The sequence below is a fragment of the Apis cerana genome, linkage group LG1 (genome assembly GCF_029169275.1).
Source record: "Apis cerana isolate GH-2021 linkage group LG1, AcerK_1.0, whole genome shotgun sequence".
Classification (NCBI taxonomy): domain Eukaryota; kingdom Metazoa; phylum Arthropoda; class Insecta; order Hymenoptera; family Apidae; genus Apis; species Apis cerana.
Genome location: NC_083852.1, coordinates 12608918 through 12681006, shown reverse-complemented (window position 1 = coordinate 12681006; position 72089 = coordinate 12608918). Strand labels below are relative to the sequence as shown.

Below are 72089 nucleotides of genomic sequence, written 5' to 3'. Positions count from 1 at the left end.
ATTTGAGATTTTTCTTAATCGTAATTGTATCTGCGAAAGATAAACATTGTTCTAATTAAAAAAACATTGATATATTATATATATTGATAGTTATAAATTTCTCATAAATATATAAAAGATCACATAAGAATAATTATTTTATTTATGCTTTGTTGTTCTAATCCAGAAACTATGGTATATAGTAACAAAATTTATTTATTATAAAATTCTGTTATTAACAAAGTTCTATTTTAAATAATTAAGAACAAACTCCATATGCCAATGAAAGTTTATGTTTGTCATTAAATGCATGTGCGAGGTTCTAAGAGTTCTGTTAATTCGAAGTTAGAAAGTTCAAGACCTCAAATGCATTCTAATAGTTCAATGTGTTCTTTTAATAACTGTTCAATGATTTAAATAATTCAAAAATTCAAAACATTCTCCTTTTCTCGAATTTTATACGTTCGTGCCCTGTCCTATGAGATATTCTTAATATTATTTTGGAAGATTGTATGTCTTTGGTACACATCAACGCATATCATCTGATTTTACGGTATTCTCAATGCAAGGCAAAGATTCTAGAATTAAGCTAAAAGATTATACCGCACACAAAGTTCATTATGCCTAAAAAACTTTCACGAATGTTTATAATAAATTTTCTCGAATGATACTGATTGTCAGATTGTTCAGATTGACATAACTGAAAAATGTTATCTCAAATCTTAAGATTATATTCAAACTCCAGTCAACTGAAGTGTTATTAAAAAAATATATAATTCTAAGAACTCTAAAAATACAACATCTATATCCTCTGTTGTCTTAATGTTTTTTATTTATATCAAAAAATTAATTTGAAAATAAATTTATTATCGAAATAAATAAAAAAAGAAAGTAAGGAAAATACAAATATTAAATATAAATTAAATATAAATATAAACAACTTTTTACTTTCTTATATAATTCCAAGTTAATACAGTTAATACATATATATTCGATATTATAGAACACGATGCAAAAATTACGTTAGTCTTTCTACAATATAATCTTAATAAAGCTATTAAACTTAATAAATGGATAACATTCATAAAATATGAATATTTTTATTACATTATTTTAAAATTTTGATACATTCTTTTGATTTATAATTTTAGATTTTCCTAGATACAAACACAGTTTTGATACCACACGAATTAATATATTATAATTAAGGAAAGTACTATACAATTAAACTTTGAATACAGAATTTTGAAAACAGATATATATCAATTTTGATTGTTCTTTGCATTATTATTACATTTATTCTTTTTAATATAATATCTTGTTTTTTAATATCTTTTTTAATATCATGTTTGTTTGATTGAATAAGAAATATGTTTTCATATTGAATTATGTACTAATATTCCTTTAGATTTGTTTTTTTTCAAATTTATAAAACTATATTATATACAAAATTTGTTTTTCTGCTATTTTAAATTTTATTTTATTTTTCTTTAAATTAATTTTTGTCAATTTTGCACGTTATTAATACATAAATAATATTGTTTTGTAATACTGTAAATATATATATATATATATATATATAATCTATTAGAATTCTGTTTCTATTTAGAATTCTGTGTTTTAAGAACGAAATTACGATTTATATGATTTTAATGATGTCAAAAAAATTACGACGAATTTAATCTTTGTAAAAATTATTTGATTCTAAGTCTCGAAAAAATCAAGATACTTAATGTTGCTCTTATAAAATTATTTTATTTAAATATAACAACATATTTTTTCTTAAAAATATAAAACATCTAAGAATTTAAGTGATATGAATCAATAAAATTTAAAAAATATTGTATAAAAATCAATACTCATAGAATATAATTGATTGATAAACCGATTCGAGTAATCATTGTAATTCCGAAAAGATCAAAGACTTTGCAAAAGATTGGTTAAAAAGTGCGCCAGATCGAATTGGAAACGACTCCCGACAAATTGAATTAAACGGGGGCCGTTTGTCGCGTTTTCACGGTGAATTTACCTTTCGATTCAATCGCATATTCGGTAGACCGGAATTAAAACAACACGTCACTCGTAATTCCTCGAGTTTTCAATTGAAATTTAATGAATATCGCACGTATAACCGCGGTACGATCTTATATGAATTTTATCCTCGAAAGGAAATTTTCAGAAGACTTCCGGTTCCCGTCAATTGTTCCCCTGGCTTGGACAAGACTCCTCAAGAAGTACAGGCGCATAAATTTCGCCTGAACGGCATCAGACCGGGAACGATTTTCAGTATTATCCGCGCGAGCGAAAGGATAATCCGGATTTGCGCAATCGGCCCTCAGCTGCAACGGTTCGGCAACCGGATCTGCAAACCGGCTCGGATAATAACTAGCTGCTTATCGGACGTTTAAGACGATTTTGAAACGCTACTCGAAGCGTCTCTGAAACGCCGACGCCAGAAATCGAAAATGATTCAATGCGCGCAAGAAACGTCGATGGATTCTATCCGAGACGTTATTAAGATTACGTTTCTCTACGTCTCTCTCCCTCTTTTTCTTTTTTTTAAAAAATGATAAATGATGATTGTTGATTTAATTATAATTTTGTTAGTTTCTTGTTTATTATAGCAAAGTTAAAATCTTTTCTTAAACTATATTTATACATATTTATACAGGGAGATTAGAAAGGATTGATATATAGGAACGTTTGATACATTTTTATATTTCTTATATTAAAAATAAAAAAAAAGCGTACGCTTCAGTATAAAGTATAAATCTCTGTAACAACATTAAGTATAAATCAAAGTATAATAACATTAAGTTACAATTGTAAAGTAAATTTAATTTAAAGTAAATTTTAAAGTAATTTAAGTAAATTTATTAATTTAAAACTATATTAAAGGAAGTACATTTTCATGCTAAAATAAAAATATAAATTTTTACTTTATTTAGAAGATTTTTATCATTATGTATTGATTTTTATGAAATATTAATTTTACATGGAAATATAATATATATTGTTAGAATTATTATTTTAAAATTCTACGTTTGACAAGATATGAGATATATGATATTATATATATATATATTAAAAATAAATTAACTTTCAAAACTAAAAAGAGAAAAAGTAGATATTGTTCGAAAAACATAAAAATATTTCAATTAAAATTTTGTTACAGATATATAATCGAAAGTAAGAAAATATTTAATTAATATTTACATAAGAATTATTAAGAAGAAAAGAAATGAAATTTATCTATGAGTAATTCATTTCTTCTTGCTATGAATTAAATTTTTGCCCATTATTTATTTTTTTATAGACTATGAATTGTGTTCATAACCAAATATCATATTATTAAAAATATATTATTGCATTTCACTAACAAATGTATCATTAATATGTATCATTTATTATAAATTTTTACAAATGTAACTTAATTTCATCAATAAGCGATACATTTTTTTATTTTTAAACTTATATAGCTATTATATACATATGAATATAGCTATTTATATAATGATAACTATATAGTTTATTTTTTGACCTGCAAAATCTAGAAATATTTAGATAATATTTTGTTTCTCGCAAATGAATTCGTTCTCTAATATAATTTACTTTAAACATTTTTAATCTTTAATAAATCATGCTTATTATAGATATTTATGTGAATCTGTCAGAAAACAAACACGTTCATATAACTAGGTTATGCATGTCATTAATTATAATTTTTCTTCTAATCGATAAAAATTCATGTAAAAGAATTTTTCTTTCTAAAATATAAATAACTAATATTATAAATTTAAAAATAATTTTGAAAGTATAATCAATGCTTTATGCATTTTTTACTTATTTTTTATTATAGATACAATGCATTATTATATTATATAATTGAAGAAATATGGTAATTCAGGTAATTAGCTGTGTAGCTCAGCTATAAATGAATAATGTAAATCATTATAAAAGTTTCATCGTATAAAAATTGTTTTTATCAATACAATTCTTTCATAAATACAATGATAAAAGAAAATTATTCAAATTGTATAAAATCCTAAAGTTTTTTTATTATTATTATATTATTCACACGTTTGTGAACAATGCAGTTACAATTTATCGTGGAAATTAATAGTCGTTAGCATGTGTAATTAACGCGACCATTCCGAATGCGGTTGAAAATCGTTGATGAAAATCCACGTGAAAGTATCGTTAAAAATTGAAGCGATGCCCGCGATGCAATTTCAAATGTAAATTACGATCAGCCAGTGGAAAACGCTGCTATGCACCGCTTCACTTGTCAGTTCGCATAATCGTTTCGTCGACCGCTAACTTCTTTCCTGAAAACCATTTTTTCGCTTTTGACTTTATCTCCTCTCTCTTTTTATCAGCAATCACTACACTGAAGTGACGTCCAAACAACGACAAAAATCATGAACTTTTTTTGACAAAGACTTTAGATATTTTTAAAATTTGAAAATTTGAATGATTCTTCATAAAACAAAAAGTTTTTAAAATTTTTATTCCATCGAAAAATATTTTTAGAATATTTTTAACAGAGTAAGAAATTTTTAAAATATAAATATTGAAAAATTTATTTTCATGGAATCTTTCTCATAGAATTTAAAATTTTGAAATTTGAATATTAAATAATTTTTCTGAAATTTTTTTGATGGGGCAAAAAACTTTTGGAAATTTGAATATTAAAAATTTTTTTTGATAAAAAAAGATAAAAATTCAACTATTTAACTGGAAACTGCAATAATTTTCAATTGACAATTATTCCTTTAATTTTAAAAATAGAATTATATTTTCAATTTACATTTACATGATTTTATTTATATTATTCACCCCCTTTTAAATATCACCCCTATATTTTGTATTAATTTTAAATATCTTGTAATTATCTTGTATTAATTTTTATCATTAAATAATTTATTCAAAACTTTATATTCAACCCAATATATTATTATTTCATATTCATTTGTAATTTCGAGAATTAATTTCTAATAAATAAATTCGAAAAGCAAGAAGCTGATATTACAGTGAATCTTAAATAAACCACGCGATGACCCATGATAAGTTTCAAGATCTCTGTTACGATATTTAACAAAGCTTCGAAGTCTCGAGAGTAACGGGCATATACATCGCAAACTGCACTTTAAGTCCTTCAATAATATCCGATACAGAGGACAGAATTAATTCACTTTAGAAATTACGATCGACGGTAAGATTAGAACGGACTTAGAACTCTGTTGAAGAACTTGGACTCGTTAAACTTACTCTTCTCCGCCAGTATCAATATTTGCAAGTGAAACTAGGTAAACGTTCGAAATCTTTGCAGAGTTGAGGGAGGGAGGTGAACCGTCGCACGTTAAAACTTCGTTAAGCTCCATTAAAGTATACGGTGAGTTAACCCTCGTATCCACGCCCCTTCAGTCACATACCAAGACCGGAACTTTAAAGTCCCGATAGAATTAATTATAATTATCGTGCTACGAGAGTTTGACGCGCTTCCTATTTCGCACCTGCGTCCTCCGCTCTTCTATAGTATGATCCAATGGAAATTAAGCCGAAAATACATCATGCCGCATGCACAAAATTGAAATTCTATAACTAGACTTCTGAGAATTGTAACAATATGAATATAACAATAATATTTTATATTTTTCGAAATTTTTTGTACATGTATTATTTTACTTCCATTTTTTATTAAAAAATATTTATATTACATATCTGCAACTTATTGCTCGAGAGATTTACGATCTGCTTATTCAGAGAAGTTCATTTTTTATATAAAAATTTCTTTTTCCATTATTATTGCATTATTATCGCTTCCCATTAAACCTAAAAGAATGATATTATCTAAAAAGATTATCGTTTTTTAGAATAGTTTAGACAACACTTTTAATTGTATATTTTTTATACACTTCAATTGGAAGTGGAGCGCAACAAGGATCTCAAAGTGACATCCAATCACAGTTGACTCAATGACAGCCAATGTTCCAATGGCATCCTACATTCGAGAAATTTATAATAAATATATGCTAATTATCGTATCTTTATGCAATGCTAACCATCAGTGAGGAATTTATTTGAAGTCAAGTATCAAGCTACAATTTTATTGATTATTATCGTATTCCATTGGTAAACCGCTATTTGCCAATTAGATTGTGAAAGAGATTTCTGAGATGAGCTTTCACCAAAAAATAAAACAAGAGATATTTAATTAACACTTCGTTGTAAATGCGTCGTATTTTGATACCGGATATGACACAGTTTTCTTCATAACTATCCATCATGCTGTGACGTTGGACACGATTTGACATTGTGAGACACCCAACTCTCGTTAGACACGCGTATCGTATTTGTAATACAATTCACTTATTGTTAAGAAAATATATGACTGGATGCAAGCATTCATACACATACACAAATTTGTATTCATTACCATACGCGAGTGCGTATGAATAATATCAAATAACAGATTCATTAATATAAACAAGTTCAAATGTTTTAATGTTGATCGCTACAGGTTTCCTGTTTTATTGATAAATTTAAAATTGATAAAAAAATTAAAAAAACTTAATTTAAAAAAAAAGTTAACTTGAACAATATAGATGAAATTAAATTATTATCCAAATTTCTTTGAAGAAATTGATTAGATATTTCAAAGAGAGTTTCAAAGAAGATTTCTTCTAAGATCCTTTGTCAATTATATTTGTTAATCTTATGAAAATCGCATAAAAAGGAATATCCTTATAGAAAATTTCCGCGATATGTTCTCTTTCTATCCGCAATATGTTCTCTTTCCATCCGCGATATTTATCCTTGATCTAAGCGTTCTCTAAAAAATATCGTTATGGAATAATTATTGCTTGTTTTTCAAACTAGAAAAAGAATATATTATATTACATTATTTACATAATATATTATATCATATTGTTGTTTTCATTACTATAGTTCTTCTATTCTGTAAATTTTATAAAATGCAATATACGTCCTTTCTGTAGATATCTATTCAATAAATTACATCAGCTTCGATATCGAAAATAATCAGATGTCACATCTATGTTTGTCTTTCATCAATTAATTAATATTTCAGTAAACATGAATATGAGGATGGATCGCGTAATGTTATATTTACGACATCAAAGCCGACTGGAAATTATAGTCGACTTCAATTTCAATCAAGCAAAAGTATCCTAAATCTCGGTTCTACTGAATTTTTATATTATTTACTTCATAACTTACTAACATCAATACACAAACATATTTTATAGTAAAAAATATTTATAGGCATGAGATAATAACAACTTTAAATTATTTATTTTAGTGTTTTAGTTATTAGTTATTCTTTTTTTAATTTATATAGAAAAAAATCTAAATTATATCTATCTGAACTTCTCATAACATAAAATCGTATTACGATTAAAAGTCACTGATTTATATATTACACCATAATTTATATATAATTTTTATCATTATTAAAACATTATATTTATAAATTCTATAATAAATATATATATATATATATATATATTAATAAAATTACATTTTTATGTAATTATGAAAAGAAAAGAATTAAAAATTATTCATTTATTGCAAAAAATTATTTGTCGAATGAAGTTAAAAAACATTACTTAAACATTGATGTACATATTTAAATGAAAAAAAAAAAAAAAAAAAGAATTTCCCAGTGACCTACTTAATCTCACAAAAAAGTTGCCAACCCGGAAACATTTACGAATATGCACATGTATTTTATAAGCTCTTCCAGATAAAATTGCGTGTTCATCCAGAAAGCGAGGATGACGATACAAAGTTGTAAGGGTGCAATGCGTATATCCGCGTATATATTTTCTCCTATCGCGTATATTCGAGACATGCTTTCGCAAAAATATAAAAAGAGATTGCATGGTTGATTTATGTAAATACTTTTGGCCCGCGGATAAACGAGTTCTTGTCGAGGCGTGTTCTGAAAGAGGCCTGGGTGGAAACCTCGGACGGTGAGGGAAAGACGGATAGGCAAAAGAGACGGAGGGCCAAGGGAACTGGTAAAGGCTTAGGAAAGAGGAACGCCCGACGGGCATTCGAGGAGTAAATATTTTTCGACGTCGTCACTCGCGAGGGATTCGCGAGAGTTTATCGCATTTCGCGCCCAGCTGCCTCAACTGCCGTGAATCAGCCAAGAAGGTTCAAACGAGACGAGCTGTCACATGGAATAAGGGAAGATAGAGATAGATAGATAGATAGAGAAAGAGAGAGAGAGAGAGAGAGAGAGAGAGAGAGAGAGAAAAGAAGAGTTGAAACTTGAGAAATCGGAAGGGAATGCAAGCTTTGGTACGTACACGCTCATCCGGACATATTTTATCAACAGAATTCAGTCAGTTTGCGAATCGATGAATTATATGCTCTGATTTAAAAAATAATTTTATCTATGTATCCGTATCAAGAAATTTATGCGATTCGAATTTCGGTGTTTTTTGAACTGATTTTGATCGTATTTTAAAAGTGGACATTTCTTTTTTGAAAAAAAATGAGAATTTAATTTTATTATGCGAATATATGTTTGATCTTTTTTTGAAAAAAAATTGTCCTTTTTATAAATAACTTACAAAACAATAAAACTTACAAGACAAAAAAATAATTGATTTATAAATATGATAATAAATAATAAAATAAATCTTAATAAAATATTTTTATTTTTATCAGAATTTTTCTTTACAAGCTTGTTATCATGGATATTTTTTTTCTGATAATCAAAATTATCAGACATAATTTTAGACTATTTAGGAGAACCAATCTGAATAATATTGTTTTTATCTCCCTATTCATCTTGCAATGAGACAAAATTATATAATAGATTTGCTTTATAATTTATTAATTTCAATTAATTTAAGATTTTGAATATAAATTATTGTAATGATGTTGTCACAGTTGCCTTATCTTCCAAATCTTAATTTCATTTTATTTATTTTATTTTAAAAATTAAAAATTGTTGTTTTCATGATTAAAAATATTAAAAAATGTCAAATGGAAATTGTAAATGTAAAATAAATATTATAATACAAATATAAATACAAATTTCTAACATTATTTTAAAAAGAAAAATATCTCGAATTAATATATCATTTTTTAGAGGAAGGAAAGAGATCATTTAATTTTTCTCAAACGTCAAAAAAAAGGTTTATTAAATATATATAATTCACAATCTCATTATTTTCAGACTACATTTTTGACATTGAAAAATCACATTTGTTAGTGGAAAACAATCAGTGATTGATAATGACAAATTTTACCGTCAGTCCTATATAATGATAAATTTCTTTCCGGCAATTCCCCATTTTAATCTACCGTTTACAGCTACTTGGTAATTTGAAACGTTATACGCATTATTCCATTTTTCGTATTAAACCACTGTTCGATCCGTGACATTTCATTAAAATGATGACAAAATATAGTTGTCGATGAAATATCGGTCGTTATTTCCGTAATTATTTTCAGCATCAAAATTAATGCAGTGTGGAGTAATGCAGGAACAATCATCAGGAATCGCAGTTCATCAGTTTTTTGAAGAGATTTAATAAAATTCGTTTGTATTTCACATTTCATCGTATTCTCTGTCATAGAATTTTGCTTAAAATATACAATTTAAAAGTGAACATATAATTCTATTCATAATCTTGAGTCTATTATATACGGATCATAAAGTACGAAATATTGCGTCGTAAAATTATAATATGATTAAATATCGATACATTACAATATTTATTTGTTATAAATTTTTTATGTATTATTAAATTTAATTCTTTCTCTTTTCAACAAAAAAAAATAACGTAATAAAAAACGCCACTTATTGTTTGAGATAAACATTATTAGATAATATGCCATCTCTTTATCTTATCGTTGTATGTGAAATAAAGCAAAAATTGATTTTTGATTAACACAATGATTGCCAGATTCGACAAAAAACTATTCTATATTTTAGTAAAAAACAAGTTATTTGTGAAAACATCAATTTATATCAGTTTATTTTTTTCTTGATAAATCTTTATTAGCTTCAGCAAATCTTTATTGGCTATGAGCATTTATTAATTTATTTTGCAATTTTCTCAATAAAAATTTATTGAGAAAATATAATATAAAATGTATTATAATTAATATATAAATTATAAATCAAAAAAATGAAAAACTTGACAAGATTTTTAATCAAAATATACTTAATTTTTTTAAAAGTATTTACAATATTCTTAATATATACAACAATATTTTTAATATAACACGGTACAAAAATTATGATAGTATTTGATAATTTAGTTTCTTTATAATATGACTTAATAAACTTCGACAATTTTCATATAACATCAATATTCCATAACATTTTTTTTTTTACATTTTGACATTTCTTTGAATTATTTCTATTTTTCATCAATACACTTCATTAATATTTTTCATTATAACATCATAACGTTGACTACATAATCATTTTAATTATAAATATTACGAAATATTACGAAAAATATTTTACGAACTTAAAATAATTCAATAATCTAACTTCAAAATTATTCTTTTATAATAATTAGAAAATATGATTTATTAAGTTTTTTTCTAATGATTCATAATTATGATTATTACAAAAAATGATATAATATGATAATAAATTATTATTTTTTATCAAAAATTAAATTATTTTTTATCAAAAATTAATTACATTTTGTGACAAATTTCATTTTATTGTTACATTATATTTTATTTTATATGAGAAATAACTTCCATGATTTTTCGTTGAATAGATTTGTTCAATTATTTATAAAATTATTTATTAATAAAAAAAATTCGATATTAAAAAATTAAGAAGACATTAAAAAAATATTTTTTTATAACAGAAATGAAAATTTTTAAAACTATATTAAAGCTATATTAAAAGATAAAAACAATCATAAGTAATGTACCATATAATATTATATTTTACTTTATTTGTTTAATTGATCATCAATAGATTACAATATTCACGTATTATAAACTCTTCAAATTTTTTGTTTCATATATCAAACATAATAAGTAAACGTAATAAATAATGTTATTTATTATTTTAAATTATTGGATAATAATTATTATAAAAATTATTAGATAATACTTCTATTATCTAATCGTTACACAAAGAAATAATCGATATAAATTTGATATGAAATGCATTGTAAGATTAAAGTATATGTGAGCGACAATATAATATTATTTACTACACTTTGAAAGAATTTTTATCTATTTTATCGTAAAATCATTATAAAAATATTAGAATCCAGATTTTTCTAAATTAAAAATTAAAAAAATTAATTATATATGAATATATCAATTTGTCATAAAATGATAAATATAAAAATGTTATATATTTTATATATTGTTTTTAAAGAATGAAAATGATATTCTAAATGTATAAAATTTCGATAACACTATTTGTAAATTAATCTGTTTTCCATTATATTTATTTTTTATTATGCCATCAATTTGAAATAAATTGAGAAATAAATTAATCTAAATGTGTCAATCATTCTTTCAAAAAATAATCAGCTTGTAGATTATAATTATATTTAATTTTGTTTTATAAAATTACTAAACACTAATCTAAGAAAACTACAGAATTTTATATTATTTATAATTTTTTTAAAAAGATTATTAATTTTAAAAATTAATTAGCAATAAACAAAAAATTGAATCAGTAAACTTAAGATCAATTCTAAATAAAAGGAAATTTATATTAATTTCTTTATATTATTATTTACATTTATTAATATTAATTATTAATTATAAATAATGTATTTGCTTAAATTAAAATGTAATTATAGATAATATATTAAATATTATAAATTTTAAGTGCAAAAATATTTATTAATTAATATTAATATATTTTAATTATTAATATATTCAAAGTTTAACTTATATATTATAATTAGAACATGGATTTTTATGCAAATATATTTTTTTTTATTATATATGTATAATTAATATAAATGATATGTTATATATTTATCTTCCGATGTTAATTTTATTTATATTATAGTTAAATATTATAAATATTATAAATAAATTTAACTATTCTATTATATTATATTATATTATATTATATTATATATAACTCTTATATTATATTCTAAGTAAAACTTCTGAATATAATATAAAATTAAAGCTTGAAAAATTTTTAATTTACCTATGGAAGTAAAAGAGTAACTAATATGATATATTAATACAACAATAGAACAACAATTCTTCTTATAGAAAAAAATTTTTTGTAGTTCAGTTTTTTCAAATAAACAATAATAGTTTAACAAAAAAATATATTAAAATTTTTATATAATATTACAATTATATATAGTGTTAAGTTAATAAATTTGTCATATAACGAATATATTAACATCATGTATAATTATAATTAAATTTGAAGTATTCTAAAAGCCAAATAAATGAGAACAGTAAAACGAAGACAGAACAATCCCGTTTTATTTCTGTCTTATTTCGTAAAATTTTAATTCCTTGTAACTTATAACTTAATAAATAAATCTCTAACATTTTTATATATATTTTATAACGATTTTTGTTTTGATTAGAATCAATTCTTCAAAAGTATTCTATAAATATAATTTGTACACAGGTTTATTTAAATTATATAATAAAATTATTAATATCTTACACTATAATTTCATATATATTTTGAACAGTATTTTATATAATTAATATAATAATTTTTTCATATTAGTTGAATATCTGAATTTGTGTTAACTATATAAAAAATCGTAATCTGATTATAATTAATATACTTCAAGATATATAAAAATTAAATAATAAAATGATATTGTAATAAAATAAGTATTTATGTATACAAATAATTTTTCTTTTCAATTTATCTATTGACATATATAAAATGATTTATTTAATTTAAGATTTAATTATTTAATTTAAGATAATTATGCGATTGAAGCGATACCAATGAAAAATTTTAGGAAAATATTTACAAGTTGCAACAAAGAAAATCATCTAAAATGAATTGAATTTGCTGCATCAATTGTAATAAAGTGATTGCATAAATAATTGCACATTTTTTGCTACTTGTGAAAATTAATGAATAAAAAATATCATAACTTTGTTTCGTCATTTTTATGTTTTATTTAAATAGAAATAAAATCGTAATAAATTTTAATAAATCATAAAATTAAAATGCCTAACAAAAATGTTTATATAATAAACATAAAAGTTTATATTGCAAAATTGTATAGAAGATACGAAGAATTATATATAAGAAAAATTATTGTTTTTATTATTGTTTTAGGGAATTAATTAATTTTATATACTTATTTATTGTATTTTTTCTATTTATATATTTATATTTTATATAATATACATATAATTTATTAATAATATTTTAATTATTAATAATAATTAATAATAATTTAATTTTTATTAATTAATAATTTTAATAATTTCATAATATCTGATTTTGATAAGAAATAAAATTTATTGATTTGATAAAAATACATATATTGAATTTGTTATAAACTTAATAAGAAATCTTAGAATCCTTTTCTTTCTAATCATTCTATATTATATTTATTTTCATAAATTATTAAATTAATATTTATTTACTTATACTTATTACATACCATAATTAAAAATCCATTGCAAGAATTCATAATATTTATAATTTTTTAATTCAAATTTCAAAAAAGCACTTATGAAATATATTAAAAGATACATCAAACATTATCAAATAGTACAAACATGTATATAAATCAGTATTCCGACGTTGTAGTCAATTAAGATTGGTACTCAACGCAAGGATAAGATGAAACGGTATTGCCGATTAGAACACATACGACAATATAAACTGTTGTTGCATGCACATGTAAGTATATCTGTCTGTGTATATATGTTAACATAATGCAAGGAGCAGACGTTGCTTTGATGTCAAGTATGAATTCCGAAGCTAGGATGCGTGCAAATATCCTCGGAGGACCGCGGCTGCTTCCGGCACCGGGCTTCGACGGCGTATACCATGGCGGATTCCTGCGGGTACGTCGCGACGCCGGCGTTTCAACGCCGTGGGAACCTTGGAATTGCGACGAACAGGTATCCCGTATGTGAACTAATGCCTTTCAGGTCTATCCTAGAATGGCGTGGTTTCTCTTGTAAAGGCCTTGAGGCGAAAGTTAATGGAACATTCTGTTTCTTGAGCTATCCGAAGGAATCTTCTATCTTTATTAACGTATTTAGACAATTAGCTTCTATAGATAATCCATGATACAAATGATATCAGATTGATTTGAAAATGAAAAGTAGTAAAATTACATTGGGAATATTGTCTTTAACAATAGTGCATTTGAAAATCAATTGAATAGACATATATTTTTTTCTAATTTTCAATTTGATATGATTGAATAATTAATAAGACGCTATTTTTATCTAAAAATAAACAAAAATAATCAAATATCAAATTATTTTAAAAAAATTTTTAATATATAATAAAAAGATTTTTTTAATGTTTATGTTTTTACTTATGATTTACTTATTTTTGTATATAGAACGTTTTTATTTATATTATTCAATCATATCTAGTAAAAAATTAAATTATTTTTGTATATAGAACGTTTTTATTTATATTATTCAATCATATCTAGTAAAAAATTAAATTGTAATTGTATATGATTGATAAATTTTTGATTTTCTTAAAAATGATTTCAAATTTTATATCCGATTATTGTTTTGTATTACTGATCCATATATTATAGTTTATATATATTTTTTAGACACATATATTATTATGAATTACAAAATATTTTATAGTGCATTTCATAACTAAGAATCGATTACACATACGACAATAAAAACTGTTGTTGCATGCACATATAAATATATCTGTCTGTGTATATATGTTAACATAACGCAAGAAACAGACGTTGCTTATGAAATGCTGAATGAAATATTTATTTTTATGGAAATATAAAACTTTCACTGTGAATATTTTATATTTATTTGATTGAAGTATAAATTTTTAAAATTATTTATTTCATAAAATTCGCTGTAAATATTTTAATTTTATTTATAATAATAAAATATATAATGATATATATAATAAATTACATTCCTGTTAAGATTTTATATTACAATACTTTTATATAAGCAAAGATCGATAATTTTGATTTATTTTTTATATATTTTTATTTATAAAATTTAAAATATGAGATTTTAATTTTGAGGATTACACGATATACAAATTATTTTAAATTAATTTTTATTTATTTGAATGTTAATAATATAAATGAAATTAAATATTTGATAATAATATCTTTTAATTATAATTATTAATTATAATTAAATAAAATTCGATATTTTTAACAATATTTATTGAAAGAGATCTAAAATGTAAATCTAGATTTACATTCACTTATAATTTCATATTTTAGCTACTTATAATATTAAATAGTATTTTATTTTTAAAATAATAATTAATAAATAATAATTAGTAAATATAATTAGTATAAATAATAATGAGAAATAAATTTGAAATATTTATTCGTTATTACATTCATTTGGAATATTAATTTTCAATTTATTTTTTTTATTCTGTTTAATTTGAATTAATTATTTATAGCACAAGCAATAATTTGATTTAAATAAATTATGAAAAAATATTTCGAAAATTTGTATTTTCGAATTAAAATAAATTTATACATTATTTTTATTATTATTTTTATATATTATAATTAAAAAAAAATGAATTCTACATCATTATAATTATAATATAATAATATATTGCTAAACATATATCATTTAAAGATATTAAAACAAAAAAAAAATTTTTTAAAAATATGAAATTATTATAGATTATTATAAAGTTTCCCAACTAAATCTATGTATAACAAGCTTATATATATATAATATGTATAACAAGCTTTAGTAACTTTTATATTGTATAATATATATATAAAATATATATATTATACAATATAAAATATATGTAGTATACAATATATGTTGAAATAAAACTACAATAAAATTTACTATGAATATGAATATAAATTAAAATCAAAATAATCAACTTTATATCTAATCATCATCAAATAAATTGTGAACAATTTTTTAAAATTCTTTTTTACCTAAAATATTATATAGTTATCAATCAATAAGTTACTTTTATTTATAAAAGACAAAAATATAATTGTTTACAAACTTTTAAAAAGTATGTTATATTTAGTAATACATTATAATATTATAATATATTATTCATATGTAATTATATAATATAGTATATAATTATAGCGTTGCAAATTAATTACTAATATTTGCACGTAATATTTTGCACGTGTTGATTTGATAGGTGTTGAAGAAAATACAAATAAAATAAATTTATTCTTAAATTTTCCTTTAAATCTCATAACATACATAGCGCATCATTGCGTTTAGGTAATATCCAATATCACTATATCAAGTATCACGAAATACTTTACGTAACGTCAGCTCGATGCAGAGAAATTGAATTCCATGTTACGTCCACTTATCTTTTAATACCGCCTTCGTACAAACGTTCACGAAATTTCTTGCGAGCCGAAGGAAAGGTCCATCAGATCGAGACTAAATTCGAAGCAAGATGCAGATCTTATTCAAGATTTACTTTGAAACTTGAGACACGCGAAGCAACGTCAAAGCGTAACGCCGATTGCACCATTAAATCGTGTTGCAAAGACGCCATTAAGGAGAATTCTTGTTCAAAGTACGCTAATATAATCGAATTATGCACTTCATGAACATTTTAACTTGTTTGGTTTAAAATCGCAACTATCATAGGTTCATTCAAATTGAATGCCGCATCTTTGTGTTGAAATAAACTTGTTTGAAATGCTTTAGATTCTTATGAAATAAGTATCATTAAAATGACATTTTTTTTTTCATAATCCTACTTGTATTATTTAATTTTTTTATTACATTTTCGCCTAATAATGATTCTATTTTATTAATAATAGTTGTGACATTGTTTTCTAGTTCGTTAATCATTTTTGAATTAACGATGCGAAATTATATACTATACTATATATAAATTATATGAAAATAATATTGAATCTAATATTGAATTGGATGCTTAATTTCATAAAAGTTGAAAAATTATTTTACAGTTATTACTGAAATAGTGCCATCATTATGAAAATTTAAATAAAAAATCGCATATAAAAAAGAGCTAAAAAAGAAGTTATTTAAATAATATATTGTGTTCCATAATGAATATTATTTTAAATTAAAATAAAGAAACTTGAAATATCTCAAATAGTTTATCTCAAATAGGTTATCTTTTTTTTTTTAATTTAATATAACTTTATATTTCCCAAAATCAAATTTTTCATTAAGTTATTTATAAATCTAGTAAAAAAACATTGTATCAATAGTAAGTAACTTCTAGTGAAAATATTCTCACTTTTCCTAACCTAATCATCTCTTTGGTCAGCTATTATCGTGCTTTAACCTGCGCGCCATCTAGCCAAGTTGCTCTTCCTTTCAGCATTCTGACTCCATTTCACTCGACGTAATTAGATCAGTCTCTTCGGGTCTCGAGCGACTGGCAAAGATCGTAGTAGTAGAGGGTACGACACTACGTTCTCCCGCGTGAAAAAGGCTTAATCATATTTTCAGAGAGCCGGAGTTCTTCCTTTTTCGCGTTCATCTTTTCCATTAACTAATAAGCTCGCGTGGCCAAGGGGTATGAAGAAATAAGTATCGAGGGAAGGGTATTGAAAAATTTCATCAGAAATATCGGAATATCGAATTCTCAATGTGTTGGTTGAAGATGAAGTCTTAATCCGAAATTGATGACTGGTGATGAAAATATCTTTTCGGTACGGCGCATTTCAAACTATATAGATATACTTATTAGAAGAACTGATGAAGAAATTCAGTTTTAATTTAGAGAATGGCATTAAATATAGATATTGGATCTTTCATTTCGATTGATAATTATTATATGAAAGATATATGATGATATCGATAACATATAATATAATATATTCCGGAATATGTAAGAAATGTTTTAAAAATTATATATTTATCTAAAGTTAATAAAAAAATATAATTCCTGTAAATATATCTATATTTTAATATTACATATGAATATTTTTAAGGAAATTTGAATTTTGAGTATTTTTATATCTATTTTTGAAAATATTGAATTGAATAAAGAATTTTAATAAAAAAGAAAAATTTTTTAATTTAATTTGAATTAATTGAAATCAATTGAATTCATTAATTCAAATGAATTCATTATACATTGTACATAATATTACAAAATTTTTTTATATAAAATTATATTAAAGATAACTATATAAAGATAAATTTATATAAAATATAAAACCTGACTAGAATAATATTAAAAGATATTGAAAAATTAGCAAAATAATAATGATTTATGAATCTTCATTGAATATATTTAGATACAAAATAATAGACAATGATTGATTATATTTTATGAATAAGTTAAAAATGATTATAACTATATTTCATAAATAAAGTCAAAATAAATATTATATAGTAAAATTATAAAGTAAAATAAATATTTAATAATTCATTTCTATTATTTTTAAATCTTTATAATATTATTTAATAAATAAATTTCTTTGAAATTCTGTTATTTAAAACATCTAAAACATTTTATATTAGAAGAATTAGAAATGTAAGTAAAGCTTCTTTAAGTTCGAAATTTTGCAGATATGTATATTTGAATCTTTGAAGAGTAATCCATATCAAAGTATATCTCTTCTATGAGAGTGAAAATTAAAGTACAAAGACAAAGAGAATCCAAAATTGTTACTATTTTCAAGAATTTGATCAAACCACATGTATCGAAATTTTGAATCTATTGTTTAATTAATCCTAATCATAAAACCAACAAAAGTAAGAAAAGCATAAAATGAAACGAAATATTTCAAAGTTATTATAAAGAAGCAGAGTGGTCGAAATTTTCTCGTTATAAAGAATTCTTTCTCCAAGAAATCCCAAACGACTCCCACCCTCTTTACGATGAAACTCTCGACCGCGTGGTGCCGTATCGAATCGCGACCGGGAAGAATTCAGAAGCTAACAATTATTCACATTTTCCAGACGATTCCACAGCTTTCATAAAATCAAATCTGTCTGCTTCAGTCCGGGATTCAACGGCAGAACCACGTGAAAGTCCACGGAACAAGGAAAAGAGAAAGAGAAAGAGAAAGAGAAAAGAGAACAAGAGCCCACCGCTTCCGTCTTAAATCTCCTTCCTCCACCTCAGGTTGTGCAAGATGCGAAACTTTCTTCCGCGAAGGAAAGTTTTGAATATTCAATACTCGCCGCGGTACGAGCCGAGCGGCGCCGAGGGTAGCCCAGTAAGGAAAAAAGGAGGTTGGAGAGACAGACGGTCGCTTGTACACGGAGGAATTTCATTTTTCCTATTTTCTATCCTGTGCCACGATTCGTTGAAGACGGTTGGTACAGTTTACCCAATCAAAGATCTCGTAGACAGAAGAACGAGGAAGAAGGTCAAAGAGTGGAAAGATGATGTAGAAGAGAATGACGAAGGAGAAGAGAATCGTAGGATGAAGAATATTTCTATTCGCAATGCGCATGGGAACCGACCCGCGTATCCTTCCCCTACCTATCTCTACCTACTCCCTTTATACCTACCCTGCCGACCTTCCACTCTGCGAGTCCTCCCACGAGACACGTCGAGCGGCCCTCCAAGAGGGTTAGATGTTTTCGATGAATCGATTCGAGGGTACTTCCGCTATGCAAACTCCCTTCCCGCTTGGGAACGCTCTCGCCCGTTGCACGCCATCGCCATGGGTTGGCTAAGCCTGTTGACTCGACTTCAGCGCTAGCGACGAATCAACGGAGTTAGGGTTGCACCCTTGCGACCTTCGTCGCGTTACTTTGCCTCCGTGAAGTAGGCGGAGAGCCGCCGCGGTCCCTCAGATGGCGAACTTTCGGTAACGAGGTTGCTCGCAAATTGCTACCAGCTATTCCCCCGGCGTGTGATCTCTGGTTCTGCGACGCCGTGAAGGAAGTATTAAAAAAAAAAAAAAAGATTCTTGATTCTGGAATCGTAAGATTGTTCGTGAGAAAGAATGGAAAAGTTTCAATGCGAATCTCAATGTATATCGAAATGAGAATTTTTGAAAATGTTTCGTGAGAAAAGAATAGATCTTGATCGAGATTTTCATGAAGATCTGTGAATGTACGAATTTCTAAATGTAGGGTAGTAGTTTAATTCTTTGTTAACTATGGATTACTATTGTTTGTTTTTATGTGATCATATTACAAAGATTATCTATCAGTAGAATCTTAATTTATGAATCTTGATTTTTAAGGAAATCGTAAAATCGCTATATATTTTGGTATATTTATGTGAGAATAAAAGTGATTTATAATCTATTGCGTCAGATGTTGAAAAAATATTAAAGATTAAATATTATATTTTATATAAGACTTTTTATATTTCTTTTTTAATTTATATTGAATCTTATATGATACGTTTCTAGAAATAAAATATTATTAAAACAACATTATATATAGATTACATGTATAATCAAATAGCATTAAAAATGCATTAGGAAAAAAAAATGAAAAAAAAAAATAAGATAACATGGAAAACAAACATTACATCAATCAAAAATCAGCCAATCGTTTTCAATTGGATAATGAAAATTAGATAGCAAAGTTGTCCTAATAAAAAAAGACTCTAAGAGATAAAAAATTCGGTTAGATTTTTATTTTATAGATTGTACAAATAAATGAGAATATGTTGCATGTTATGAGATAAGTATTTAAATAATAAAAATGCAAATAATATATTCATATCATTAAATTTAAACATTATTAATGAAATTATAATAAAAATAATCATTTATTATGCTTCACTCAGAAAGATATTTTTAAAAAAAAATGCAGATCTAATTGATTATTTTAGATAAATTAAATGTAATCATAGAAATATGTCTATATAAGATTAAATAAATTAAATAAATAAGGTTAAATTATTTATAATGTTATACTTATAATTTCATAAAATCTCAAAATTCACATAAAAATATTTGCTAATTAGATAATTCAATTCATTCAATCCAAATATATATAATTCACATTTTCTTTCGTGTTGCACGATTGTTTCCTAGCACAAACACCCATAGTGAAAGGATCAAACTAAACTTCGTGCGAACTAACGATATTACTTAATAGAAATACGTTCAATGAGCAATGAATTAATCGAGAATTAATGATAAAGGAAAAGAACCGATCGCTATTGTCTACGTCACTATCCAAGGTACACGATACATTCGATAGAAAGGAGAGCGATGTGTTTGCACGGATTAACTTTGATCTAACCGTGTAGTGGGCTAGCTACTGTAATGTCACACCCCGATGGTTTTCCTCGAGTTCGCGAGGAGAAACACAGAGGGTTAACTTCGGTTTGAATTAATAAACGAGGCTTTGCTTCTAATACCAGGCTTAACTCAGTTTAGTTTGTCGATCGGAACTGTGTAGCGCCGAACTGTAATCGGATTTTGCAGATTGTGCCCAATACGATACACGGTGCATTATATGTTCCTCGTGACATATTTGAACGCTTTCGTGAATCAATCAACATCCTCTTTCATAAGTAAAATCAACACTCACGATCCTATAATTATCCGCAAATCGAATTAATCACCTTTACTGTAATATATCATTGTTATACCGTTTTCTTTTCCACTTAATTGTGATTTGGAATAAGAAAATATTTTTACTGCTAATAACATGTATGTATATAATACATTAATATATGTTTCTAATATACAAGGTAGGTTTTCTTTATTGAAGAAAATTTAGTAATTATATAAAAAAGACATACTTTGTTCCATTTTAAAAATATATAATCAAAGATTATATTCTCTAACTTTTTCTTACCTTTCTATTTAGTATTTTTTTATTTTTCGAAATTATATTGAAATTTTAAATTTTAAATTTTAAATTTCATATATTTCTTAAAATTTTATAATTTTCTTGTTTAAGTTTTTAATTGATTTTATTTTTTTTTAGAACTTAGAAAATGACATTTTTATTTAATATTTCATAATTTATTATAATTTTTAATTTTTTTTAAATATTTTTTTTTATATTCTATATATATTTATATAAATAAATATATAATTTATATACATTAATTTATATACATAATTTATATATATTATAAATTATATATATAATCATTTATAAAAATAATAATATATAAATAATATAATTTAATATAATATATTACAATAATACATTAATATTATATTATTACAAGCTTCACTTTCGAAATATTCGAAGTGTTTATATCAATTGACCTAATTTCAAATATACGTAGATCGTATTAGACTTGTTGATTCTGTATAACACTTCGAAACAACTTAAGTGCGAGGTATTGAAATTAATTACGTTATGCATTGGATTGAATAATGTTTACAAATCTGTGATGATTATTGAATACGGTATATAATATAATATGTTCTTGACAGGAAATCTAGCATATTCTTAGAAAAAATTATAACAACATTTCATTTGATAAAAAATATTTAAATATTCATAACTTTATATTAAAAGACAAAAAATCATAACTAATAATTTATTGCTGTGATTCAAACTTTAATTCTAAAAAATAAACAGAATGTAAATTATCATAACAATGCTCAATATAGTCAAAACAAACAGAAATGAAATAAACTATAATATTTATCTAATGAATATTCATATATTAGATTCTGAAAGTTGAAAACCTAACTAAAATCTATTAAAATATTCAAAATCATCTTTATCTTCATTCTTTCCTCAATAATCTTCGAAAACAAACAACTTCCTTTCAATTTCTCAAAATATTTCTATTTAAAACATGTAATTGTTAATACTCAGAAATAGAATCAAGATATTTTCTTTCTCGTAATGATTTCTAACATTTCGTCGAATAATACTCTGGCAAAGTTTCACCTTGTATTCGTGGTCTACTACGATTTTCTCTTGGTTTTGAAGGACTAGTTGACGGTAGAAAGTTTCTGCGAGGCGTCTGTGACGACCGATTATATTAAGGGAACAATGCGGAAAGACTGCCATGCTGGAGGATTGCGATTATAGATATCACCCCTTTGAAATATCTGATTAAGATCGAAACGACAGAACTTTACATTTTGAGGATAAATCGATGCGATAACATTTTCTGTATTGCGAGATCACGCACTTATCTCTGCTATTACCGCAACAGCTATATCGTCAAAGATGCGATTCAATTGCCCAACTTCAATCCTCCGGCAACTCTATACGACTTGAGCTGATAGGAATTTTTGGAAAAACACATCTACGAAAATATTTTTAAAACGCGTCATAGTTATTCTTATGTCGTTTGAATTTTTATAGCACTCTATTTTTTCTCTTTTTTTTTTTTTGCTTTCTTTTTATTATTTTCAATAAATCTTCTTGAATCCATTTCTTTTTTTAATATTATGAATATAATTCTTAATTTATGTCAAATTTTGTTTAAAATTATAGATTTTGAAAAAATTTTTGAAAAATTTATGGATTATTTATTAGTATTTTTAATTCATTTTAAAATGTATAAATAATTGTGAAAATTGATATGTGAAAATAGTTTTGAAATAAATTTTTATATTATTTAAATCTGTAAAAATTATATTTTATTTCAATATTTTGAGAAAGCAGAATAAAAAATGTTATGTAAAAATAATTTTAATCAATTTTGTTTTTTTAAATTTAATATAAACAATTGTATCTTGTTATAAATATAATAAATATCAATAATTTAATTGACTATGAAAATATAATAAAATTTTCGATATTAAAAAATTTATTTAATCACTCTAATTTTTAAAAAAAATTAATATTTTAAATTTAAAATTAAAATTTTACATATTTTTATCTTGAAAGAAAACGAAATCGTTTGGAATTACTTGCAATGTTCTGAAGTTTTATTTAAAATTAAACAATTAAAAAACAAATGTTTCTTTCCATGAATGTCTAGCCCCATCAAGGGACAAATAAGAAGAGAGGATAGAAAGAGAGAGGGATACAGGTACTAGTAATCGCGAGGGAAACCTTTAGGGGCTGTTTCTGAAGCTTATCGTGGTCGCGCAGCAAGAGCGGGAAAGCAAGGACTCGGGCCATTCAATTGTCGCGATAACGTCGGGATCCGAGTGAAGGCGCGCATCAGACTCGACCGGAAACGACCTCGTCGAACAGCTTCCTGTCCGTTTAGTCTTCTCTACATCGCGGTCCACTCATCGACTTTGCCTTCCTAGTTTACCAGACATTCAAGCGACAATTCGAGTAAAAGAAAATTCTTTCTGGAATATTTTAAACGATTCTGATATTTTCATCGCGATATTTGGTTTGATATTTTTTTTTCTTTATTCGAAATCTCTAATTGCTTTAAAGTTTTTGTTTGAAAGATACTTTTCTCCTTTTTTTTTAAATTTTAAATCAATGATTAATTGCGAAACTTTAAATTATGAAATATATAATATATAATGATAATCATATAAAATATATATTATGCATAATAGTTATAAAAGATATTTGCACATTCATTTTTATTTTATTAAAAGATATTTTTCATTTTTATTAAATTTTTATATTCGTAGTATGAAATTTTAATAATTGTATAAAAATAAGAATTTTAATATATATTATTTTAATATAAAATTTAATATAAAATTATTTAATATTAATGAATTTTATTTTATTTTATTAATTAATTTCAATATTATTTAATAAATTATACATAATTTAATGTTTATGTATAATTCAATATTAAATTTAACGTTATAATAAGTACAATTATGTAAATATATATTTTATAGATTTTATAAATGAGTAATTTCAGCTTTCAAATATTTTTTTATTATATATTATTAATCTGATATAAAAATAATCTGATCATAAAAGTTCATAAATATTTTTTTTCAGATTATTATAAAAACAAAAAATATAAAACAAAGAAGAATATAATATTATATTATATTAATATTAATATTAATATTAATATTAATTAATTTGCATAAATATATTTGAAAAATATATCTACTATATACCTATGATAAGAAAGGAAAATTAGAAAAATTAGGAATTTTTTTTTAATATAAAGTATAATTGATACATATCTTGTAAGTTCATATTAAAATTATTTTAAAAATATTAATAGTTTATACTAACTTGTTATTTTATTTTGTAGTAATAATTTATTTGATAAATGATAAATAACATTTATTGTAGTATGTAATTGTTATAATTACATTTTAATATATAATTGGTATAACAAGTTATTTTAAAATTTTGCAAATTGTTATGACAGGTAATTATTGAATTCAGATATTTCTTCGAATGAAGAATATCAATAAGTAACTCAAATATTTGAATTGATAATGAATCAAATTTTGATTAAATAAATAAATTGAACAAGTTTATTGAAATAAATCTAAATTTGGATAATAATACATAATATTTAGTTTTATATTTATTAATATATTTGTTATAAATATATTAATATATAATTTTGAATTTTATTTTTTTTTTCTCGAATACCATAATACTCTAATAAAGTTTCATTTTCAATGAGATTAATAAATACTAAAAATTATTTGATATCTTTACGTATTTCCAATTTTGTTTATTTCTATATATAACAAAATAGAAAGAAATCAATATAGTAAAAATAGATTTATTTCTATTAAAACTTCTATACGAGATAGTACAAAATACAATAATATTATTGAAAATATTTTTGTTTATGCGATCATACGTACAACAAAAAATAAAAAAAAATATATAAAAAAAAATATATAGATAAAGGAAAGGATATAAATATGGAATGCCTATTTTATTTTTTAATATAAGGAATAAAATAGTAATAGATTAAAAAATTAAATGAAAAATTCTGAAAAATTTCATACGAAATATGATGCATAAAAATCATGAACAGAACTTTTGATTTCTTATTTTTTTTAAAAAAAGATAAAATCAAATTAATACGATAACAAAAATTTTATTATTAATAATTAATATTATATTAATATTAATATTATAATATTGTATTATGATATAATAATATATAATAATATATATAATGTAATATTATAATATTATATATTATAATATTAATATTATTAATTTATTTAATATGATTAATTTATCATTTTATCTTTATATCATAGAGATAAATTTTTTTTAAATCTTTCTTTCTTTAAATCTTTATTAGTATAGTAAAATTATAATATGATTATTATAATATGATTTTATATTTTTTTAAAAAATATAAAATCAATTAAGATATTTTTATTTTTATTAAACACGCTTAGAAATTTTTTATTACGGTTGAAAAGAATACTATCGACAATAATTGATATGAAAGAATATTTTATTATTACATTTGAAATATAATCAATTTTAAACTTATCAATGTTGTACTGAATTATATCGAAAATCTTGTTTCATATTTCTATTCTATATCATATTCGTATCTTTTCTTATACACAATCTATGATTTCTTTGTAAAAATATTGTTTAGATAAAAATATATGTTTTCATACATGTCCGATATTAATTGAGAGTTGTTTTCGAAATCAAAACAATTCAAATCAATAAGAAAAAAATGAATAAGATATTAACTAGGCAAACATATTTGCTAATAGCACATATGATAACGCATTCGACTTAATCACAAAAATTAATTAATCTTATCGATAAAAATTTATCGCACTTATAATTCATACGTGAAATGCAAAAAAAACGATTGAAAGATATAATTCAGATTGAAAAACATAATAAAAATAATTAGCTACAAAGAAACTATAAACCGCAAGTATAATAATAACAATAACAATTTTTATTTAACAATTTTGAGTCCATTGTTTATATGCTAGAAATATTTTATCATTTTTTATTTATTCTCGTGTAAATTTATAATTTACTTCAATCTCAAGTTTACTATTAATCGCCCTAAAGATTCGACCGTCTATATACATGCACTAAGTATATCATAACTTATTAACACTTATATAATCGTCAGATTATCACAAAAAATTATTTTATCAGATTCTGATTTTAATAATATTATAATTTTTAATATTCTTCAAGCGCTTTATAATATCTCCAATAAGAATTTATTATAAGGATTTATTAGTCACAGTATTACTAATAATGCTGAATTTTATTATGTTTTTATATTTATAATATTTATAATAACTTATTCAATATCATATATCTTTATATTCTTTTTTGTATCATATTCTTTTTTGTATTTATTATATAATTAAAATATGTTTTAATAAATTATTTCAAAATTAGAATGAAAATAGACATTTTTATTAAAATTGTGGCAAATGAAATGTAAGTTTTTGAATTTAAATTTAAAAAATTTTAAAGATTACCATTTCATTATATCCATTCTCAATTTTTTTATTGATTTTATTGTCGTCAGTTGACAAAATATCGATATATATACATAATATATATATTTTTTTTAATCTTATTTATTATTTATTATTATATCGTTCGTTTAATGTCTTTATAGATGAAATTTACATTGTCAATTTTGATTGTCATGGTTACATCCAGTCTCTTGAACGCTTATGAAATCCCAGTTACGGATTGGTGTCCTCGAATTGCAAAAATTTTTAGACTTAATACCGCTCGATCAAATAGTCGAAGTGACGAAATCATACTATGTCCAAGATAATGAATTCCGTAAGGACGAACAGTCTTGACATTTATTACTTGTTTAATAAGTTCAATGAATCTCTGGAATTTCCATCTTTTGTCACTGGAATCAAAACTCTTCTCATAAGATCACAGATGAAATCGAAGGTTATTTGAAAGATATTATCGATTTTTTACTGCTAAAGAAATTCTTCAAGCTGATCAATAAGAAAAATAAAAATTCCAAAGTATTCAAGTTTTTCAGCAGAAGTAATCTCATCCAAATATATAGATTTTAACGACAAGATTTGAATACTATAAAAATTTGAAAAATCAGGCCGCAATCATGGCATAAACAGAGATATCTTCTATACCTATATCTACTTATTCCTTTATTTTTACAAGAGCAATCGATTTGTAAATAACAATATTTATTTTCGATTAATTTCAATTTTGTATAAGAAATATTATTATTTTTTTAAAAAAATAAATTATATTTGTTGCACTGCATTAAAAAATAAAAACATGAATTTTTTATTTCTCGCTTCATTTTTCTATTTTTTTTTAAATTTGTTAAACTTTTTTATTGTAAAACTAAAGATAAACTAAAGATTTCATTAATATATGAATTGAATAGATAAATTACAAAGAAAAAAAAATATAGAATTGAATAGATAAATTACAAATTTTTAGGAATTTTTAATAGGAATCTTTAATCAAAAATAAATACATTTATATTCAAATTTTCTTTTTTTGAAATATTATTAAAAAATAAAATTATAAAAATTCTTAAAAAATATTTAAAATTTTAAGATATAGAATTCTTGAAACAAAAAAACAATCTCATTTAAATATCATTTTTTCGATATCATTTATTCACGCTCACGATAATACTAGTAGTAGATGGAATCTCATTAGATGCATATATATATGTCAAAATATATCTATATCTACTTATATTTGTATGTATAAAAAGTGATGCTTGTGACCATTGATGTATTTTCTTAACATAGTTATGATATATCTAAGCATACATAAGTGGATTGTATTGCAAATGCAGTACGTGTGTCTATACGAAAACTCTCACAATATCATAGTTGGTGATCATATTCGACAGTCAAAGCACGATGCGTAGTTGCAAAGAAACTGTCTATTGGTCGTATCCGGTCGTTAGAATATGATGTATTCGCAACGAACGCTAATTTGACTCTTGTTACTTTTTAGCGAGGGCATGTACCTTCCAAGTGCAATTGGAAGGCTTATAGTTTCCTGGTAGGGCATAATAACCAATAATATCACAGTCAGCGCCTGACTCACGGCATTCTTAAGTTAAAAGAGAATTCCTTGAATTGAACTGGTAATCAATATACAAATATCAAGATGCTGATAATCAGAGATTGATCAGCATATATTTATTATAGATTTTCTCGAACTACAATGATGTCGTTTGCCATATATATCTGGAATATATTATTCTTGGAATATATATCTGGAATATCTGGAATATATTATTCTTGGAATCGAGTTCCGCTTTTTGAAGTTACATTAAAAATATTATACATACAATTGTAAGTATCGATTAAACTCTTTTGAAAAAAATGGAAGTCTTCTCAGATAACATCTTTTGTTTAAGCTTACTTAATCGATGATCGATGATCAAAAAAGTTTTCATGCGAAGAACTTCTCCGAATAAATTGATCATAAATCTCGCGAACATCATTCGTTAAAATAAGAATTATAATAAACAAAAATTTGGATATTTTAAAAATTATTCTTTATATCAACCATAATTTTGGTATTATATAGCAATGTTTGCAGATTTTTAATTTAATAATATATTATAAACACATATATTAAAATGATGTACATGTACATATATTACATTAATGTTTTTAATTGATTTTTCTAAAATATGATTTTTAAAGGAAAAAAATATTATTTAAAAATTATTAAAGAATTGTTAACCATCTACAAGACATCTAAGAATAATTTATGTAAAATAATTTATATAAAAGGAAATGATTCTATATACAAAGGTTTTCTTTAAAATAATTTACTCAATCATTTAATAATACTTTTAAAAAAAGGCATTATATCCTTCAATTTCACAGATCACTGAAGAGATACATATTTTTATTACATATGAACATTGAATTATGTTCGTATCAAGTCGTATCAAGTATAACAAGTTTTATAAATAAAATATAAAAACATCAATAAATTAATATAAATATTCAATAGAAAAATAGGTCATTTTCATAATAATTTATACTTTCATTAATTCTAAAAAATAATGTAAATCATGAAAATCAATATTTATTATTTTTTTAGAAAGAAACTTATTACTAAATAATAAACACTTATTATATATTTTTAATATGAAATATTCAATCGAAATCGAAAGAAGTATTTATCGTTATTCTTCACATTCAATATCATCGAAGATTTTATGATTTTCTTAAAAAAAAATATTTTCTATACACTATCTCTTTATTCAAATATAATATAATCACATATTTTATTGATAAAATAAATTGTCTATTCTCCCATACAATAAAGTCAAGGGATAAAAAAGACGATAACAAAACCGTTAAATGTTTCGCATTATCGCAATCTCGCGCAACATTGTACAAACCTTTTCCATACCACGAAATCGTTTCCCTTTACGACCGGTAGAATTAAAGACCGGATCAATTAAAGACTCCAGATGAGAAGACAATGTTCTCATCGGAGCTATAAATGCAGATTTGCAAGAACCAAGGAGAATGCAACCCCTCAGACAATGGAGTGAGAGTCGTGCATCGATTTCCGTTTTGGCCCAATAACTCTGCCTCCATTTTCACCGTTACCAAGTTCCGCTTGGGAAAGGACAAACTCCCCTCCTTCCCTCTCTATCCTTGCCACTGTACCTCGTCATGTGTCCGTGACAATGGCATCTCGCATTGCTTCATACATAAATGCGACGTAACAATAAACAGAGATAGAGGGCAGGAGGCGCGCGAGTACGGTGCATGATGGTGGACAGAGGGGCAAAGGGAAGGAGAGACGCTTCAAAGGCCGTCATAGCCTGAGGATCAGAAACCGATATGAGATTTGGCTATGTATGAATGATGTATCCCGCGACCACTGCTACTTGCAATCTCTGCCGCCCTCTCGCTCGGCTACGGATCCATGAACAGAAAGGGAGCGACGAAGACGTACATAGGCGGGAATGTGTTCTCTGTTTGTCTATGGATACGTATATTGTCCACGGTATATTGCATATATGTGTATATCCCAGTTTCGCGAAAGGCAGACAGGATAGGGAACGTCCTCGGTCTGCATACCGACCTGGGTAATTGCTTTCAATGAGAGAACGACGCGACGAGCCGAGATATTTTTGTTCGAGCCAGATTCGATTCGTGACAATTAATTGTTTTCGAATATAAGGCTTGAAGGATTTTTTTTAGTATATGTATTTATATGAATATTTTTTTTTTTTTTTTAGTGATATATTCTAACGTGATATATTCTAATTGAAAACGTAAATGTTTGAAGTGCATGAGCTTGCGTATTTGCTCAAAGTCGAGAATAAGTTATGGATGCAGATAGGAGGAGGATGTTGAGGATTAGTTTCGAGGAAAATGGGAATGACGTCATATCAAATATTAACACTTCGATTTTAGCATGTAATTATACACGCTTATGTAATAACTATGAGATATTAGATGTTCAATAATTTATTTTAATAAAGGAAGCTTCGTTTTTAAATGTATGGAACATGTAATACATAATATATAAAAATTCGTGGTTTTATTTGTTAATTGTAAAAATTGTAAAAATTAAATGTAAAATTTATAAAAATGAATTCTATTTGAAAATTTTTCATTATTCCTTAAAAAAATTAATAATATATAATATATGTTTATTTGATTGCGGATATTCGTATATTTATGAAAAATTTACAGAAATTTATCTAATACTAATATTTATTTCTGTAATTGTATTCATAAAAATTTATATAGGAAATTTTATTCTACTTATCAATATCATAACTCCCTTGTTAAAAGAAATTCTGAAATAAGCATCACGATGGAAATCGATACAATAATCGTAACGCGAATTTCCGTCGTTCAATTTCGAAGGAAGATACGGATGATTATCAAGATGTCTAGAAAGGCAGACGTCTGCTAAGCTGAACATGGTAACCTTGAGAAGGTGGAACGATATAGATGTCAGGAGCAAATGCAGTAATAGTTTACGAGGGGAAGATGTGCGAGTGTAATCACGGTAATGCTTAGACGAACATTCCGACTTACGTTTTTCCATTTCCTTTATTCCTACTTTTTTTCCTTCTCAAGGGTAATTTCGCTTTATTTCGCATCTTTGTAAAGATAATCAGCCGTAAAAAAAAAGAGGGATAAAATTAGAAGGAGGGTTTCAATTGAGAACAAATTATTTAATGTCTTTATGCTTTTTATTCCATAATTGGTTCCATAATTCTATAATTTATTAAAATTCGAAAAAAAATCGAAGATATAAAATCGATTTCATGGTTTTGTAATCGCGTAATAGTTTCATTAAACAATTGATTTTTTTTTTTTTTTTACTTTCAACGAACTTTTGCACGATTTTATTGTGCACGCTTTATATTGCTATGAATCATTGCTACACAATCGGGAATTCATGTTTCGCTTCGTACAACTTCGACGATAAATCACCAGAAGAACGGACCACTGTTTTTCGTGCTATTTTCACGACGTATGATGTTTGCTTCTTGATTTTTTTTTTTATGTTACACGGAAGCTTTAAAAAATCGGAAAGAAAAATCCGATATTAGACGAATTCTATTTTTTACAATCCTATAAAAATAGTAATACACATAAAATAAACAAATATGAGAAATTTATATTATTTTAATTTAACAATATATATAATAACAATATAAAAAAATATTACATATATGAATTCTTTTCATAATATAACAACTTCAAAATTGCTGACTTTAAAATATGAATTATTTATTTTATAAAAAAAATAATTGCTAGTAAATATCTCAAGATATGATAAAAACATATATAAGTCAATTTCTTTTTAAATGGAATTATGTATTTTTTAATAAATTAATCAATAGATTATTATTCCTTATAAAAAATAATTAAATATTATTATATTTTTATAATTATTAATTTTTTAATAGTAAAATGTTAATTACTCATTTCTTATCACTTATAGTATAAAATTATTATTTTAGGAAATATTTTAATTTGAATTTTATAAAACTTATCATTTAATAGGAAAGTATGAACAAAAAAATTATGATAAAAGAACATATTAACAATCATTAGCTCTTAACATAGAGTTAGTCATAATAAAAAAAATAAATTATTTTATAATATTAATTTTATTTAAAATTTTCAAATTTCATACAATAATTTTTAATTTAATGTTCTATATATATGAAAGTAGTAAACTATTATTTATTATTATGATAACCAATCAATAATCAGTCAAATTCATAGATTAAAGTAATTTCTTTTTCTTATTTATTTAAAAAAAATATATAAAAATTTAAGAACAGCTTTAAAAAACTGAAACATTTTATTAAACATTTCATTTTCAAAATTCAAGAAAATTAATACCACTGAAAGACTTGAAATTCCTTAAGAAAATAAATTCTTCCTCTCCCTAAAATTTAAATCAACTTTTTCCATCCCAATTCCATTTACTTAAAAATAAATACTCGAAATCCGAGCAATATACCAAATAACGTAAACGGTATATATCCCAGATTTTCCCCGTTTCTCCCTTTCCTATCCACGAGGAAGTGCGTGCATGTCGAGGGGTGAACATATATCTCGTTCATCAGATTAGGCATCGTAAACCCTCACAGGTGACGAAGGGGTTGGGTGGCACTCAAGACTGTTGAACGAGACGAAAGATAGATAGATAAATAGAGAGAGAGAGAGAGAGAGAGAGAGAGAGAGAGAGAAAGAGAGAAATAGGGGAGTGATGATACGCAGGAACCGAGTCGAGTGCTGAAAGAACTGCAGACTCCTTTCATGTAAGGTAATTAACTACTAAGAACCGTTGACAAACACCTAACTCTCTTGCCTATGCACCCCTCACAGTGGCCTTCTTCAACCCGGTCGCTACAGCTTTTATTTATTTTTCAAGCGGCCACCCTCTTATTCCCCTTGGGTTCACGCGATTTAAAGTTTAAGCAGAAACAGTTCAAGACCGAAGGGAGCATAGCGTTAGAAATTTAACAAAAGAGGGAGCCGAGTTTGTTTCTTGGAATAGACTTGGCATTTTCTGGCAAGTGACGAATTGTCGAAAATTTCCTTTGACTTTTTAATCGATGAATTTCGGAATTTTAGTGTTCTATTTTATTTCTATCTATACAAAGAAAGTGGAAATAGAAAGTGCTGATAAACTGAAATTCTACAATAAAAATAATATTGTTATTACTATCATTTGTTGTATTATTATATTTCTAAAAAAAAAAATTATATAATTATAAAATAAATATTACTGATATTTACATGATTTTTAATCATTTCTTTATAAGAAAAATTTTCAAGATTTTTGATTGTTTTATACAATTTGTATAAATGTTTTCTTATTTATAAATAAATCTAAAATTAGACTGAATTATAATTCTCTTTCAGATAGAAAAAATTCTAGAGAAAAATTTTGCATTATTTAATAAATTCTATTATCATACTATGAAATTTTTTTAGAAATATATTTGCAATATATAATTGAATTTTTTTTAATGGAATTTTAATATTTTTTTTTTTTTGCATTAATACTTATTATGAATAAAAAAATATTAGGATAAAATCATAAAAAATACAATATCTTGTATTCTTATTTTTGAAATGTACAAATTTTTTAAATATTTATAATAAAATGTTCAAATATTCAATCATTTATTTATTCGTTTCTTTACATTTTCTATTAGTAATTTCTCCAATATTCATATATAAACAGTTCCTTTTAATTCATTTTGTCATATCTATGAAATAAAAAATTCCATAAACTATAAATTTCAATTTTTAAAAAAAATCAAAAATATTTAATCCAAGTAAATGCATATTAAATTATGGATGCCAAATTATTTTTCTTCATATTTAATATTAAATTGATGTTTAGTTGAAATTGAAGTTATTGATATATAACTTTAACAGTGCAAGCGTTAATTTAATAATAAGCGACATTCCATCCAATTAGAAGTATTGGAAGATTGGTAAAATATCATGTAATAAATCAAAAATCATAAAAAATAATACAAAAAAATTTTTTTTTAATTAAATTCAATTTAGTTCAAATAAATTCAATAAATATTCAGCATTTAATATGTCTGAAAAAGAAATGTGTATATATATGAAAACATGTATATGTTTTCATATATGTATGAAATTATCATATTATGTATCTTAATTGATTATTTATAAAATATGAGTTTTTTATAATCCAAACATGTTCATTATTTCGATTAAAATTATTTATAAAAATATACCTTAAAAATTCTATCTTAAGAAAAATCGATAAAAATTATTTTATGGAAAATTTTATGGAAAAAGATATTTTATGGAATTCATTTTAACGTGCAATGCTATATAAAAAAAATAATGAAGAAATTTATGCAATTTTAGAATATAATTTATTGAATTTTAACTAATACATAATTCTTTTTTTTTTTTGCGTTGAAGCCAATGGATTAAGTTTCACATATGTCAATATTTATAATTGGATATTTTTATTTTATACAATTGATTATTAACATTTTTTTTCTTTGCTGAATTTTCTTAAATTATTTTTGTAATTTTTTAAAAATATGTCTTTTGCAATCGAAATTTACAATAATACACTTTTACTGCAATTTTTTAATTGAACTTGGTTGAATTATTGCATATTTGGTGGAAATGTATTTTTATTAAGAGCCAAATATGATTGCAAAATGACACGATTTAACAACTCTGCAGATTATAATCATCAAAAACTGAATGAGATATACATAAATATGGATATTAAGTGATATAAAGAATAAGATATACATAAAATATACAAATATGAAATGATATAAATAGCGACATGAAAACACGAGAAATCTGATAAATTCTACATACAAAGTCAGAATTTCATATTGTTTATATTAAAACTTTTTACTGAAAAAGTACACATTTCAAAATAAAGATGTAAATATTTAATTATAAAATTCAAATTTCAAATTAAAAATTTTATTTTTTATTTGAGATTTTTAGATATAAAAAATAAATCATCAAAAAAGAAAATCATATCACGATTAAGGAAATCAAATTTAAGTCAATTAATATACGAATTCTTGAAGAACAAATTAAGCTTTCGTGTTATTATTTTCATCATGCGTTTTAAAATTATACTTGTATTTTAAATTATACTTTTACTCTTTGAAAAAACGAAAAACAGATGTGAAAAAGAAGAGATATAGAAGTGAAATAATTTCAACGTAGTCATGTCCATTATCGTCGTCAGTTTGTTGAAATGATGCACTCGGCAACGGACAATAATTCCCGCGTTAACTTCGTGGCCGTTCGCGAAACGATAAAGGCTCTAGAGGGTACTTAGCGCGAATCAACAATTTTGCAACGCATTTATTTACGCGAACGGAACGGTTCCATCCCTCGAAATATCAGGGATTCCGCGTGGACGTCAAATAAAAGCTTCGTCCATGAATTATTTTGCCGGCTAATTTCCCCGGTGGCGCATCGCTTGGACGCTGGCCTGAGGGGCTGTTTGAACACGTCCCCCGTCAAACTGACTTTATCAGAGTTAGGCTTGACAATCGTTATATAAAACTGTTAATCATGATTAAAGTTATAATATCACGTACGATTGTGACCTCGTTGACCAAAGTAATGACGAAATACGATACAGCGAATCATCATTTGATACTGGTAATATTAACGAAAAAAATAAAATTATTATATGTTGTTTATTATGTATTGCTAATTTATATTGAGAAATGTGATTTTATATTTGAATTAATCGCTTGATGTTGACGTATATATATAATATTATGATTCTTGGAACTTATTTTATAAAAGAACATTATAAATACTATTATTTCTAATGTTAATATTTTCAAATGATTTTAAATTCCAATAATTAATTTCAATAATGTTTATATTATGACTTTTATATAAATCTAATTGAATTTATAATCTCAAATGATTTTCAGATAACCTTGATGAAATGGTAATCATGATTACCATTCATAGTTAAATCTTGAGAAAATGTTTATCTAATTTTTAAATAATTTTGATGAACTAATATTGTAACGTTGATAATTTTTATTAATGTAATATATAATAATATTATTTATTGATTGATCAATATTCTTTCAAATAAATCAATGTAATAATCTGATAACCTAAAAATAATTTTGATTTTCTTTAATATGATCTTGAACTATAACTTTTAAATTTTAAAATAATTTGTAAATCTTAATGCTTTTAATAATCTTGCCATCAATCATGAATAGATATAAAATAATTGTAATGATTTTTAATACTCAACTAAACACTTTGATTATTATTAATGATGCAAATACTTATAAAATTAAAATTAAATATAAAAATTAAATATAAAAATATTTATATGATTTTGTATTACCAATATAACAATTTAGTGATTTTTAACTAAAGAGAGACCTCTTGAAGAGATACCAATGATGCAATCTTAAGATTTTTCTATTGTCAAATATTATTAAATGATTTATTAATTATCTATTGTTAATAAAACAAAAAATGTATTTATTGCTTTCAAAATTATATTAATTTAAATAATGTAAATAACGTTAAATAGTTTTAAAAACTAATCATCATATTGTTACATATGTTGTTAATAATTCTTTCCTTTGTAAAAAATATTTATTTCAAAAAATTATATTATTATTTTATTGCAATCTCAATATTTAAAAATCTCATTTAACAATTTATTAAAATATTTAATTACATATATTTGAATTTAAAATTTTCGATGAATTTTGTTCTTATATTCAAATAAATATAATAATTGCCAATATTTTTTTTTTTTACCATCTTAGATGAAAATGGACTTCGAACGAAGTTAAACATATATATATATAAAACATGATCATACAAACGTGCGCAGTTAGAATATTAACGACTGAAAGTCAACAGGCAAATATTTGTTCTTTTAATTTGACCATCCATTTGTTTTATGAACAAAATCTATTGGATCTACAAATTTAATACTTCTATTTTTATGAGATGATATGAGATGAAGATTTATATTCTCTCTCATGTGCATATAAATAATATATTATATGTAAATGCAAAATGCAATTATTTTATTTTTCTTAAATCTTATAAACAATTATTATTGGATTGATAAAAATATATTTTAAAAAATTTTTTTCTTTTTGTTTTTTTTTATGTTGATTTAATATATACTTATTCAGATAATAAAAATAAAAGACGAGATATTCCTTGGAATTTTTCTATTTTGTAATATAATAACAAATATCATAAAATTTCCAATAAACTGAATATTACAAAATAGATTAAATTTAATAATGTAAAAAAAATTTACATAAATATTCCAAGACGATTATTTACAGTCACTTATGACGTATATATAACGTATATATAATTTATATCGCTTTATGATTTCAGCATATTAAATTTGAATTACAAAATGTAATAATATATTGTATAAGATAATAAAAAAAATATATAAAAAAATCTGTCTCTTAATCTCTTAAAATAATGAAAAAAATAACATTGAAATCTTAAAAAGATTTATACTTTTCAAAATACGAACAAACATTACGTTAAAATAATGTAATTAGAATAATGTAACACTTAACTGTTTGAGGAATCTTATTATGAGGAATCTCAATCACTTCAGAATTTTCTATTTCAATGTTAAATCAAAAGTCTCAAGATACAATTAAACTTATAATTGTAATTTACAATTTTATATTTTTACTTGTTATTATTATATCTCAGAATTTCGCCAGAAAATTAATATATTTATTTTTCAATTATAAAACAACAATATAGCTAACAATTGAAATTCAGACAGTAATATCTATTCTGTAGTTCTCACTCAACTTTAGGATTCTTTAAGACCAATAATATAAGTACTTCAATACGTTATTAAAAACCGAAAACCTAATGGTGAATTTTTTACAAAAATTAAAACGACGAAAAATGCACAAAGTAAAATAATTATATACAACATTATATGGCAACAATACTAGTATTGCGCGAAATAAAATCTAAATAAACTTTTTCTTCGTTTTCTTTATTTTTTGAAGAAAATCCACGATGCGGTTTTGCGTTATGCTGTGAATAGAAATTTTCCATAACACGTACGTTCATTTCACATGTATTAAATGTATTAAAAAGTAAAAATAATTTTTAGATAACTCGAATATTTTTCACTCCTGATTTTCTTTACTTTTTTTACTTTATATACAATATATTTTACTTCTTTAACTGTCATAATTAAGGAACTATCATTAAAACATATCTACTAACATAAATAGATTTACATGTTTTGAATTATAAAATTATTGGCAATAAATTCATAAAGGCAATTAAATACTTCTGCCAAAGCACGCAAATGACTAATGAACAAAATCAGCTAGAACATACACGATGTAAGAAACTCGAAATTCCAGTCTTCCTGCACGACGACCATGCTCTAATTATACTCGTTATTACATCAACGCGAGAGAAATTATGCTATGATAAAATTACTCTAGATTCAGTCTAGATTGAGAATGAATGAAATCTGCATACCACATATTGCCGACATTTTATGATCTTGGCTAACTTCGCCAAAGATTTTTATCCATGATTAATCGCACGAGCAATGAAAGGACCATAAGAAAAATAATGACAGCCGCTCCAATTAAAATGGCGCCATATCCTGAAAAAAACCAATTGTTTATTCATTAATTATCATAATTAATTAAAACGATGAAAGTAAAATGGAATGGTTCGTTGTGATGTTTTGATTAAGCGAGAAAAATTTTTTTTTTTTTTGCAAAAATGTAAAAACAGTAATAAAAAGTAGGGAAAATTTACATTTCAAATCATCACGTTCAAGTGAATGTGCTAACTTTTATTCCTTATTTTCATTTTTGCTCTTGCTAAAAATGATATTTATGTGCCGGCCGAGTTTGAAAAACAAATTTAATTTCGCGTTGAAATAAGCAGGTAACGATGAAACGACCATGGTTTTTCACAAAAAAATGGGAAAGAAAAAAGAAAAATAAGGAGTGATATTATACTACAAAAGCAAACTGCGTGCATTTTGCCGCATTACATTTAACAATTACAATAAAAAATTAACGCTAATGAATCTTCAGCAAGTCGAATTATGCTCGATGGAAACTGAGTATCATTAAAGATCTCGTTACTCGCAACATGCGTACTTCATACGATAGAAAATTTTACAACAGACTCCCTTTGCATTCAAACGAATTTATTCCTTGTCGTTACGAAACAATTCAAGATATGAAACTTTGTTACACAATTGCAAATTATATGAAAAAAAAGGTATAATTTTTCAATATAATTAAAAATAATTATCGTACTTCTGAATCATGCATTTAATTATTGCCATTCTATGAAAAAATGTTATTAAACAAATAATCATGAATAGAATAAAATTTAAAAAAAAATTTTTCAAAGTAAAAATATCAGTATATGATATTTTATAGATATTTGTTTGACGTTTATAATAGTTTGAATAATAATAAAATGCATTTCATTTTATTATTAAAAATTTTTTTTAATAATAAAATGAAATGCATATGTTTTTATGGTAGAAAATATTCTTATTTGAATAATATCATTTATTTGTTTTATAATATTGATATTTTATAATGACATCAAATTGTAAAAAATTTTAATTATAATAATTATCTAGTTATTTAACTCAATTTTCATATAGGATTGCACATTTATAAAAAAAAATCTAATATTTTAGATTTAGATATGTTTTATTTTCAAAAGTAAATTAAAGTTAAAATTAAGCGAAAATTAAACAGCAATATTAAAAACTTATTGTAGCAAATATAAAATATTAATACAATCATAGAATGAATTTTTAATATTTTTCCATTATTCGTCGTATATTTTTATTTATTTTCATGTTAGCTAGATTGAAATAAATGAGAGATGATAATTCAATTTTATTAAAAACTTTCTATATAGAATATTCTATATAGAAAATTTATAGAATGATTCTATAAGAGTATTAAGTAAACAAAAAAATTAATATTCGTTAAAGTTTTTCAAATTATAAATAATTTAATTTTGTATTAGATAAAGAAATATCTTCTTTAATTGTAATCAATTATAAAAATAAGCTTCAATGGATAGTCTTGAAAATCAACTTTTGTTTATTTCATTTTTTAGTATTATATATAAATGATAAATAAAAATAATTAAAGCAACTTCTCGATCACTTTATTATTAATAAACAATTTTTACGAGACGTATCTACGATTTATAAATTTATGAATATACAAGTTTTAATTTATCCACGCAATTATCTTTTAAACTATGTATTATTTCAATTAACTATTATAATTAATCAATGAATTTGTTTTGGATAATCATGGCTAAATAAAAATATATAATTTCATTTAAAAAAACAAAAATCATTTTGAGATCTCGAAAACTTCTTCATTTATAATAGATAATTCTGATAACCGTCATAAATTCCTCTTGAAACACAACAAATGAAACATTTATTTGAATAATGCGTAGTTTAGAAGATAATTGCGTGAATAGATTAAAATGACACATTTTATATATATGTTTCCAATTTACACATACGTATGTATACTCACTACGTGTCCTTTCATGGTTATCCTCCTTATTAACTGAGATGTTATCCGTGAACGTCGGACCATCGTGTGGAAACAGAGATCTTCGAGAACCGAACATAAATAGCCTGCAAGGCATTAAAGGCATCGAAATCGATGCATGTTCCTCCGCTCTCTCGGTATGGAAACCGAAGCCAGGCGAAGTTAGGCTTGTTTGGAACGGAGCCAATGGAGCTGTTGTATAGGTTGTAGCGTTGTACGCGGAATACCGATTTCCCGAAAAGTCGAACGGCCAGCCGACGTGATTCGGAGGCGCGATCGGGCTGTAAGGCGGAGGATCGTCATCGTTCCTCACGACTTCGTCGACGGTGGTCGAGGGTAACGTGGTTGATTCGTTCGTCGAGGTTCTGGTATTGGTTAGAATCTTGGACGTAGTGGTTCCGTTTAGAGGATCTGATAACTCCTCGTGGAGAAGCTTCGACGAAAGTAACGTGGTCGATTCGTTGGTTGAGATTCTGGTATTCGTTGGCTTTTTAAAAATAGTGGTTCCGTTCGTAGAATCTGACTCCTCGTGGAGAAGGTTTGACGAAGGTAACATGATTTAGGTTTGAACTTTTCAGAAATGTTTTTTATAAAATTTTGGCAAGATTAATGTTGCTTGTGAAATCATTCTTCGAATAGGATGATCAATTTTGAGATTTTGTTGAGATATAAATATCTGTAATCTGAAAGAAAAACTGCTATTCGTAAATGAGATTTAATTATTTAATGTAGAGAAAATCGGAATTCTTATGATATGTTTTTCATTTTTTAATTTTTTAGATTTCTTAAAGTATTTTTGATATAAGATTTTTATTATTAATAAATAGATATTGCATTTTATTATAGATGGATTATATTTATAGATAAATTATGTTTTATATGCATAATAAATTATGCATATAAATAATAAAAATTAATATGTTACTTTTTACGTTACTTTAATATGTATGTTGTTCTAGTTGTTTTATTTTTTCGAAAAAGGATATATAATAAAAAATAAGTATATAATTTTTTTTAAGTTTTGAATTCTGTTTTTTATATAGTATATTAATAAATTAATATTTGTTTCTTTAAGTTTTTTTTTCTATTTTTATATTTTATTTGATTCCATATAGCAATAAAACAAACAATAGAGTAACAAATAAAATCAAATTATGCTTTTATTAATCTCAATATTTTTATTTGAATTACTTCATAAATAATAAAAAAAGTGTATATAAAATGAAGAATGTATGTAAATAATTTTTCTATATCATTTTTATTGTTGAAAGTTCAAGAGTTAATAACTAGATTTCATAAATTGTTTTTAATAAATTCAATATAATTCCAAAATATAAAGTGTTAGTTCAAAGTGTTACATCTATAAATAAAAATCAAATATATAATAGTTAATCAATGAAGATTTTTTCTTTTTCATTTCGATTACTTTTAACTTTTAATTTTTTAAAAATTCAAAAGCAATTTTTTTGAAAGTACAAAAGAAATAATATGATTAATTCATAAATATTATATATATTTATATTATATTGTTATATATATTTATATTATATTATCATGTATATTTTTTTGTTATTATATTGTTAATTGAAGATAAACATATTATAAATATGAAACAGAATATATACGCTATGTATATATTGGATTTTCTCAATTATTTTATTTTTTAATTAATGTATCTATTAAAATTTTGTTATATTCATAATAATATCTGTTAAGTGATAGAAAAAAATAAGTATATATATATGATAATAAAACGTCGAAGATAAGTTTGAAAATTAACTGAAAAAATAATTGAAATCATATTATGTTATATTATATTGATTTTACATTTTGTTTTTTATGGCATTAAATTATGATATTAAAATCTTATATCAAAATAGAAATATTTTAACTGAATACTTGAATCTAATTAGCATAACAGAATCTAAAATAATTGCTAATATGAAAAATTCTATCGTAGCAAAGCTTAATAAGATAATAGTATCATAAATCTTTAAATTTTAAATCTTATTTATATAAAAGATATAAAAGAATTATTAAGGAAACATTTTTAAGAAATAATGGAATCAATAATTAAATAGCAAAGTAAAATTTTGGTCAAAGAGATAATACTTTATATGTATATGTATGTATTTTATATATAGGTATATATTAGAAATATATAATAATTTATCACCATTTATTATTATAAAAATATACTACAAATTTATGAAATCAATAATGTAAACAATAAAATCTATAAAATTAAGATAAAAAATATAAAAAATATAAAGTGTAATGAAATAACAATAAATAATAAATTTGTAAAATCTAAAAAAAGGAATAAATTATTAAAATTATTATTAATATATATAGATAGACTTGGATAAAATATAATCTAGTTATAATAATTGAAAATTATAATTAATGCAAAATCGTGTTGTTAATCATAATTATTGATTAATAAACAATCAGTAATATAATCAAAGATTATAATTAATTCAATAATCATTAATCATAATTATGATTGATTATGATTATGATTTCGATTTTGATTGAATCGATAATTTATTTGTACATATTTGTATTATTATATGTATTGTATTGTAATGTATTATTATATGTATATATATCGGTATATATGATATATTATATCATATTTTTGTTATCATATTCTATTATTATTTTGTTGATAATATTTTTGTTACAAATAATTATATAATAACTATTTATTTAATAAGTAAAATTATAAATATTTTTTAAGTAATAAATATTTATTATTAACATAAATTTGAAATATAAAATAAATTGCTTATTTATTTTATTATTCAAATGTACTTTTAATTTTAAATTTAATATTTTAATATTTAACTTTAATATTTCTTTTACTGTAACTTTCATTTCAAACGTTTTATTAAGCTATGTATTTTTATTCTTTTATTATTTTATACGATATCAATTTCTCAAAAATTGAAGATAATAGGAGTATATCGTATAAATGAAAAATGGATATTGATTAAGAATATTTGAATTTAATTATTATTCAAATGAAATGTACATATATAATATACATATAAATGTATAAAATGATTTGAGTAGTTTATTCTTAAAAACTCATAATTGTACGAAATAATTTATTGACTTTTTGAATTCGATGAATTTTAAATTAAAAATATTTTAGCTTCTATTGCATTTTTACAAAAATTTTTTCTTCCTCTTTTTTAATAATTATATAATAATATATATAATAATTTAATAATTAGATAATTAATGATTGTAAATTACAAATATTGTTTTAAAAATTACTAGATTAATCTTTATGGTGATTACTTAATTAATGATTATGATAACTATGATTTTTCATAATCAATTATAATAATAATTAAAATGTAATTGATTATTACTATTACTTTCTTATTTACAACAATTTCGGAATAAAAATAAAAAATAATAAATAATAAATAAAAATTTTTAGAAAAAATCCAAATTGAAAAAAATTATATCAAAATATCAATATAACTTGAATATTTGCAATTAATAATATTTAAAAAGTTATAATTTTAATCTTATAATTAGAATATATCTATAACTAAATCAATATTAAAATAAATATTCGTTCTTAACAAATATTAATACGTTTATTAATTATAAAAATAATAATAAATATAATCTATAAATTAAAGAAACAATTCGCATTATAAATATGCTTATGTTTTATCGTATTACATTACAAAAAAACATAATTATATCTACATACATATTATTATTATAATAATAAAAAACAATAAAATAAAAAAAAATTATTTGATAGCAGGTGTTTATCTGAATCATCCAATCAATGATCGTCCAATTGAAAATTCCATGACGCAATATGTATTTTCTCATCTATTCTAATTCCATAATAATTCACAGATATATATGTTGCAACAATCGAATACCAGTAATCCTTGAGATGAATAACTGTTTTTGTACACATCGAATTAAATGATTGATAAATTTTTGTCTTAAGATAAGTGATTTATCTTGTTATCAAGTTATGAAAAAAAAAAAAAATAATGCAAATAATCTCGAATAATCTTATAATTATTAAAATATTTCGCATTTAAAATATAAATGATATACATTTGAGAAAAATCAATAATTTTAACATCTGCATTTACTTATTATAAATTGCATAATAAATAAAAAATAGTTTTATATAAAAATATATTTTTATATAAATGTCCAAAAAAGAAAAAAAATATCGTTCTATATCTCAAGACTCTGCTGAAATATATTGCTTCAGAATATATGTTACTTATATAAAACATGCTAAATACACTATATGTATATATAATATGATAAATATATTTTGCACAAAAATTCTAAACTAGTCATAATTAAGAAAAAGAAAAAAATTTAGTTTATTTTGTCAATGAGAAAAAAAAATAAAAATTTAATTTATGTTGAACTTGAAAAAAAAAAGAATATATTCACGGTCAGTTAAGAGGAACAGGTTCGAGATATAATGAGATGCTTATATTCCAAAGAAAATTATTCCGAGATCCTATAGCCGGATCTTCTTTCTATATCTTCTTTCTTTCTACGTAATTCTTCTCTGTGAATCAATTTTGGATAGTTCAATATCAAGGGCAAGTTGAATAAACCCAAAAGTTTGAGCAATAGGAAATGATAAAGATAATTTTATAAATTTCTAATTTGAAGGACATTCATTGGATGAGTCACTATTATTTCTAAATAAGTTTTGATTCCATTTAACTGATTCAAGGTTAATTCGAAATATAGTAAAAGTGAAAGTAATTGTATAAATGTTTTCGAAACAAAGTGTGGCAGCGATGAAATTAATCATTAATTATTCCGATCACTAAGAACCTATATTTAAATATACAATATTAAATAACAAGGAAATTTCATTTAAAAGTATATATCTATTGAAAATAAACAGTATCGTGTGAACAATTATTATTGATTTTAAAATTCAACGAAAAATATTCTGTTTCACGTACTCGAATTTCTCTGAGTTTCTACTCCAAACATGTATGTAAATATTATTGAATAAACAATAATCCAAAACGAAAGTAGTGCTTTCTCTAATTAATAAAAGAACATACACTCTGCCAACAATTAACCCTTCAACTCAAAGAAATTTTCACACAATTTGTTTCATTATTCAACTTTTCACAATTTCGCTGAAAAACCAATCAATGATTTATCATAAAAAATTTTCAATTCAAAGTAACACAAGTGCTGTTCTATTTTTACGATAAACTTATTCCAAGGCGAAAATCTCGCATAATTGTCTCAAATTTATCCTTCAAGATATACATACATAATATTTAATTTATCAACAATCACTGCATTACATCGACAATAGTGAACAAAATAGTGAATTAATGATACCAGATGATCTATATATATATTGTAATAGAGAAGCGTCGACGAAATGATCAACAGGTAGCAATCACAAAACTGCGACACCAGAAATTGTCCGATTGCCGCGCAAAAGAACATTAATTATCGAGGATTTGTTAGATTGTTTTGAAATGTTGTTTTGTTCCTTATCTTCGTTATCATGCTTTATTATATTATATTCCAATTTATAGGAACTAACAATTTATAGGAACTAATATCACATTGTTTATGACTTTTTAAATTTATATATATATATACTAATAATTAAAATAATTAAATAGTTAAAAATTTTGCATACATCAATTGCATTTATATTCTACGTTTAATTTTTTCATACATGATGTTACATAATAACTTTAATTAGACATGAAATAAATAATAATATTTTATTCAATCATAAAATAAGTAAATAAATAGATTAAATTTGTGTATATTATTTTTTCTTTGTACAAAAACATCATAAAAAGATTTTTTTTATTAATAATTGATAAAAAAGAATTTTTTCTAATAATTATAAGTATAACTAAAGGATTTTAAATATTAGTTTTAAAAAATTTAAATATAAATTGAAAATTTTGTAATTACGTCATATAATTTTACATATTTTTGAAAATATTTTTCATTATATATATATATATATTAACAATATTTTCTTTTAATTGTATATAAGAAATTATTGTAATAATCAATATTGTTTAAAATATTATATATCTATAATGAATAGTTTCAATTTTATATCTTCTATTAATTGTTATTTAAACATATCTCTTCTCTAAAGGTTTTAATTATCAGAGTATAGATTGTAATTGCAAAAAAAAAAAATCAAACATTAAAGGACTAATAAGAAATAAATTATTTTGATAATTTCCCATTTCTATATATATAAACAAAGAAAAATAATTCATGTTATAAATTAAAATTTAAAAATATTTTAACAAATAAGTATATATATCCATAGTCAAACTTTTGATATTACACATGAAATCCTATTATCTCAATAAAGATACTTGTATATAGAGTAATGAAGTAAATTTTCTCACAACACTTTCACTTCATTCTACTTTTCATATATTATTATATAAAATTACTTAATCAATGGTAACGAACATATTAATCACCAAAGCACTGATAAATATACACACACCTTTCCTTTCCCTTTTGGTCGAAGCATTTCTCTACACGAAGACCCGGTAATATACTCTATTCGTGACCCGAGTCGCAACTAAGAAGAATGTTAGTGTCACTCGTAAATAAACATAGGATACACGCGAGCGTTCGAAGACGATGATAACGCAGTGGCGGCTGTCCACAGACAAGTCCATCGAGCCGATCGCGCGTTTCGCCACGGCCAATCGCGCGTCTATCGCTACCCACCTCTGTGTTCATCCTGCGGGAATGTCGAGGACGCCAATACGTTGTAAGGTCGCAAGTACATTGCCTTTTGTGGCATATAGTTGGGATATAACGGAAATTTAGAGATTACTAATTTCTGCGTTGATATCTCGAAGAATCTCTTGTGACTCGTATTGGGGATGTTCGTGTTTTATGAGAAATATGATAAATATTTATTTTATTTAATATTAAATATTACATATTTTAATATTTTTTAATGATATTCATTAATTATTCTGGTAATTATTAATATGAAATCTATTAAGATATATTAGGATTTTATTACGAATAAATTTAAATATTTCACTTTGAAAACTTAATTTTTATTTTTTATTTATTATGTATTATGTTATTGTATATTCATTTGTAAAAGAAATTAATTTCGATTAGAGATTAAAAAGATATAGTTTATAGATATAGTTTATATAATATGAATTATAATTATCAAAATATAAAATAACTTAACATTAAATATGTATAATTATTAAAAATATAATGACATAAACAAATGTAAAATATACAAAATTATGTAAAATAAAAGTATCAATTATTATATATTCAAATATTCAAAATAAATAGAGTTCATTTAGACTTCATTTCTTTATGTCTAAAATTGTCTATGATATAAATTACATAAATATTCATAATTATGAAAATACAAATAATTATTAAGGATTATAATAAAATTCAAAAATTCTAATATTATTATTGTTTAATTCTTAAAAATATCATTTATTTACTCAATCTTGATTTATTTCAATTTATAATCACAATTAATCAATTTAAAACTTTATTTTATTGTAACAAGTTATTCTTTTAGTATATAAAAAATATCAATGAACTATTTACTATTAAATATAATTTTTAAATGGTTTGAATTGATTTTCAAATTGGCATTTTTTACAAAGAAATTTGTAAAAAAAGATTATTAATTGCAGGAAGATTTCGAAAATTCTTCATCATTATTGATTTTCATAATTAACTCTAAATTACCAAATCAAGCAACATCATATATTTTATTTCTGAAAATTGAGTATTATTGCGTATCATCTTGAAAAAAATTTTAAGTGAATTTTAAATGACTTGACAAACAAAGTAAAGTCTCGTAATTTTTGCTGACTAAAGATATTATTTGTTTTATTACTTTCTGTCGATGATTGATATATGTACATTACAGTGGTATTATGAGATGCACTATTTTCACTGTGACAGCAGTTAGGAAATGTCGAATTATGTAACCGTACTGATATGTCAATGTGATGGAATACATCTCGGACACGTATCAATTTATGGATGTCGTTGGAAAATGGACTGCGATCAATTTGACACGTACACGTTTGAACTGATGAAGCAAAATGTTTGCAATGTGAAGTTCTAATTTGCGCGTATAATACGATAGTTGAAGAGTATAGAAAAAGAATAGAGAAAAATTTCCATAATATGAATTATTTTTACGGAAGAAAATTTGATTCAAATTTTTTGCTATATATTATTTTAATATGTTATTAAATTATTGCATCATAATTATTGGTTTTTAGTTTTGGTCATTTCATAATCGTGGAATTCAGCAATTATTTTTATTTATTACTTTATTCAAAATTCCTTTCACTTAAAAATATTTTTAAAGTAATGACATCTTGTTTTATAAAATTAAATCTCATTAAAATATCACGAAATCTTATTATAAAATACAATATATAAATTGAAATATTTTTTATTTTAATTAAAATTTGTATTTCTAAAAAAAATATTATTTTTAAAAATGTATTGAATTGAACAATTTTTAAGATGTTTAGGATAAATATTGAAATTCTTCAATTTTTATTCGATTTTCTCAATTTAATTTGTTTTTCGTTAAATTGGTACAATAATAAAAAAATTACTAATTATAAAAACAAAAATAAAATATTTAATTCATAAATAATATATGCATATATATATATATAATATAAATCTTAATATTTATCTTAATTTATATCTTTTTCTTTTTCTTATCTATCTATCTATATAAATCTATAAATATGTAAATATATTGCTTTATTTGAACAAACGAACCATTAATAGCAAACAATTTATTTCCATTAACCCAGAATTCAATAAACCTATTAACTTGAAAAATTTCTCTTATGCAAAATTCTCTGAACAAAGATTCAAGTTTAAAATGCAATTACACAAGCAACGATAATGCTACTTTTGAACAAACAACCGCAGGATATGCAAACTTCATTTGTAATACAACGAAATGTAGTTAGAAATATCGTCTCTTCACATTCAAAATGAACAAGATGAAACCCATTCGATTAAGTTCATTCGTTTAAGTTTATTCCTATCATCAAAACATCTAGAAAAAATCGATGGAAATGATTACCTTTCCAAAATTATCTTTATACAATTTTAAAAATTGTCACATTTTAAAAAATTTGTTAAGAATCCACTTACTATATTGTCAATGTTTACTTGCTAAAATTTATAAAAAGAAGAGAGTTTATGTTGTAAGATAAAACTCTTTGAGTATATATTTTAATGTTATTAATTTTACCTTCAAATATGGATAGGATTACGATACGTATCATATATGTCTCATATGTATTTTAATCTAGTATCATTAATTGAAATAAATTACGAATTTGATTGAATTATTTGATAATTACAATATGATATATGAATCATCTTAATATTACTTATTTCTAAAATAAAAAATAAATAGATTTTACAAATTAAATAGAAGGAAACCAGATCGAAAATATTAATATCTATATTCTTTTCATAAAATAAATTATAGAATCATACAGTATTAACTCTTATATAATATTCAAGATAATTAATTTAACTATCAAGATAATTAATTTAATATATTAATTAAATAATTTAACTATTTATATTATAATATCAGATAGAAATAGTAAAATATAAATAACAAACAAATGTAAAAGAAAATGCAAAACAATATACTTTTATATCCTTCTAAGCACAGAAATAATTTCTGGTTCTCATTCACCAAACAGAAATATCAGATATGCATGTTACATAGTTTTAATTTCTAATGTAGTGAAATCACATTTTTGCGCGGACTCGATCGCAGGTATGTCGTGTTTCGCATATGTTTCAACGAACGACGAAACTTCATGCATGGACGTTCACATTGGTAGGCGTAAATTACGTGTTCGGCATATTTTGCACGAAACCAATGATGAAAGAGAGAAAGAGAGAGAATATCCGAAAAATTCAGCATGAAAACAGAACACACGACAGCTTCATCAACGATATATCGATATATCGTTCCCACGAATAGTGATTTATATATGCAACCCGCAGAAGTTGACTGACGCACCAATCGTGCAATATAGCGAAAGATCGAAGTTGAACGGATTCTTATCGTTCGCGAAAATAATATGCAATCTTCTTGAAATGGACAAAATTTTTCTTGAACGATAAAATTCGTGAAATTTTGTTGAAGAGGTTTTTATTTGTAATCATATTGAATTATTGTTATTTTAGTATTTTGTTAATTTATCGTATATATATTTAGAATATTTTCGAAAAATTTTAGATAATGAAAAATAATAGAATATAAGTTATACAATTATAAAATATAAATTGAATAATAAAATATGAAACAAATTGATAGAATTAGTTCCTCGAACTATAAGAAATTTATTTTTTTAAAATTGCCTATATACAGATAACTACATAATTAGAATATTAAAAAATAAAAAAATATTATTTATATATAGCACTTAATAACAATTATTAAAATTAAGAATCTTATTATCTTATAATTAAGAAATTTTTATAATTTGCAAAAAATTATTTTGATAATGTTGATGAAAATATCAAAAAGTAGAAAGATGAAATAAATTTATGACAGTTTAGAAACAGATTTTGGATGAATATAATTATATATATATAAAATATAATATAATATATATATAATATAATTATATAGTTTTGTTCAACTTTTCAATAAATGCAAATATCCCACTCTGTAATAATATGACAAAAAGTTTATATCATTTTAAATATATAAAAATTTTAAAACTAATATATATGTAAAATGTTATTCGTAATATATAAACTTTAAAATAAGCATTAAAGATCCAATTCTAGAAATATAAAAACATAAATTTATTTTAAACAAAATAACAAATTATATATAAAACTGTTGGTTAAGACTTATTTATAAAGTTAGCAAGAAGTAATTGAAATTTGCTTTCTCTTTAAAAAAAAGAGAAAAAGAAAGTGAAGCTCTGTCATTATTATATATGTCGTACTTTATTTTCACTTCGCTTCATATAACATGAACTTAAAAATTGTTTATAGCTTAATAAATAAGTTAATTAAATAAATTAATTATTAATAAAATGTTGTTTAAAAGTTAATAAATTTTAATTATCATTTTTATATACCAAAAATGTGTTTGTCTCAACTTCAAGAATCGACTCTTTAAACATTCATACACATTATATATACATATATTAACATGCTAATACACATAATGTTATCGAAGGCAAATTTTGAATATTATATAAAATAATATCAATATAATAATATAAATTATTTTTTTATAGTATGAAAACTTGTTTTATACGATGATTGTACAACGTATTACCGATGGTATCAATAAAACTTATAAATATCATATTATCTGAATTTAATGTTCAATCATTATATTATGTAATCTATGTTTATATAGAAAGAAGATAAGAATTTATTAATAATTTTGCATAATTAATTCATGTAAGATGAATTATATCGAATAGAAATTAAAAATGCATTTAATATAGTCTTCATACAATCTATCTATATTTTTGTATTTTATGATTTCATATGTAAAATCATATAAAAGTTATATTACGCACATTTTTTTAATTCTTGAATTCTTCATAACCGGAAATTTTTTTATTTCTTTAACTTTTTAGGAAAAAAAAATGTCAATTAATATTTATATAAGTATATATTATATAAATATTTATATAATATATATATATAAATAATTTTTATTATAATATATTAATATATAATAAACTAATAAATAATATATATAATATAAATAGTTTTTCATTGCAATTAATTATAGACCGAATTAGAGACCAATTAATTTTATAAGTAATGTATTAAAACAATAATGAATAATAATGAAATAAAAATACTTTTAATCGATAAAATGAATATCAATTAATGCAATAAAGATCAAATTTCTATTAGAACATTGCTTCAAATTTACTAGAAATTTAAAAATCGATAAATATTAATTATGCATATAATATACAAAATAATATATTTTTTTAATACATGAAATTAAATAAAAAATAAATATCTTACTCGATAAAATTAAGTTGAAATCTGCAAATGCAAATTCGCATTGCATTCTAATGAGCTTTTCGAAAAATATCATATTATACATTAATTTAATAATTAATTATAAATAATCCATCAAATATAATACAAAATTTATATTATTAACTTCATTATTAATTTTATTTTAAATCTTCCAAGAATGCATATATCAAAAATGCACATATCAAATCAGGATTATTATTCGATATTCAATATATAGTCAATAGTAAAACCATATATACATATATACAAAACATATCTAAATTGAAGTATAATTATAAATAATTTTAAAATTCTAAGAACAACGAAAAGCACATTCAAAACTTACTACTTCTGGTATAACATCCATTAATCACGCAATCTTTGGTCCTCGTAGAATTAGAAATAAAGCTGTGGAAGATATTATTATTTCCATATTTTCACAAAGATCAATCTCATGGCGATTCAGTCTACGAAATATGTACTCGACAATAGAACAGTACGTGTGCTCTTATTGAAACAACGAACGCGGCAAGGTGGCACTGTCTTTCGGCCAATTTCTCGCTTGCACTGTGATCATGCGATAGCCTGCATACGCTCGTGTTACGTGAGAGGAGAAGGGAAAACGCACTCGTAAGATCGTCGGTCATAAAGCTGGATTGCAGTTGAATCTACGCCTGGTTATCCACAACGCGTTTCCGCATAAAGCTGTTTATTCGTGTATAAAACCGCATATAAAGTAAATAACTGACATCATAGAGAATAATTAATTAGGATAGATCGAGGTAAGATAGCGATATTAAAAGAAAATACGTATAACTTATTTGTTTCTTGTATCAGAAAAATAATATTTTTTTTTAAGGATTTTACGAAAAATTTTATATGCTATATAAACATAAATGTTATGAATTTCACAGAACTTTTGATTTTTTTTCCTAAATAAAGATAAAATTTGATTAGTATAAATTTAAATAGTAATATGAGACATTATTATTTATGAGGAAAATAAGTCATAAAATTATGTTAAAATATTAGAAAGATTTTATTAATATATTTTAGAATAAAAATTCAGATATAATAAGATAATCACGGTTAGAATTATTTTATTTTGCAATAATATGTATAAATTGTGCTTTTTGCAAAATTATAATAGGCTCATAATTAGCATGATATTGATAACAATCTACCTTTATAATTTGTTTTTAAATTTTTTTAGAAAATTTTATATTTAATTATATTTATATTTATATCTATCAGCTAAATATCTTATATTTCTATTAATTTATTTATTTTTTTATTATTATATATTACATTATTTATTATATATCATATTATGATTAAAAATACAAATATTTCAAATCTTTATTAATAAAGTAAAACTACAATTATTATAATATTTTAATTTACTTTTTTGGTTTCTTTAAAAATCACGAAATAAACTAAAGTAAATTTCACCTTAATAAGCGCATAGGAACTTTCTATTACAGTAAAAACATAAAATATCCATCAAACAAAAGAAAAATAACTATCGACAATAATTACTATAGGAAAGTGTTTTGGTCGTCATAATATTTAAAATACATCAAAAGTATCAATGCTATATACAGATCAAAACCTTGATGTCTCATGTTTCTATTCCATCTCATATTATTATCCTTTCTTCTAATATTTTATTAACATAATAGTAACATAATAGTATTATTAATTTATATAATATATAATATATAATATATAATATATTACTATATATAATATATAATATATTACTATATTATTATTATACATTTTAATAGTAGTACTTATGATTTATATATATCACATGATTGATGATAATATATACTATGTAGATGTATATATATTATATATATTTTAATATAATTTGATTTATTTTTGACATTATTTTACAATTATTTTTCATATAAAATAAAAAATAAATAAAATTTATAAATAAAAACGCCATTTTATCTGGCTCTTATATATAATAACAAGTATTTCAATATAAAATAATTATATTAATTTAATCAATATAGTTTTGATATATCAATTTTTCTATACTTGATATAAGGTAATAAATTTATCATATTTTAATCTGCTATCATTGTGGATAAATAATAAAAAATAAAATTGAAATATGTTTATTTTAAAATATATTGATATTCAATTTTGTATTTTTATAAACATTAAAATTTACTATTTACAACTTCTTTTTATTTAAATTTCTATTTCAGTAATTTAAATTTATTAAATTATTTTAATTTTAAAAATGATACGCGCATGAAATCTTAATATCCAATATTTAATTTTATCAATTATAACATTATTATGTATTATAAATAAAAAATGACATTTGTGATCTTATTTGATTTTTTCTATTACTCTTTATTGAAAATATGAATGTAAAAGCGAGAGTTATTTGCCACTTATTTCTTGTATAGACGTTTGAAAACACCGGTTCCCCTTTTCTCTCATCGATTCGTGGCCAAGTTACGGAAACTGTCGGATCTTAAGGAATCCGGCAACGCATTCGAGAGTAAGACTTACGCAAGAATTTTATGTAACACATTACAAAATGAAATCTTATGAACGACCGGTTTTTGTTTGGGTGATCGTAATCGATGAGAAAATCTCCATTACGTATAATTCACCGGATATTACGGTGTAATAGAAATCAACGAGAATTTTTTTTCGAATTTCAAATTGCATTTACTCATAATTCACATTGTAATTATGGAAATTTAAGGAAAGTTCTTTCATTCGATAATTCTTTCTTTAATGTCATGATATTTCTAGTAATATTTTAAATATTTTAATATTGTTTGTGTTATGATTGTTAAATATTATTTGATTAAATATTATTTGTAATCGAAAAGCATTAAAAAATGAATATTGAAATTATTAAACAATTGACAAATAGAATTAATACGAAAAATTAATGAGATTATTTTCATTTATTTTAAAATATTCTTAACTTATGATTTCAGTCATTATCTGGATAATATAATAATTTAATAATAATTGTACAATAACTTAATAATCATATAATTATAAATATTAATCACTTGATAAAATTTTAATAATAAAAGTTATAAGTTATAAGTTATAAGTTTACCTCTAAATTATTTAATTTTATAATTTTACATCAAATAGAGTAATTCTAAAGTTAAATATAAAATTAAATAAAATTTACTTAAAAACTATATGACTGTGACTTGCAAAATATATTTTAATTACGTAAAAATTTTAATAATAAAATTATAAACTTCGAATTTGAATTGGAATTTGAATCGATAAAAAAAAATAATGTACAACTTGAAAATCTTTAACTAGGAAGAGAGAAAAAATAATTTTAAATAATAATAATGATATTAAAATAAATTTAAATTGATTTGCAAATCAATAAATAAATAAAGTTGGACTATGAATTGATGAAAAAAATATTAAACATTCATGAAAATCTTTGACTACAAAGATCGCAAATATGATTTAAAAACCAAATTCACAAAACATTATAAAAACTTAATTCATTTACAATTCCAATAACCTATATAAATTCTTCAAAACCAAAGTCAGTTTTTAAATTATACAATTCATAGAAACGATATAATTAAGCCTACTTTATGTCAAACTCACGTCTAACTGCAACCCACGCGTCTTCTTTAAAATTTAGTCAATTCAAAATGCCAGTTATGTCTCCGCACACTGTGATAACGTCACCATTGCGAAGCCCCCGTTGTCGGTAAGTTCCGTTTATCGAGCCAAAATGGAACCAAGGGGATCGTCTTTGTACCTCGTGCAAAATCGTAAGATTGGTATCACGGTTCCTCCCTCTGATATTACGCCTCATCGGTATAGCGATGTCGTTGTCGTCTTTTATTCCAAGGGAAATTAACAACTAGCAGGCGAGTAATTGTCGGTTGTTAAACCACCGCAGAACGTAATTACGCGAGGACAAAGCAGCGTAGCAGAAGTAAATACGGAAACGCGGCAGCAAGGAAAACGAATTTGTCACCGATTTCGGTTAGGATGGTTACGAATAATGGGAAATTCGTAGAGGTGAAATTTCTTCTCGTTCTTCTTCTTCGACCGTTTACATCGGAGGACACGAGTTCTCGAAGTCGTTGTTGATTCTGTCGATGATAGGCACGCGATAACGAGCACAATGGACGTTGCATAATTTTAATTGGACGCTTTGTTCGGTCTTCGCTTCCTTTGCCTCCGTCGGTAACAGGATTACGTGTCAGGAATGATTTTAGCTTGAACGTCGCGTCGTTGCATCCTCCTAGAATGGTTCGATTTTATAATGAGTTCGATCGCGGTCGGTCCCTCCTTTTGTCGACGTCCGACCAGGAAATCCGGTGCATTCGAAGAATTTCATTAGAAGTCGGAAGAGTTGTGGAACTTTGAGACACCTTTCTTTTTTGACTTCAATTTCTTGTTTTGTCTGTTTTCTTTCATGTAATTGTTAAATTATAGAATTTGCTCCATTTGAAAAGAACATTTTTTACTTAAATATATTCTATAAATTATGTATATATTTTTTTCTTATTTTAATAAGAGATATCTCTTTTTTTAAATTCTGTTTTTTAGTATTTGTTCAATTACGTAATGTTCTTAATTCTTAATATGAATATATTTAGATACAAATATTTTGTTCAAATCATTTTGATTTTATGGCTATTTTTATTATTTTTTAATACTGATAAAGCGTATTTCTTTCTATAATCATAATTTTGAGATATTTTTTTCTTAACTATGTTTTATTGCAGCTATTAAATAATACAACATTAAATTTTTTATTTCAAACTATTATTCGTCAAAATTTTTTTCAAATAATTTTTATCTTTTATATATTTATTTTCTGATTTTAATAAAAATACATTATACATAAAAATAATAAATTGAATTTTGAGACATTTTTTTTCTGCTTTATTATTATATTTATTTATACAAAAAATTTTTTTCTTTTACGTTTTAATTGATTGTTGAGAATTATTTATAAATCACAAATTCGTAAATTTGTTGGAGTTTATTTGGTTTAAAAATATAAGCTGAAATTATTTCCTTCTTAAAAAAGAATATATAATATAAAATAAAAAAAGAAACTTTACCGAAATATTTATATATTTAGAAATAATATAATACAAAAAACTTTTATCAATTCGTTTGCACAATTTATGTTCAATTTAAAAATAAAAATAAAAATTTCGATAAAAATAAAATTCAAGATAACATTATCTATATTCGATTACATATTCTTTTTCAATTCGTATTTATAAATATTTTTTTTCGAATTGTCAAAAAAATCATGATCTTTCACATATTCCTCAGATTAAAATGCATTTTTTCCACATGTAAGAGTATTTTTATCGTACAGAAAAACATGAAAACTGAGAAAACATACTTATCTCGACCGTTAAAACGTTTCGCATCAAATACAACCCGATAACGATTCTATTTGGAATGCAGCTTAATGCGTAATGCTGTTCATTGCGTAACAATGGCGACTCGAAACTGCATCTTCCGCGCTTTCATAGCGTAATTCAATTCGTAATGCAACGTCTGGCTTTCACCAACATCTGAAAGTACGGGAAAAGATAATTTTCTCTCTCCCTCCGCAAGACGGTATCTTAATGCCGCGAAATCCAGCCGTCAGATAATACCTGTTATTAATTTGCAAAGACAGTATAATACAACTTCTACGTTGAATAGGATCGCGCGCGCGCGGCTTGCAACTAAAGACAATTGCTTAATTAAATTACCGGTTACAGCTAACGTAAGTGTTTCTCTCTCCCTTTTCTACTTGTTACAGAAGCGTCATCGAAATATTGTGTCACCTTTGCCGAAGCCGCAAACTTCTCTCTGATGATGACAGCACGCGCCTTGAATAAGTAATTTGCATTCATAAAACGTTATTGTTAGCTAGCGAAAACTATATAAATATGGGTGAGCTCTGTTTATATGGAAGTGATATTTCTGCCATAGTTTAATTATTGTTCATAATTAGATTTTTAAATATGTAAATACTAGAAGTAAGTAAATTTTATTGCAGATTCATATTTATAATTATATAATCTGTTTATTAATTAAATTATTCTCTATTATATTTTGAAATACATAACGAAATACATTAAGTTTCTATCATTTTCTTTATGCCGTGTTTATTAAGAAAAAAATTAGATCTGATTTTTAAAAAGTACATAGAACTTTATTTAAAAGTTATAAAAAATAGAACTTTTCAATATATCTTAAGAAATAGAAAAAAATATTTTATTTTTATTTTAATTATTTATTCTTCATTTTAAAACCAATTCAATTATTATAATCTTTAATTTAAAAAGATAAAATTAAAATATGCATTGAAACATATATATATATGGTCTCATAAAAATTTCGATATTTACAAAAAATATTAAGATAAATCATTTTTTTATAATTTTAGTTTTGGAATGGTATTTTGTTTGAAAAAAAATATGATGATTTTGCTTTATTTGAATGATTTATTAATTGTTTGTTAGAATAGATTTTTCTAATGATAAAATATTTCCAGATATATTCATGAACAATATTATCTTCTGAATTTTATTTTTTAAAATTTTCGAAGAAGAGGAGAATTTTCTATCTCATTAATATATATAATATATTAGTTAAATAGATTTAAATTTAAATAAAAATAGAATCAATGATATATCTACGTTTATTAATAAAATTTCTTTAAAAAATAATTATTTTAAATTCACAAAGTTAAATTCATAATCATAAATTTAAAATTATTCGAATTTATAATATATTTACTATTACCATAAAAAAAAATAAATAATCTCTATTTGAAATCAAAAAAACGAAAAAGCATAAACTAATATTCACTTACCCTAGTAATAGATATATCACAAACAATGCATCTACCTCTCATATTATTAGAGCAAAAACATGAAATTCAAATGAATATTTCATATGTTAAAACCTAATAATATTTTCCCACCGGTAATCAAGTAACACCACTATCAAAAATCATAAAAACGCGTTTAATGTGCTTAACCACTTTTCTCTTATCTCGCAACTCGGCAAATCCATCTAGCAATTCCACCTAGCATAAGTATTTAAGACTCATTGCTTTTTGCGAAAAGCAATGTTAGAGATCGAAGGTTATACGCTGTTACACACACAGAGATGAAATATTATTCCCGAGTAAATTATTCCTTGTCCCACCAAATATGATGAAACGGTAATAGTGCATGGCCTCCAAAAGTTCTGATGATCGCACGATGCACTTATTTCGGGAAAATTAACGAGCGTGGGGATAGAAAGGGCGGAAGGAGGGAGGAGTGCAATTTAATCGTCGTGAATTAAGCACCAGGGAACGTAATTACGCGTAGAACAAAGCACTGGCCCCGTGGTCCGCGCTGCAAAGTAAATACGGAAATATAATGGTACAAATTTGTCGCGAGTGCACGGCTGCATCCGTTATCGGCGGCCATTGCGAGGGCCCGCTAGCTGCGACTACAGGTGGGGGCTCACGAGTGCAATTTAAAAGTCCATTTGTTTCTGGATAACGTCAGGAAACGCCGACGCCACTAGTACACGCATTTCATCCGAAAAATATTGTACCTGAAAGTGGTATATACTGGGTAATACGTAATGGTTGTGTGCTGGTTCCGTGGACGATGAGTTAAAAATGAAGGAGTTAGGATGAAAAAGGAGGACGAGATGAATTTAATGATAGATTGGAAGCACGCTTTAGTTAAAGACTTTTTTTCTGGAATTCCAATAAACGAATATGAGAGAATATGAGAGAAAAATGATAAACGAGTAGATATATATATTTATATTTTAAAAGATGATATGATAAGATTATATTATAATATATAGAAGTATATGATATTTTTGATATATTTCTTCTCTTTAAATTTGTATTCATAAGAGAGATTGCGAACAAATTTTCAATTTTGAAAATTGAAAAACAATTAATAAAATAGATATATATTCTTGTTAGATACTTTTATTCTTTTTAACTACTAACTTAATTTTAAAAAATGAAATAAGTCTTTAAGTTCTTTAAGATGTAACTCTAAAATAATTAGAGATAAAAAAATTCTTTTCAATAAAAATTAAATGTTTTTTAATCTATCGAAAAAATATTAAAATAACAAAGAATTATTATATATTAAATTATTATATATATATATTGAAAAAATTGTATATTTATTTGAAAAAATACAATAATTATGAACAGATTGCATTTTTTATTATAAAAATAATATGTATTATTCTACATTCATCAATATTCATCAGTATTAGACATTAGTAAATATTAACTTTTTTTCGTTAACATTTATTTTTCGGTTGACGTAGTCAATGGTATGAACGATTTATAAGTGACAATAATAATAACTATTGAAGCTATCGTTCGAATTAAATATATTAAAACTAATGAAGTAAAATAAAATTTGAATATTATACAAATATAATATTTGAATATTATATATATTCTTATTTATCTAATATATCATTTTCAAAAGTTTATATCTAGAAAATCTTATTTTATAAAATTTTTTTTTATTTCTATATTTATTTCTATATTTATTTCTATAAAAATTTTAACTTTTCACGCCAATTTATGATCATTTCATTCTAAATATAATTCATTTTCCATTTAATCTTAATCGCATTATTCATTAAACAAAGAAACCTTGATTTTAATAATAGTTCATTCTAATAATAGCTTTTTTCCATTATTACTATTTCTCATTAAAATTAATTTCCTTTTGTATTTTAGGTCATGGCATCACGTGTTTATGGTGTATCGCAAACAATCGACGATTAAGTCAATATATCAATTGTGTATTTATCTTGTTAAGCTTCTCATGCATGCATCTTTGAGAAAATTATGCTAAATTATTCCTTTTTTGCGCGCATTTTATATCTTGTGCTGCTCATGATACCACAACGATTCCCTCGATTAATTCTTCGCTCCTTTTCGCCTTCTCGAACTCCCTGGAAGAGTTATTGATCGTCTGGATTATCATCGAGGTCGTTGACTCGCGCTCTCGCGCCTCCTACATCTATGTGCGTTACGTACTATGTGTCTGCAAACGAAACCTAAATCATCCTTATTCGAATTTCGTTATTCATTTATCAACTTTTCATATGTCGACAGTCACTGGCTGATTACAGCAGTCAGTAGGCGTATACGAAGCGTAACGGCCAACATTGTCGTATTTTCAACGTTCACGGCCACGGTAGCAAAATGATTTGCGCAATGTATTCAAAAAATGGTGTCGAAAGCTTTCGAACTTTCAAACACGTGATTTTAGTTATTCAAAACACGTTTAATGAACGATATATAATTGATTTTGAAACTTGATATACAATAAAAGGATAATATATATGTATATAATCTATATATATATATATATGTATATAATGTATATATATATATATATATATATATATATATATATATATATGTATATAATCTATATATATATATATAACATATTCATAGAATATTTTTAGAAAATCAATTCTAGAAATCAAAATAAATGCAAAAATTGATATATAAAAATATCGTTGTTTATTTATTATAAGTAATATATAATTTTAATTTATGTTAGATGAAAGGAAAGGAAAATAAAACAAGATTATTATTTTCATTGCATTGTTATTGCATTTTATTTTTGTCTTATTTCATCTAATCCAACTTAAATTATTTATAATTTAATAAATAAGTCTTAATCGATTTTTGTATAACAATTTTTATATTCCTTTTAATTTTTATTTGATTGATATTCAAAAATGTCTTACGAATATTAATATTTATTATGTATATATTAATATTAATATTTTATATATATAATAACAATATTCAGTGAAATCTTTGTATTTAATATTTATTTCGAGATTAATATTTAATACATCGAGATATAAAATACATACTCAATACTCAGATGTTTTATCGACATATTCATTGATCACTTTTCCTTCCCAAAAAAAAAAATAGCATTAAATGATGACGAATGAAAAAGGATAATAATAAATTAGAAAAATTAGGAATGAAGAGAATATATTTCAAAAATTAAAATTCATCAAATTGATGAAATTCGATTTGACAATTGGTTTCAGAAGAATTTATTGAATGAAGATAATAATTATCAACTGTAAAATAATACGATTGCCACGTATATAGATATTATTTATTTGGCAAACGGATTTGAAATTCCCGCCAAAGTAAACGTGACGCAAAATTGCATAGCAAGACATATGGACCAAAGTGGGGGAGAAAGCGAGGCCCAGTATAAAACAAACTTTATTTAGTCAAGGACGAGAATGTCAGGATGGACAAAGAAACCTGGAGGTTAGTGACATAATTTATTTTCGTGTGAATGTGTTAGTGAATATAGAGATATAGTATATGCATGTAAGAAACAAGAAACACCGGCGGCACCAGTGTTAAAACCAACGAGGATAAACGAGTGTCATAATTAAGAACGTTCTAGCGAAAAGCGCGAGCGTTCACAACACTTCGAGGCACTCGTCGCTTTATCGTCGCTCCGTATACGCTTGAAGTGGGGATATTGCGATACACGTGTGTACGGCGCTGCACATATACGATGTGCACAGTACCCACACGCGATCTCGTCATTTTGCTCGCGCGAGCCTCTCGGCTTTGCTCCCGGAAATTGCACGGCGTGAATTTAGTGCCTTGCCCTTCGACAGCTTGACTGAGTACACTTTCCGCCGTGGCGGCCTGTAGACGACAGGCTCGCTTATATATACCATACCTGTGTGTATATACCGTATTTAGGTTATACGGGGTGTTCTACAAAGTAATAAGGGGAACGAGAAACTCGAGAGCGAAAGTAAGATGGCCATTAACGCTTTCGCGTTGAACTTTGTCTAATGAACACTCGAGTGCTTCCGTGGCGAGATTTGAACGCGCTGGTGCCACCGTTTAAATGCTTGCAGTGTACGCTACTGGAGCGCGCATGCGCGTGCTGCGTTGCTTTTACGCGTCGAGTGGTGTTGAAAGAGTTAAGGAAGTTAAAGTCGTTAAAGAAGCGCTGCTGCAAATGTGATTGCGAAAAATTATTAAGAAATTTTTCTATTAAACTGACATTTCTGTTATTAAAATCATATAGTATTGTTATTTTTACACTGAAATGTAAAAAGACACCGATTTATTTAACCATTTTTGAGGTTAATTATAATAAATCGCGAAACTTTGTAGAATTATTGCGTTATAACGTAAATATCGACCTTGAACGTTTCGCCAAAGTCTTGAATAAGCATCTATTTATATTAATTTCACAATAAAATAAATCTTTGCTGAGAAGAATATCAAAAATATAATATATATTTACGTATTCTCAATGATGTTTTTCGTTTACGTTGTCAAGAGGTTGTAGATTTAAATTAAATGATTTTGTCTTTATATTTATGTCTACGCGAAGCTATGTTTAATGTATGAATTAACGTAGAAAGCAATGGGTAGAATACAAATAACCCTTGTTAAAGAACCACAAACGATTGAAAAATTTTTACATTGCACACTGCACTTCGAGTGATAGATTAATGCTAATGCGTAATTTTTTATTATTGTATGATCATCAACTTCCATCGTAAACAAATTAAATATTATGTTTACACTAAATATATACATTATATTGCGTTAAAATAACCTATAATATGATAAATGAGTAAACAAATATCATAAACATTTAAAAACATTTATTTTAAAATCAAATTGAATATGATTTATTTTAAAATGTCAAGTTTTTATATATATCTATAATTATTTATAATTATATAGATATCATCATAATTATAATATATTTTATATATAATTTATTAATTATATAACATAATTTACTATTATTTATAGTACTATTTATAGTATTCTTATATTTATTCTTCTATTTATAGCTTATTCGATTTATAGTATTCTTATTATTTCTATTAATAGTTTTTATTAAAACTGCTTTCATCAAGAAATAATTGAAATAATCTAAACAACTTTAATATATATAATATATTTAATATTGATTTTAATATAGTTACATTCTTCAGAATTCATCTTCTTTTAGTTTTTAAAATATTTCATTCTTATATTTTTTTTAACTTTTAGAGCATTTATACTGGCTAGAATCTTAACAAAAATTTTATATAAAATGTATCTCATATATGTTTATATATAGAGTGTCCTATAGAATTGTTATCTAAGATTAAGAATAAAAATAAATTTAAATTAAAATTAAATTATATTTAATAAAGCATAATCTGAATATAATTTTATTATAGTTTCATATATCTGAAAAATGCAATCTTTTCTTTTTTAATGGATTTCTTTTTTTTTCTTAAAAATCTTAATCTAATGGAATAATTTTTTAATTTTTACAAAAAAGTATTCATATATTTTTGCCCTAAATTTATTGATTAAAATTGTTACAGTTAAAAATTTGCTAAATTATAATCTACGGATACTATTTATTACAAATAAGTATTTTTGCAGTCTAAAATATTTTTCTATTTTTTTTTAACATTATTTAATAAAATATACATATAGCAAATCAATTCATGTTTATATATTATAGTGCATTATATCATAAACATAAATATATTTGCAAATACATTCAAGCAATTTAAAAAACAATTAATAACTTCTCAACTAATAGATTTAGCAAAATGAACATTATATATGTATCTCTTATACGTATATATACGTTTTTGTAATAAATCTATTAATCTATTTGCTATTAATCTATTATAATTGTATATTAGTACATCTGTACCAATCTTTTAAAAATAAATTATTATGATATGAAAATATTTAATTCATTTTAATTCAATTGTCTTTAAATTGACTTTTTAGATACTATAATATAAAAATGCATCTTGGAGAATTCAATCAATAAAAATGCAAACCATCATTTGAATAACCTTCTGATGTAATTACATAAATCTATCTGCTAATAATTAACTTCCTGCAAAATATTTTCCATATCTTTATGATACAATGCACGCATCCGGTAAAAAAACTAATTAGAATCAATGATAAATAGATCTCATTCAAGGAATCATCTAGCGTAATATTGATGTCGAATTAAAAGCAGCAACTGATGACATAATTCGCGCTTGCGTTATCGCTTCGATCTCTTACAATCATTGAGATTTTGAGTGTGTTTCTACGCGTGAATTTTCGGAACCGTAAACAGAAATACAGTCCAGCCAATCCATACTTTTTCTTCGTGCTTGGCGAAACGAAGTTTGATTTGACCGCGATGACATCGCTGACACCACACATCACACTTTTTTCTTTTTTTTTTTTGCATGTTTGCAGCGAATCACTGAATATAACACTTGATACACTGAGAAAACAGAAAAAAAATGAGAGAAGAGCGAAAAAAATTCGAGAGGAAACATAAAAAAAAGAAATTGATATGAAAACAAGAAAAACAGATAGAATTGATATGAAAACAGGAGAAAAAATTCGGGAAACAGAGTATATGAAATGATGCAATACAATACAATGGTTCTAGTGTGATTATTCGAATTATAGCTATATTCATGATTAAACTAATAACACGGAATCGAATGATTATTTGAATTACTATTATGTTCGTTGTCCATCCGTGCATTTTTTTTTTTTTTGCAGAAACGCGTTCCGTCGTCCAGTTGGCGCCGAAATCATTGATTAAAGTCCGGCGCCGACCCATTTTTCCTCGGCTCTCTCTCTTTCTCTCCCTCTTGGCTCCTATATATTTCTCTATCCTTGTTCCTCCTTGTCTCCTTCTTCTCTTTCTCTCTTCTTTCTAGTTTTCGTCCTTGTCCATGCTTTTACCCCTTCTATTTTTGCAACCGAACACCGCGCGCGTACGCGCCAACTTTTTGGCACAGAGATGTGACCGCGTTAGTACCGCCCCGATTGAGAATCACCGACACTTGGCTTCGACTGATCTATAAACTTGTGATGTCTCTGGGAAACACCGCCAGCTAGTCTGACCCGTGTGTTTCGGATATATCGCTTGTGATAAACCATGTTCATAGACGATATTGCAGTTGTTTTTTTTTTTTTAATGATGATTGGAATACGTTGGGATATTATTAACGTATCTTATATTTTCATGTTTAAGAACAAAGATTTTGTATTTTCATGTTTAAGAACAAAGATTTTTTTTTAGTATTTAATATAATAGTATTTTAATATAATTATTAATATATTTATTATATTATATTTAATATAATAGTATTTTAATAGTATAAAGATTTATAAAAAAGTTTACGATATGGTTTTATTCTTCTTTTTAAAATTAGAAATATAATTTGACGATTCAATTCAAATAATCTAATTCGATTCAATTATATATTTAATTGTAATTAATAGAAATTAAAATTGTAATTTACAGATATCTATCTGTTAAGAGGATATCAACAATCTACTTCGCAAAATGATAAAAAACAAGAGGATGGGATAATATCTGAAATTATACCATCTTTGGAGGATTCTAATGCCACGATACAATTTACCAATAATCCTTACATGCAGCAACCACCGTATAATCCATTTTACAAATCGAACGAGAAAGTCATTGACGAAATAAAACTTATTGAGGAAGATGTTACAAAAAGAATTAAACGAAATACAAAGTGCACACTAGGTAAGTATGTGAAAGTATATAATGAAAATCATGAATTGAATTTCCTATTCATGGTATTCGAAATTTTATAATTTTAAAAATTCTTGAATGATTGATGTCCTTTGAATTTTTCCATATTGTTAAAAAAGAAATTCGAGGAATTCTCAAGGTTTTTGAGAAATATGGATTTTTAGTGTTCTTATGATCTTTCAAAATCTTAAGATCTTGACAGTAGACCTTTATATTTAACGACCTTGGAATTGTAAAATGATGATTCAGATTATGAAATCTGTAAAATTTATAGAATTTTTCGAATCTTTTCGTTATCTCTGTTGCCATCAGAAATTTTAATCTTCTAAAATATTTATTTAAATTTTTATTCATATTCAGATGAAATTTAATTTTACCAAATTTTTTATACCTTCACAATCTTAGCATTAGGAATTGCTTAATTTTCTAAAATTTATACAAAATTTAATTAATACATATTAAAATAACATTTAATTTCGTATTATTAAGAATTATTTAATTTTCTAAAATTCATATAGAATTTAATTAATATATATTAAATTTAATTTCATATTTTTCAGGTAATTGCATAACATGTTGTATCTTCTTTGTTATTGCAGTTATCATCATATTGATCTTTCTTTTATATTTTGTCACAAAAAATCCAAAAATTGCACAACTGTTATGTAATCTAGCAAATAAGACTAACAATTTGCAAGAAAATTAAGAGAGATTTTGATGCAAACAATATCTAATCCAGATATTAGTAAAAAATTGACCAACTATATCAACGAACCTAGGATTTGGTTATGATAAATGAATATATCAAATATAATATAATTATTTAAAAATATATTGTAATTAACAATATTATATTATAAATATTTATTGTGTTCTTTTTAATTAATATGTTTTATCTAGCACATCAAAATGTTTAATGAATCTGAAATTTTATGTCTTCTTAGAATAAATAAATTAAAATGTTCTTAGATTTTTTAATTATTTAAAGATTTTAAATTATTTTTAAAATTTTTTTACTTTATATAAAGAGTAAAATATACGTGAAATTTATAAAATATTGGAAAATATGAAAAAATAAAGTTTGGAAAATATGAAAAAATATTAGGTAGAACGATAGGGTTTCTTAATTCATATAAGTTTTAAGAAGCAAAAGTATTTTTCTTTTTTATTTTTTTTTTTATAAATTTCCTGAAATAAATCGTAATTTCGTTTAATACCGTTTTAACGTGAAATATTGGAACAAGAATAAGGCACAATAGGACGATACATTTTCAGAATGGTATCGATTCCGAATTTGTACCGCTACATTTAACAAGCACCATTGAGCCGAAGATGCATTGCACGGTGATGTATGGGATGCTTGATAAACAGTCTATTGAAATTGCTGTTTCTGAAAATACACGTGTTATTCCTTTTTTTTTTTCTTTGCAATTTAAGCACCCGCAATTCTCTTTCCATCCATTTTTTCCTTTAATCTCAAGTAATTTTTTCGCTCTGACTTTAGAAAACTTTTCTGTTGACGAAATTCTGCATGAATGTTAACTTGATACATTTCGAACCACAAGATTGTAAAATAGATAAAACACAGCATCATAGAAATGAAATCGTTTGGAATATTCGTATTGTTTCGATTTGAACGGATACATGATCGAGTTATACATATTTGATTTACGCGCATTTATCAGATTTGTTGAAATTTGTCATCGATACGTGAGATCGCGTACCTGGGCTGATAAAGGCTTAAATCGTGGTAAATCGATAAGATCGTTTCCGGTGTTGTTTTGTGTATTATCGCAGGTTGTATATTGTGTTATGGGACAACGATCGAATTGAAATTTATTATATCGATAAGAAATATTTTCGAATAAAAAGTATTAGTAACAGTACGTATTGTCTTTTCCTGCATTATTTATTTCGTTAAATAATAATTAATATATAATGTGAATATATAAAGCGTCTCATTTAAATCGATCCATTCGAATATATCGAATATGTCGAGAACTGATATAGAAAAATATTTTATTTGAGAAATGATTTAAAAAGATATATTTGATATAAAATTTTTTTATTGAATTATAGAGAATATTTAAAGATTTTTACAATTTTGATTTTTTAAATAAAACATAATATAACATTTAAATATATAAATATAGCAAATATATAAAAATATAATAATTCTTTGATTTAAAAAAACGATTAATTAATTTTCAAATATTCTCTATCTAAAAAAAAAATGTCTTTCAAATCATTCTGTTATTGTATAAAATGTTCAATTTTCAATATCATTAATTTTTTTAGATCAATCAATTTAAATGAAATATCATATATGTATACTGAATTTGAAAATTTGAAAACAAGAGAAATTCTCCTTAAATATAGATGCGGGGTAAAATTTATTTGCAGCAACAAAATGAAAATACGACATGTAAATGTAATATAATATTATGGAAAATACGAAGCGTTTATGTAATTTATTCGATAACGAAGTCCAAAATCGAAATTTATATTACGCTCGGGGAGTTCCGGTTTCAATTGATTAACGTATCACATGAATTGTGTACGTTATCCATTATACAATTAACTCATTGCTTGATACGATCACAATGACTTGAAATGAAGAGTGATTTTGAAATAAAGACTCATTTAACAATTTTTACATTTAACATTTTAAACAATTTTTCTTTTTATATGTAAGTAGTAATTAATTTTAGTTTGTAGTGATTTCCAGAAAACTCAATATTCATCTGTTGTAAGTTTGGATATTTCTTCATATTCAAAATATAAAAATATAAAACAATTCTTGGGCGAAAATTATAATATATATATATATATATACATATATAATGACATATGTATATATATATATATATATACATATATAATGACATATGTATATAACAGTGAAGTTAATTTTTTGTTGTTACAGAAGTTTCAATTTATCAAAATTTTCATTCATTCAGAGAGATTTAAAAAATAAAAATTTTGTATAAAGATAAATAATTTTCCAATTATAATGGTCCAAAGAAAAAAAATTTAATTTATGTAATTTAATTCACGTTCAAAAGTCTTTAACCATAAATTATTTATTATATAAATACGAAGAAAAAATAATTTGTGAAAAAATCTTCTGTACATGAAAATATTATTATACATAATAATTTTCATAAAAATTAAGAAATTCATATTAAAATGAATTAGAAAAATTTCTAGATTAATATAAATTTTCTAAATTAGGATATTATTAAATATCTCATGTAGAATATTCAAATTGAAAATTTTCAAATTGTTTTTTCCAATTTCATATAATTTTTAATTATGTTTATCAATTATCGCATACTGTGCTTGTTATGCAAAAAAGAGCAGAAGCAATTAATGTATTTAAATTGAAAGATTTATTCATGCGGAACTCGATTGTCATTTAAGTTATGTACAGAGTGAAATACAATTCATGAAAACTCTATCTCAGGGATTGAATAACGTTAAATATACGTTAAATAAATTATTACGTTAAATAAATGATAATATATGTATACCGTGAATTATAACATCTTAAATTATCTGAATTATTTATCTACATTATTGGGATATTAATATAATACTTACAAGACAATGCTGCATTTGTATAGAAGCTTATAATATATTTATAATATATTTTTAACAGATATACCGTAATCATCAGGAAATCAAATTATCTCAAATTTCTGTCATTGTTTCTTACGAAAAAACTAATTAAATAAGAATAATATGTCATAAAAATT

The 72089-nt window shown here is 23.9% G+C and overlaps 2 protein-coding genes and 2 long non-coding RNA genes across 17 annotated transcripts; 1 reads left to right on the top strand and 3 right to left on the bottom strand.

The window, feature by feature from the left end:
• Positions 1-32130: 32130 nt before the first annotated feature.
• LOC107999816 (uncharacterized) lies at positions 32131-47259 on the bottom strand. Of its 5 annotated transcripts, none has more exons than XM_017059846.3 (3): positions 41555-42255; positions 39492-39621; positions 32131-32534 (listed from the first exon to the last, which is right to left on the bottom strand). In XM_017059846.3, the coding sequence occupies exons 1-2, from the start codon at positions 42126-42128 to the stop codon at positions 39521-39523; spliced, it is 675 nt and encodes a 224-aa protein (XP_016915335.1). In that variant the 5' UTR covers positions 42129-42255; the 3' UTR covers positions 32131-32534; positions 39492-39520. The 5 variants fall into 5 exon arrangements, with proteins under 5 accessions (XP_016915335.1, XP_016915333.1, XP_016915334.1 ...); XM_017059844.3 differs by having other exon boundaries at positions 32131-32478; XM_017059845.3 differs by lacking the exon at positions 32131-32534 and adding an exon at positions 33058-33594.
• Positions 47260-54304: 7045 nt separating this feature from the next.
• LOC107999820 (uncharacterized) lies at positions 54305-69295 on the top strand. 10 transcript variants are annotated; one of them, XM_062073946.1, is made up of 5 exons: positions 54340-54456; positions 59481-59559; positions 63791-64022; positions 68071-68322; positions 68892-69295. In XM_062073946.1, exons 3-5 carry the CDS (start codon positions 63995-63997, stop codon positions 69035-69037), a joined length of 426 nt encoding a protein of 141 aa, XP_061929930.1. In that variant the 5' UTR covers positions 54340-54456; positions 59481-59559; positions 63791-63994; the 3' UTR covers positions 69038-69295. The 10 variants fall into 10 exon arrangements, with proteins under 10 accessions (XP_061929935.1, XP_061929924.1, XP_061929937.1 ...); XM_062073951.1 differs by lacking the exon at positions 59481-59559 and having other exon boundaries at positions 54305-54456; positions 68931-69295; XM_062073940.1 differs by lacking the exon at positions 59481-59559 and having other exon boundaries at positions 54306-54456.
• Positions 56601-61145, bottom strand: LOC107999822 (uncharacterized). The gene is made up of 3 exons (XR_009829548.1): positions 60540-61145; positions 59332-59550; positions 56601-59247 (listed from the first exon to the last, which is right to left on the bottom strand). It is a non-coding gene; the product is annotated as an uncharacterized LOC107999822 (long non-coding RNA).
• Positions 64392-67666, bottom strand: LOC133666036 (uncharacterized). The gene is made up of 2 exons (XR_009829556.1): positions 67276-67666; positions 64392-67032 (listed from the first exon to the last, which is right to left on the bottom strand). It is a non-coding gene; the product is annotated as an uncharacterized LOC133666036 (long non-coding RNA).
• Positions 69296-72089: the final 2794 nt, after the last annotated feature.

Excerpts from the sequence above, each read along its gene's own strand:
- LOC107999816 (XM_017059846.3), bottom strand. The coding sequence starts at position 42,128 with ATGTTACCTTCGTCAAACCTTCTCCACGAGGAGTCAGATTCTACGAAC. Across the intron at positions 39,622-41,554 it reads TAACCATGAAAGGACACGTA|GATATGGCGCCATTTTAATT; the intron begins GTGAGTATACAT and ends GGTTTTTTTCAG.
- LOC107999820 (XM_028667655.2), top strand. The coding sequence starts at position 64,568 with ATGAACACTCGAGTGCTTCCGTGGCGAGATTTGAACGCGCTGGTGCCA. Across the intron at positions 64,830-68,070 it reads TGTTATTTTTACACTGAAAT|ATATCTATCTGTTAAGAGGA; the intron begins GTAAAAAGACAC and ends TGTAATTTACAG. Across the intron at positions 68,323-68,891 it reads AAATACAAAGTGCACACTAG|GTAATTGCATAACATGTTGT; the intron begins GTAAGTATGTGA and ends CATATTTTTCAG.